The sequence below is a fragment of the Hydra viridissima genome, unplaced genomic scaffold (genome assembly GCF_058129835.1).
Source record: "Hydra viridissima isolate aposymbiotic clone 2 unplaced genomic scaffold, HvirCarnegie_v1 scaffold_13, whole genome shotgun sequence".
Taxonomy (NCBI): domain Eukaryota; kingdom Metazoa; phylum Cnidaria; class Hydrozoa; order Anthoathecata; family Hydridae; genus Hydra; species Hydra viridissima.
The window spans coordinates 10,602,084-10,674,172 of NW_028324312.1; the positions used below are offsets into that span (position 1 = coordinate 10,602,084).

The 72,089-nt window shown below is 32.0% G+C and overlaps 3 protein-coding genes and 2 pseudogenes across 3 annotated transcripts; 2 read left to right on the top strand and 3 right to left on the bottom strand.

Annotated features, from left to right (window-relative positions):
• Positions 1–9,253: 9,253 nt before the first annotated feature.
• On the bottom strand, positions 9,254–10,534 carry LOC149880456 (uncharacterized). The gene has a single exon (XM_090070054.1). The coding sequence runs from the start codon at positions 10,532–10,534 to the stop codon at positions 9,254–9,256; it is 1,281 nt and encodes a 426-aa protein (XP_089926180.1).
• Positions 10,535–17,897: 7,363 nt separating this feature from the next.
• Positions 17,898–21,152, bottom strand: LOC149880457 (uncharacterized). Its single transcript, XM_090070055.1, has 2 exons — positions 19,087–21,152; positions 17,898–18,717 (listed from the first exon to the last, which is right to left on the bottom strand). The coding sequence occupies exon 2, from the start codon at positions 18,468–18,470 to the stop codon at positions 17,898–17,900; it is 573 nt and encodes a 190-aa protein (XP_089926181.1). The 5' UTR covers positions 18,471–18,717; positions 19,087–21,152.
• Positions 21,153–29,584: 8,432 nt separating this feature from the next.
• Positions 29,585–35,314, top strand: LOC149880458 (uncharacterized; annotated as a pseudogene).
• Positions 35,315–39,595: 4,281 nt separating this feature from the next.
• LOC149880459 (uncharacterized) lies at positions 39,596–40,283 on the top strand (annotated as a pseudogene).
• Positions 40,284–45,739: 5,456 nt separating this feature from the next.
• LOC149880460 (uncharacterized) lies at positions 45,740–47,876 on the bottom strand. Its single transcript, XM_090070804.1, has 5 exons — positions 47,622–47,876; positions 47,055–47,501; positions 46,714–46,946; positions 46,166–46,325; positions 45,740–45,941 (listed from the first exon to the last, which is right to left on the bottom strand). Exons 1-4 carry the CDS (start codon positions 47,863–47,865, stop codon positions 46,227–46,229), a joined length of 1,023 nt encoding a protein of 340 aa, XP_089926930.1. The 5' UTR covers positions 47,866–47,876; the 3' UTR covers positions 45,740–45,941; positions 46,166–46,226.
• Positions 47,877–72,089: the final 24,213 nt, after the last annotated feature.

The following is a 72,089-nucleotide window of genomic DNA, read 5'->3' on the forward strand; positions in this document are numbered from 1 at the left end:
ACCTGCAACAGAAATTTCATTTGAGATTATTTAACTATCATCTTTATTTGTAGATTTCAATGATGATTTCTCTGTTTGCAACATGCAACTGGGTACCGATTAGTGGTTAACAAAGTAAACTGTTCAATCTGTAACATGCTCTGCACATTGAACAAATACAGTCAAAAACAAGTTGGGTGGAAGTGGCGTTGAAATGCAGAAAATTTCAGTCAAGCTGTGCGCTATCTTCATTTTTTGAAAAAAGTCATCTGCATCTGAAAATTCTAATAATGCTGCGATGCATGAGTGGTTTGATATTTTTTAGGTATAAATCACTCGAGAGCTACGGCTCTCCCGAAAAACCGTTGTAGATTGGTGCAGCTTTATGAGACAAGTTTGTGAGCAATATTTAGAAGAAAATCCTTAGATGAGAATACCGAATTAATAAAGAAATGGAAAAGTCTACAAATTTTCACCGGAAGTATTATCATGATTAATAGCGGAAAGGTCATTGGGTTTTTGGGGACACAGAGCAACATTCAGGACGCTGCTGTCTAGTAGAGGTGCCTGACACAGAGAGAAACACTGCTGCCTAAAACAAAGCAATCAATTTTACCCGTAAGTTGAATAATCTCTGATGGTTGGACAACTCATGTGATGTTTAACAAATTTCGAGTGGTATGTGTATACATGGTGTCATTACTCACTAAAGAAATTTTGTCAACCCCTTTGACCCAACTGTGTTCACCTAGCATATTGAGAACACGTGGATGCGAGCGAAGTGGAAGTTGCGTCGTTTACACGGGACCAGTGGACCGCTTTTTCAGACTTACATAGCTGCGTTTCTATGGGGGCAAAGAGTTAGCAAGATCAAGTATGCCGAAATGCTAAACTTTATATCACATACTTATGGGTTGCTTTTAGAATTTTTGTGGTAAACTTTAAATTAAACGTTTAATTTGATTTTTTTTAAAAAACGACATTAACTTTTAAGAAATATTCTAAATAAAAATTAAAATAAATGAATAATGATTAATATAATAAAGTAGAATAATGCCAATAACGCCAACAAGTTCCGGTTGTTGAATATTTTCATACCCGACCCGACTCAACCTTTCGGCTAATTTAATATATCGATTTCCGAAAGTCATTGATCCTACCGATAACCAAATCCGATTTCCCGTAAAAATTGGTTCTATTGCTGAACCAAAAACAACCCTCAACAATCCTCATAAAAAACCGCTTAAACATGTTCGAAATTTTAAAAGTTAAAAGCTATTGAAAATATCAAATCTGTAACACCATTGAAGCACTCTCTGTAAAGGAATTACAATTATAAAATTGAAGACTGTATATATATATATATATATATATATATATACATATTTATATATACATATATATATATATATATATATATATATATATATATATATATATATATATATATATATATATATATATATATATATATATATATATATATATATATATATGTATGTATGTATATAGATATATGTATATATACATATATATATATATATTTATATATATATGTATGTATGTATATAGATATATGTATATCGATTTATGTATATCGATAGTAGTATATAAATGCGGGTTCTGGCTCATTGATACTTTTCCATACTTAAGGATGATATCTTTGATGTGATGAGATAGGTTTGTGATGGGGTTTTAGTGAGTGTAATATCCAAGAAGAAGTATAAAAATAATCATGTTATTTGTGTACCCTTCAAGATGCCTAAAAATTTTAAAGAAGTTAATTCAATTTTCTTACCTTGTAGTGACCGATGGCTAAGGTGCTGATTTTATCATCTTGGATAATTCTTTTGTCATCGTTAGCGCTGAGTGCGACTTTGTTAATTTCTTCTGTGTAAACATCATGGAGATGAGATCGTATGACGTTCATGGTTGCAAGTTTTTCTTTCTTATCCATTAAGCAGTCTTTATAATGTTGATGAGTGATGTGATTTTTAACAACGTTATTTTGTATACCTTTGCATTTTTTGTGTTCTTCATTATGGATGTAGTAAGAGTAGAGCTTGGGTCTAAGTCCAACAAACTCTGTGATTTGCTTCCCACCGGCTTCGTCTTTGAATTTTCCAATGACCTTTTTATTTTTAAACCCAACGTCAAATCCAAAGTTTTGAATGGCAGGATGGTCTTTAGGAAAGTCGCTCGTGTCAAATTTTTCAAGCACATCATCTGCAATGTCTTTGTAAAAATCTTCTGTTTCGATTTCGTATAAGAGCGAGTCAGTGTCGGTCATGAGTAATTTTGCGCGATCACCGTATTTTGGTTTCATGTAATCGTAGTGGTGTTGAAACATCAAAATTTTGCTGATGTCTAGGATGCTCATTCCCAAGTAAACAGGTTTGTTGTAAGCCAGCTTTTTTCTCTTCATGTGAACCGCGATTAATTTTTCATCAAAAATGGTGAAGCTTTCGAATTGAGGTTTTTTGGATAATTTTAAGGCTTCTTTTTTTGTGGTGACAAGTCTAACGTCAACATGATTTTCGATGTTTTCCATGGTTTTTCCAAAGACAGAGTTGTTCATGAGTTTGAAAAATTCCTTATCAGATTCGAAGGATGTTTCTGTTCTTTTGTCGGTATTGAAACCGATGTATGATTTCATCCAAGGTTCTTCTCTAAAGGTGAAGCCTCGATGAATTTTGGTGATGACTAATCCCATTCGTTCATAGAGTTTTAGGCTTTCATGGTGGACGACGTATTTTTCTTTGTTGTTTAAATTGGGAACCAGCTTTTCTACTTTTCCAATGGTTAATCTTTCAGGAGCCAAAGGGTAGTCATTGTGTAAATCGTGAAGCTCTTCAGGATAGCTCAAATCGACTTCTAGAATGCATGGTATGCTGCGCCAATTTTGAAGATCAGTCATCCATCTGAATCCACCAACGGGAAGAGGTTTGCTCATGGCTCATCCATAAAGATTGTTGGCGTCTAAATACTGGAGGAATTTTGAGGGTTGTGAAGGATCATAGTCTTGCATGTATTTGTTATTGCCAGTTCCAAGTCGGTTGGAGATCATGCTGATTCCACCGCGTATTCCTTTTTGTGTCATGCGAAGCATATCAGGATCGCTAAAAAGTTCTATTTTAGCTTCAGTCTTTTTATAACAAGCTTGCATAGCGAGTCCAGGGCAGGTGTAATACCAGGTGGGATCTTGTTCGTAGCTTTCCATGCACACGTTTCTAAAATTTTCAATAACGTCTGTTTGAATGAGCACGTCTGAGATGTTGTACAGCTCGTGGTAATCTTTAAAGGTTTTGCATCCAAATACATTCCAAACGTTTTGCGCATGCGTATATTCTTCTTCAGTGATGTGTTTATCGTTTAGTCTGGAATAAAAGGCTTTTTTCGGCGGCAATTGCGTTTCGGAAAACTTTTCAATGGAGTCTACCCAATCATAGGGGTGTATGCCTTTTTTTCTTATCAAGTTGAACTGTTTATCTTCAGGATAATATTCTCTAACGTTTATGCATTGTTCATCGGTTAGATTTTTAGTTAGTTTGTCTAAACCGAAGGGTAAAAATCTGCGGCTGTCAAGAAACCTCATTTCTTTCCAAACTCCTTGAAGTTTACCTTTCTTATTGATAAAGTCTCTCACTTTGATTTTTTTCGAGAAGCTGATGTATTTTTCTTCATTGTTGGGTATGCAAGTTAGCTTTCCATCTTTTCCAGCTAATTTCTTGATAAACAAATGACTGTCGTAACCGGATAAATTGTGTAAAAAAATGGGTATGAAACTTGGGATTTGGTAATCAATGTTGCATTGGTTATGAGCTGCACCACGGTACTTTCCGGTCAAATGACAGTGATCCCACACTTTGTCACCGTTAAGATCCTTTTTGCAAATGTGGCATTGGGTTGCATCTTCAAACTTCTTCTTATCCACATCAGTCTTTATTGGCTTATTCTTCCATTGTTCTAGTCGTGAATCGATAATTTTCCAAATCTTTTTTTGGTCTTCTTCAAGCATGGTGACAAACTTTTGAGCCACGTCATCCTCTTCGTTTTCTGCTGTGTACATGACTGGCTTTCCCTTGTAAATGGTTTCGTTAAAGCATTTGATGAAGTAGCTGAACGAGCTTGGTACGTGTTTTTGATACTGTTTGGTGTACGACTGTTTCGAGTCAGGGGTACATGTGTTGATAGGTTTGGTGATGCACTCAAAGTCTGCATTGACCACAAAAGGAACTCTCATAGACATGTTGTAGTTTTTAAACTGAACGGTGGTTCCTTCTTTAGGAAGTTCAATTCGAACCGAGATGTGTTTATAGCAGTCTTCTCGGTGTTTTTGAAGCTTTTCTTCTAGGTCATAAGCTTGCATGCAATTTCTGCAAATGTGATGTTTTCTTTTTCCTTTTGTTATTGAAGAGTCAACCAATCGGTCTAAGCTTTTAATGAGACAGTAATGGTTAGTGTCTTTGTTTGAAATGAGAAGCAAATCAACATGCTTTCGATCTAAAAATTTGGATATTCGTAAAGGATGGATTATTTTTTCTTCGTATCCAAAGACGTTGATGCTAGTATCTGGATTGTTCGATTCAAACTTGTTGATACCTTGAGTAAGAGAGACAGGAAATTCCATTCCGTTCCAATGGAGCTCTTTAGATTTTAGAATCAAGTCTTCATCAATTCTCTCAGCGTTTTTTTCTTTCATGTTAAGCGCCCTGGTGACACTCCACATAAAGCATTGATTGTCATCGTTTTTCATGTTGATGATTGCCTTTTTACTTTTCAGCTCGGGAGGAAGATCGATGTAGGACGAACCGCTGAAAGGTATCCAGTCAATCATGTTAACTTCTACTCTTAAAATTTTGTTGACTCTGCAATTGGATCCTTCCTTGTTGTAGTTGGACATGTTTTCAAGAATTCTTTGTTTCCATGTTTCAAAGCTTTCTCTTTTGTCTGTTGATTCGAGAATAATTTCATATAAAGACGGGAAGACCACAGTTCGAAGATTTTCTTCTCCAGTAGCAATATTCACACGCGTCATTTCGCAGACTAAAACAAGGTTCGTTTTTGTATTTTTTTTAATGACTTTGATGGCAGCCTCTTTAACCATGTTTAAAAAGGCTTCAGGGTCTTCGTATCGAACAGAGGGGGTGTATGAAAACTGTTCAGTGACGTGTTTTATTGCATGATTAGTCAACTCAAACTTTATTTGTGGTTTGTAAACTGCTGATCGCGCGATCGATTTGAGTGCCAATGATTTGAGAGACCCCACCGTTCTCTTCACTTCGTTGCCCACATTGCTCACTGCATTCTTCACCGATTCGGGAACGTAGGGATCAATGGCTGTAAGCACTTTGTTAAAACCGTTGGAGACAGATGTCACAATTCTTGATAGCCAACCAGGTCTAGGAGCAGGAACCGGTCTAGGTGCAATGACGTTTGTTGAATCGACAACAGGTGTGTCAAGGATGGATGGTTCAGTTCTTGTCACTCGATTTTGCAAGCGAGCAGGTCCGAATGAAATCAAGTCATTGGAAACAGGCCTCGGTACAATCGCAGGACGCGGAGCAGGCAAAGGTCTCGCCTCAGTCGTGCGTCTACGAGCAGGACCATGCCCAACGATGGGTTTTGCTGTTTGTATAGCTACAATGAGCTGAGATTTTCTCATCCTTGAGATGCCTTTGAGATTAAGTTCTTGGGCCATCTCTTTTAACTTTTTCATGTTAAACATTTCCATTTTATATAGAGAGAAAAAAATTCTTAACCCATTTCATTTTCAGCAAAAAAAAATTTTAATTTTATACAAATTAAAATTTCTACAAATTTCTTACAACCTAATTATTTGATAGCCGTGTTTATTGTCAAAGTATTTCCAGTAGTGACCCGTTGCTTTTCTTAATTGATGATGAGACTTGTATTCAGTCACTTCACCCGTTTCCACATGAGTTATCTTATAAGTGAAAGGATGTTTTCTTATTCCAACAAGTCTTGCCCATTTTGGATCAACAGGCTTTTCCTCCTTTGGTTTACACGTTCTCGGTCTTCCTACAGGTCTCCTTTCTTTTACCTTTTCCATTAATTTTTCATTATCGAACAAATTATTTTCAAACGCGATTAGTGTCAAAGCCAACAAATTGTTTGATGTTTGCATAATACCATTTTCCTTCAGCAACTCTTTTAAATCCTTCTTTGTGTAATACATTTTTATTACTGAAAGATTTTATTCTTCTTAATTCAATTTTTTTTTAAATTCTTCAAAAAGAATTAAAAAATCGTACATGGATCCAAAGGATCTTAAAAAATTAATCACGAAGGAGCCAACTTCTTGGTAATTGATCACTAGGATTATTATTAGTCCATTCATATGACTTACGTCTTGGAGAATATTTAACAACAGGCGGTTCATCAGATGCTGCTTTTTTAACAACAGGTGGTTCTTCAACATATTCCATGATAAGCTTTTCACCCAATTCATCAAAAACAATTGTTTCGTCAATAACCTTTGTGTCCATCTTTTTTAAATGCTGTAAATTATTTATCTCGAATTCAATTTTCAGATAAAAAACTGATTCAAAGAAATTTAAATATTCCTAGATAATCTTGTAACATGTTTTTGTCTTTTCTTCTTCTAACTTTAAGAATTTCTTTGCTAGCTAGAGTTTCCCTCATATGAACATTCATTCTCAGAGCATATTTCATTATTAAATTTGAATCTTCAGTTGACTTGTTCTTAATTATCTCTTTTAATTGAAGTCTGTCCGACTTTGGAAGCTTTCGAACGATTCTTTGAAATTTACAAAAAACAGGATCTGAAGACAACTCTGAGTTTTCATCAAGAGCTGTAAAAATTTCGTCTTTTGTAAATCGAGACACTTCAAAATCAGTCATTTTGCTTTGATTATTCCCCATCCTTTTTAATCACTGTAAATTGTTTAGCTCGAATTCATTTTTTTCAGCAAACTTTCAATTCTTAAAAAAGAATTAAAAATCACTTAAAGGGTATTAAGCAGCAGGAGCGCAAAATCGGCCCACTCTCCAAGAAGATGAAGAGAATTTTTCCCATTCTTCTGCGATGATATCATTTTCTGACATGTTTTCTGCTTCCAACTCTCTTTCCAACATTCTTCCCATTTCTTCATCACCTTGCAAATTAATGTTTTCAGCTGTGAATCTGACAAGATGGTGATAGCCATCTCTGTACTCAATACTAATTTCTTCTTCACCGAACTCTGCGTTTCCATATAAACTGTGAACATTAATAAGAATCTGGTCTCCTGATTCGTTCAAGACGATTGCATATGGATAATCATTTCTGTATTCATCTCTGTACTCAATGACAAGCCTTCTTTCATCATCACATATATAATAACAATGACCATACTCATCCATCCAATGCTCCAAAAAGCCATCGTTGAATTCCTTATACTTTTTACCATTTTCGTCAAACTCAACATAAGCTTCAGACTCTTCAAAAAAAACAGATTTTTCGCTAACATACCATGGAGCATTTCCACATACTGATGTCCCAAGTCGTCAACGCGAACGACATATTGATGTCCAGCCTCATCCGTTTGGATCAAAACCCTTTTTCCAAAAGAGTCAAGCTCATAAGGGAGGCTGAATCCATATCGACTCTCCCAAAGTTGCTCACCAGAGGGAAATGTCACATATCGTCCATTTATTGCATCCATTTTTTCTTGCTTCGTAATTTCTCTTACTCGAATTCAATTTTTTTCAGCAAACATCTTTTGATTCTCCGAAGAGAATGAAAAGAAAAATAAGCGATCACATCAAGCAGCAGGAGCACAAAATCGATCCTCATAAGCGATAATATCAGACAACTCGATTTCCAACATTCTTCCCATTTCTTCAGCCTCATCATCTGACGAATCATCATCTGACGAATCATCATATGAAAAATCATCATCTTCAAGCATCTTTTTTAATCGCTGCAAATCTCGAGATCAATTTTCAATTCTTTTCGAAGAATTAAAAATTCAAAGGGTGATTTTAAAGACTTAGTTTATCCATTTCAAATAATGCAATGTTAAAGTTGATGCTACTTTTCATCTCTTTTAGACGCTCAAGGTCACTCATCAACAGTTCCTCTTCACCAAAGAGTTCAATCATTCTAGTATGAAATCCTTTAATAAATTCTTCTTCTTCATTCCCATTTTCATTTTCAAAAAGTTCTACATACCCTAAGATAGTATTTAGATAATCATATCGATAACTCTCAAAAATCCTTTTCATTTTGTATTCGTCTTTTTTATTCAAACGACTTTTATCTAATTCCATAAACAGCTGATTACTGATAAGGCTGAGGCCTTGAATCATTATCTGAATGCACGTGTAGTTCTTTTCAAACGCATACTTCATCAACGGCCTTTCCAGTTTTTCTAAAACTTGGTATTCAAGATCGAAAATTTTTTTAAGCATTTTTCCACACTGTCTGAGCTTTTCAATTGTGATTTGAATGTCATCCATCTTTTTTAATCGTTGTTAATGACATTACTCGAATTCAATTTTTTCCAGCAAAAGGAAAGATCTCGTATTTTTGGAGCATCGTGTCCATTTTCAGTTTTGCCGACATTTTTTTCTTTTCTTCCCAATCGCAGTCCATTTCAAGAACACTCTTGTCGATCGCTCTCAGCTTTTCTTGCTTGCTCAAATGAACCCACTCTCTGTTGCGCTCTTTGATTTTTTTCTCCATCCGCGAAAAGTCGTCCTCTTTTTCTTCCCACAACATCGCGTAAAGCTCGTCTCTTTTTTCATCGCTGTACACTTCAGGAACTTTGAACTGATTTTCTACGGATCTAAACGCAAGAGCCTCGAGCTGTCTTTTCTTTTCTGCATCAGGCTCTCTTAGACTACACTCCATAAAAAACGGGTGAAACGTCATTTTATTTAATGATCTCAATCTTAATTCCTTTTTCATCTATTTTTCCGTTTCGCTTCTCAAAATAACCGCTGCTGTGTCCCGTCTCTTTCATCGCTTTGTAAAGAGAGCCGTATTCGATCACTTCTCCTGTTTCAGCGTGCGTCATTTTTACAGCCACGGGATGGTTTCGGATCGATCGCAGTCTTTCGTATTTGGAGTCTATCGGCTTGACATCCTCCATCAGCGCGTTTTTGTCGATCAAGTTATTTTCAGCCGCAATCATTGCCAAACCCATTTTGCTTTTCGTCGTTTTGGAAACGCCGTTTTCGATAAGTAAATTTTTCAAATCCTTTTTAGTATAAATCATCCTTTTATTAAGGATTTATTTTTTTATCCCTAATAGATGACGTTCATCTTGTTGCCGTCAGATTTGAGAGCCAACAGCTTGTCTGAAATGACAATGGCAAAGGCTTGAGTGTCTGCAGGAACGTTTGCGTTAAAGGTGGCTTTAATTTGCACGTCCAACACGGTCGATTTTAACCTCTCAGCCTGCTTGCTCACGTCAAAACAGAAAAGAGGACAAATGTACCTGTAATTTTGAGCTGTCAAATTGGGTTGAGCGAGTATTTCGTGAACACCAAAAATCTTGTGGAAAATCTTGCACGAGTCCCTGTAGATCCTCGAAAATTTGTTGTTGTTAAAATCCAAGTCGTAATCGACGGCGGGATACCTCTCGCTGTTTAAGGTGATATACATGTTCTTCAAATTGCAGTGGTCAAAAACGGATGGATTTAAATCTTGACTGCCGTCTTTATTGGTCTGGAATCCAACAATGATGTATCTTGGTCGTTCGCTGGCCGATCTTGCACTCAGTCTCCAACTGAACGTATTGGACACTGGAACGGCAATGGTGTCGCACTGTCGAGATCTGAAGTTCAACGGAGCCTCCACTTTGGACTCGATGAGCTTGTACAAATTGTTGCTTGCCATTACGGATGGGTTGACATGAGGCATGAACAAAGACAGTTTGCTCAAGGTGACTTTTCCTGCGGCTGTTTCTGCGCTCTTGAAAATGGCATCCGTGTCGCTTTTTCTTACAAGGGTTAGGGTGTGCTTGAACCCGTAAAGAACTTTTTCGTAATCATCGCAAAAGCCAAAGATGTGATTCAAAGGAATGCAAAATGAAAAGGTGCCTTTATCCGCCGGCTTCTTAATGATGTAGTCTTGTCTTGTGTTAAAACCGTTGTTGTTTGCAAGATCGGCAAGGGCAGTGGTGTCTCTTTGCCACAGCTGATTCATTCCTTCCGATGCTTGAAACTCTACAGGATATTTTACGAAACCTAGCATGGTAGTAGCTTGACCTGGACTGTATACGGTTTCAATCTCCTGATTCGACAACTGGTAAGAAATCTGACTGAACAGGTGCATGATACCGTTGTTGGCAAGAGAAACTGCATCTGCATCTGCATAGGAGGTTCCGTCCGCTTTGGTCAACCTTCCTTCAATCAAAAGGTACGACTCATAAGGATGCGTGAACAAATCTTGCTGCTCAATGTTGATTCTGATCTCACCTGGAGTGTTTAAATTAATGCTGACAGGCTCATATTCGTGAAACTCATTTCTCTCAATGGACTCGTCAACGATGACTTCTTCTGTAATGTTTAAAATATCTGCCATTTTTCTATACCAAAGAAAAAAAAATTTCAGATCCTTTAGATTCTTTGAATCACTGGAAATCTACGATTTTTAGACAATCTTCAGCCCTCTTCCCATCTTGACCAGGTCTTGGATGCGAATGGCGTTTTTCTTGGACAAAGATCCCCCAATAGAATCATAATCGCTGCTCACCTTTGGAGCTGTCATTCCTGAAATAATGTCTTTGCTCTTTTGAGTCAGCTTTTGAGATTCTTTGAATCCATTGAAATTCTTCGAATTTTTAGGAGTTCCCGTCTTGGCATACACCTTTTCTAAAGCCTTCTTGCCTTGATCAATAGCTACATCTTTAGCAGTCACAATCGCTGAAGAAGCCAATTCTTTACCTGCCGATTTGGCTGCGGTGATCGCTTCTCTTCCCAACTCGCTTTTTGCCATTTTCTGAGCCAAAGTGGACGCTGCTCTTGATGCGCTTGACGCTGCTGCTCTTTTTAAAAAGTTTCGAAACGTATCCATGATTCCGCTTCCTCCAACAACGTGTTTCTTAACATATCTGTTTCTGTAAATGATCATTTTTTAAATACACGAAAAAAATTTTTTTCATGATCTCTAAATGACCTTCATGATTGACTTGTACTGGTTTTTGCTAATCACCTTTTGTCTCAACAACTCATCGCAAATGCTCACAGCTTCATTTCTCGATCCCGTATTCCCAGCACGACAAGCAGCCACGCTCAATTCAAGCTTTTCCACCAACGCATTCGGATCGCTTGGAAGAATGATCACTCCACGACCTTTTATTCTCCTATCAAAAGCTTTTTTAATGCGATCCTTGTACTCATTATACTTCTCAACGCTCATCGTATCTTTCTCTTCTTCAATACGTTTCAAAGCCTTATGATAATCCTCTTTTAACTTCCTCACTTTTTCATCTTCAGCAAGCTTTTTTTTATCTTCAGCACGCATTTTTTCAAGCATTTGAAGATCGTAACTCGAAGGAGCTGAAATAGATTCATCAGAATCTTCAGCAGTCTTGTTAGATTTCAGCTCGTTTTCAATGGGGATGATGAGTTGATTGTATTTTTCAATCTCTGAAGCTCTTGGCTTGTTGTGTCTCGCATCAGGCTTTACAGCATCACTCTCTACTAAAATTTTCGAGTAATTAGCCACATCTTCTGCTGTCACGTCCTTTGAAACGTTTGGATTGGTCATGAGATTCCAAAGACCTTTTGTTCCTTCATACTTTTCACCTCCAACAATCATATCCTTACCCTCAAACACCACTCCCATTTTTCCAATCATATATTGACCATCGCTTTTGCTCAATTCAAACTTGTTCGTAAAGCTTCTTTTAAGTTTGGCTCTTGCATCCAGATCAAACAAACTTTTTTTAAATTGCTCACCCTCAGGAAGAATAGATGATTCTAAAAAATCCTCAGGATGCTCAGATTTAACCTCGGGTTTAACCTCTTCGTTTTTAACCTCGTTCTTAACTTCGGATTTTATCTTTTTGAGCGTCTTCTCGTTGCTTTGAATAAGAGGTTTAAACAGCTTTCCCACATCCGTCTGAAAATCAGCATCTAAAATGTTGTCGTTGATGCTGTTCTGATAAATCCTCTTTCTTCTCTCATTAATCTCTCTCACAATTTCATTTCTTTTGTTCGGGTCTTGTATTTTAAAAAAAGACATGGTTTTTAAAATACGATAGAAATTATTTTTTGGATCCGTTGGAAATCTACGATTTCTTATAAAAATTGTTGAACGCTTTAATCGCGTCATCTCGACCTTTTTGGATCAAGTTCTCTTTAGCCAATTCATCTATTCCGTTTTTGGTTTTGGTTCGTATTTCCTCCGTCATGGTCTTAAACTTTTGAAGCTCGCCAAGAATCAACTGAAACTCTGAATCGCTTATTTTATTGTCCATCAACGCCTTGGAAATGTGCTCGCTGATCGTGTTCAATTTTGACTCTGCCAGCACTTTTATCTTTTCGTGCTTTTCCGCTTTCAAAGCCATTCTTTTGTTCACTTGACCTCCAACAATCGATAAAAAACCCATTCCAATAGCCACCCCTTCACACGCAATCGCTGCTGGACTTGCAATAATCGTGGACAAAAGGCCTATTCCAGTCGCACCCAATGCTATGCACAATCCCTGCATCGTATTGTCCACATTCGAAATGATCCTGAAAACGCGATGGTACTTTTTGCTGAGATGAACTCTCTTCTTCCTCTCGTTGTCCATCTCTTTTTGGATTTCGCTTATTTTTTGAAGACGGTAAACGTGTCCATCAACCACTGGAGCTGATGGAAGAACTGGGTATATTTCTTTATAACTGTTTAGATCCATTTTTTTATTAAGGAGAAATAAAAAAAATTTCTTCCCGGAATAGAACTCAAAAGAAATTCACGATGCAAAGGCTCTCTCCCTTTTTAATCACGACGTCCTTGTCACTTCTGTTATAAATTTCCATGAAGATGCTCTCTACAGACTCTGAAAAAAGCAAAAAGTGGTTGAAATAATTCAGCTTTAAATTTAGCTCATGTCTCAAATTCACCAAAGCAACACCTCTATCCACTTTAATCCCAAACATAAAAACAATCGTCTGTTTGGATAAACGGTTCAACTTAATGTCTCTTTGAGCAAATATTTCACATCTGGAACGACGACAAAGCCGTCTAGGAGGATGATCTAAATGATCGTTAAAATAAACGGTGCCTTTCAACTTATTCTCGTCAATACAAATGATTCTTCTCATCTTTTTAACAGTAAAGGAAACTTTTTTCTCAATCTTTCTCTCCATTCACCCTCTTCTTTTTCACTTTCAGATCCACAATATCGCATTAGATCTTTAATCTCCGCTATCAGCAAAAGTCTATCACAGGTTTCAAGATTCTTCGAATCCATGGAAAATCTATGATTTTTAAGATTCTTTTGGATTTCATCAGACATTTTTATTTATGCTGAAATTTTATTTAGATCCTTTTGCATAATATTTTTTAAGCATAATAATAGACCTGTCCTAGAAGAAGATAAAAGCTTCCGGATTGACCGACTTGAGCGTCTCCAGAGTTGAGAGTAACGACGAGTCTTCTGCCGGTTGCGACGCTGGGCATAGAATCTGCTTCTCCGAAATTTCTGTAAAAGGAAATGGTGGTGGTGGATCCGATGGAAGCATTGGATTGGTAAAGCAGTCCCGTCGATTTGTTGTTGAACGACGATATGTTTGATCCATTCCACGAGGACAAATAAAAATCTTCCAATCCAGACGAGGAAAAGAAGCATTTGCTGTCAGAGTCATAACCAGGAAAAGTGTTGTAATTGTTTGCACTGTAAGGAGTCCATGGGCTTAGGACAGTGCCGTTTCCAGGAGGAGCATTTCCGTCGTACATTCTGACTCTGGACTCCCACCAGTTTCCAGAAGCGCCGATGACGGGCATCCTGATGTATTTCAGAAAAACTCCATTTTCATTTCCATTGGTATTCAGCAAAACATATTCGTTCCCGTAAGTCGTTTGAAAATATCTGAACGTCCTTCCGTACAATTTAACGGAGGAAAGGAGAGGAGGAATGGAGGTGAATGTGGAAATGAACGGTTGAATCCAATACGTGATGGCTGCAGCATTATTATTGACCAATTGGATGGTTAAGCTTGATGTAAACGGCAAGTCGACTGTAAAATATCCTCCCAAGGAAGTGGTACTAAACATGTTGCATCCTTGCAAAGAATTGGCGTAAAAAGGACCGCCGAGAGGGGAAAAGAGCAAGTCACAGGCAAGAGCAGCGGCGTCCACACCAACAGCGTCAGTGGTTATTGAATAATTCCCCACTCTAATTTCTCCGTCTGCCAATATCCGAATAAAAACATTTCCAGGGACGTTTGTTCCGGTTCCACTAAAAGCCAGCCATAATCTTCTCAGAACTCCAGAACCGCTAACGTAGCTGAAAACCGGTGCGGTGGTTGATCCTGCAACCGTTTGAGACTTTAACCCCAAGGACGAAAATCCTGAATTGGGAAAAAATCCTAAAAAGTTGGAATTTTGTGACAAAGCGTCCACATAACTTTTCGTCGCAGCGTCTTGCGCGTTTGAAGGGTTGAGCACATTGATCAATTTATGGGAATTCAAATCCAAGTCCGCTGTTCCTACTGATGTTGACGCATGCGTGTCCACGTAATTTTTGGTGGCTGAATCTGAGGATAAAGTGGGCTCGGCTAAATTGGTCAATTTGTGTGATGTCATGTTGACGTCTGTGTACAAAATATTGTTGTATGCCACTTTGGTGTCAACGTACGCTTTTGTCGCAGCATCGTGAGAAGTGGTCGGATCTTTCACATTGAGTAATTTGTGGTTGTTTAAATCCATGTCAGCAGTGATGGTGCTGGATCCATCCGTTTTAACATTCATGCTCGAGCTGACGTCCACGTAATTTTTAGTGGCAGCGTCGTGAAGATTGGTCGGCTCGTTCAAGTTGATCGCTTTGTGAAAATTTAAATCCAAGTCCGCGGTTCCCACTGATGTCCCACCTGACGCATGCGTGTCCACATAATTTTTGGTGGCAGCATCGTGCGAAGTGGTAGGTTCTGCCAGGTTGATGATTTTGTGAGAGTTGAAATCCAAATCTGCAATGATGGTGCTGTTTCCATCTGTCCTGACATACAGATCGCTTGAAAGAGAGGTTGAATAAGGGTTATATAAATAACGACCCAATTCTGATCTACCAAATTTGTCAATCATTTTACATGTCTCGGATTTTATTTTTTCCTGTTTAAGCGACATCGTCGCCACGGATCCAAAGGATCACCACAAGGTGTTCATAATGCTTTGAAAGTCAAGACCTGCATCTAATTTTTTCAGGACGTAAAGACACAAGTGACCGCAATAAGAGGTGTTACCAAACTGTACTCTTTCGCTGTTGTGATAAACGGGGCTTTTTAGATCCTCCGTGGAAAATCTTTGATTTTTTAAGTATTTTACCAGCTCAACAAGAGGTGGCTGTGCATATGAATCAAAGCTGTACTTCTTATCGCCGTCTTTGTACCAGCACACCCAATGAAATCCTCCAGTGCTCGAATCCCCCGTGTTGACAATCCCACATTCTTTTCTTCTTGGTTTTTTCGGCAATGTGTCTCTTTCAAAAACGCCTCGAAAGTTTTCCAATTTTAACTGTTTCGCAGCTTTTTCCAATTGAAAGTTGGTCAAGGCCTCGTTTGGCAATGTTATTCCTTCAACGTTAATCATTTTTAAATTTGCGCAAAATTTAAAAATTCGAAGAATTTCCATTGTTTCAAAGAAACTAAAAATCATTTATGATTTCCATGGATCCAAAGGATCTAAAAAATCGCTAATTTTCCATGGATTAGATCCTTTGGATCCATACGAAGTCAAAGAATCTAAAAATGGATTTACATCTCTTCGTCAGATTCCATTTCATCTAAATCCAAATCGCTCATGATGCTTTGAACCAAAACAGGAGCATTTTTAATGATGGCCACTTCTGGAAGCTTGACTTGAATGGTCTCGATCTGTGATCCAATAAAAACACCTTCAATTTTTAAAGACGCAATGACAAAGCACCTTTGACGAACATACTCCAATGGATCAGCCTTTACAAGCTTTTTGTTCTCCCTTTTACTAAACAAGGAAGTAATGTTCTTTTCTTTTCTATACAGCTTTCCGAAAAATATGGAAGATGAGCTTTCTGACTTTTTCTTTAAAATGGATAAAACCTCAAACATTAACTTTTTAGTTCTTCCTCCTTTCTTCAACAAGGGTGTTTTAAGAATGACTTGCTCTCGAAGAAATTTTGTTATTTTTTCAATCACCTCCATAAACTTTTCTTCTTCTGATCCATTTTTATCGTCATGAGCAACAAAAGACATAGAATAACCCGTAAGCTCTTTTGTCTTTGGATCTAAACTCTCAAACACACCTAAAGAATACAAAATGGGTGTTCTTAGATTAAAAGGACCTTTTCCATTTTCATACTCGTAATACAGCGGAATCTTTTGATACTGAATAGGTCTTGTGGCTGCGTAAATCTCCCCAGCTATTAATTTACTCTCGTCAAAATTCTCAATCGTCACGAAATTCATCTTTTTTTAATGGGAAAGAAATTTTTTTAGATCCTTTTTGGATCCGACGCTTTTGATTGCTCTTTGACTTTATTTATTTTTCTTCGAGCATACTCAAATACATCTTTGAATGGCATGCCACTTTTTTCAAAACGAATCCCTCCACACTTTATTTTCAACTCATATTCATCCATTCGACGAATAATGGTAAAATCCAAATCATTTTCAAAGCTGTAAATCTTGTAATGGTACTTTTCTTCATAAGGCGAATAATAATACGACTCCTCGTAATCTTCCGTCTTAAGGTACTCATTGATAAAGGGCTCAAACAAAACCATCATCTTGCTCATTTTTTTAATGGACTCGAAAATTTTTTTTGTCGAGGAAATGACCAATGTCGCTCGAAAGCAAACGGATCAGTTCTTTATTGTCCACCCACGAATTAAACGAGTCTGGATACCCTAACCATTTGACTAACGACCTGGTGTTGGTCTTGCGAACGATTTTTTCAATCCTAAATATATCCTGATGCGTCTTTTGCATTTCCTGCTCGTAAAAAGTGCCTTGAATTTCTTCACCATGAGCATCAGCAATTTTATACGTAGGAGGATTCGTGTACTGAACTTTTGACACGGTAAAAACTTCTTCAGTCCATCTTGGCGTATACCCCTTTTCAAAATGAGACTTCTTTTTGGTAATCCTTACTTGATCGTCCATTGAAAATTTCGGTTTTGCTGGTAATGCTTGATCCTTTCCATACAGGTTCCACCAGACCCTACCTTTATTCTTTTCATCGCTGGCTTCCACTGGAGTCATCTTAATGGAAGAATGCACTGTGTTGTTGTAATTTTTCACCATCTCATCTAATACGTCAATGTATTTATTAGTGTTGTTGGCTGAAAAATATTTAAACATTCTCTCCTTCATCGTTCTGTTCCATCGCTCGACGACACAGCTTTTTTCCTCGTTTTCAGTAGAGTACAATTGAACACCTAGCGCTTTCACGTGCTTGTTGTAAAATTCTTTTCCTTTATCCACCTATAATTTGATGCACTTTCTTTCTGAGAAGATTTTTTTCAACGATTCAGCCACTTCAAGCCCTGTTTTACTTTTTAACGGAACAATCCATCCATACTTTGAAAACACGTCAATCACCATGAGCAAATATTTAACGCCGTTGTTGAATTTTGAAAACGATTTCATATCAACCAAATCTGCAGCCCATATCTCATCCATGTCGTTCACAATCACCCTTCTTCTTTTAAAATGGTGAATGACAGGTTTATGAAGCTCCTCTGCAAGCTGGTCAGTCCATTTCAGAGGCATTTTTTTTTTTTAGATCCTTCGGATCGCTTCGAATTTATAGATCCTTTAGATCCAACACCCAATCCGAATTTAGCTTTGGCTTTGATCACCGGTGTAATGAGTTTTCTCTCGTTGATCCCTCTTTGAGTGGGGTTTGGAATGGAGTTCATTTCTTCAAGCATCATTTGATCAGCCACATTCCTGTTTTGTTGGTCGTTAAAATATTTATAAGCCAAATCATGGTGATACGCTGCATTGTCCACTCTGTCTACCGGCTTGCTCCACTCTTGATACATGTCTGTGGATGTTAAACGTTTGTCTAAATTGGTTCCCGGTCCTGCAAAGTTCATCCCAGGAATATGCATTTCTCCTGGAAATTTTGCCCATGGAAGCTTCACTTTGCTCGACAGCTTATTGATCGATTCTACCAAATCACCTCCTTTTGTAGCATATTTAGCAATAAATTGGCATTTGGTCGTTCCGCAAGAGTCGCAGGTTCCTTTGAGCATAGGCCTGTTGTTTTTTGTCATCTCCTTTTTCAGATGAATGGTTTCTGTTTCTCTTTTGCATTTGACGCAGTACATTTTAAATACAAGAAAAATATTTTTTTAACTGTAAAAAATGGAAGTCATTGATTTGTCATGGAATATCGGAAAAACCAAAAGATATAACAACAAGTTTTTACCTAGAAGCATTCGAGGAATCATCGTCGGAAAGTCCGGGTGCGGAAAAACAACCTTGCTTCTCAATTTACTGCTTAGACCTGGATGGCTTGATTATAACCACTTGCAAGTCTTTGGCAAATCCCTTTTCCAACCCGAATACAAAATACTCAAAAAAGCCTTTGAAAAGAAACTACCAAAAGAACTCATTCTTCAATTATTTAACATTCAAAGCAAAATTGAACAGCTAAAATCCAGTCCTGAAGACGTCATTGAAGAAATATCCAAAGAATGGAACGGAGAAACAGACATGGAATGTCAATTTTTCGAAAATGAAGAAGACGTTCCTGAACCCGCTGCCTTAGACTCGTCCAAAAACAACTTGATGATCTTTGATGACTTGCAACTCACCAAACAAAACAAATGCGAAAAATATTACATCCGAGGAAGACACTCTAACGTCGACTGCTTTTACCTCGCTCAAAATTATTTCCTGCTCCCCAGACAAACCATCCGAGAAAATGCCAACTTTATTTGCCTCTTTCCTCAGGACGATAAAAACATCAACCACATTTACCAAGATCACGTTTCAAGCGACATGAAAAAAGAAGAATTTAAAAAGTTTTGCAAATACTGCTGGTCTCAACCCCATGGATTTGCCGTCATTGATTTATCCTCCAAAAAGACCATGGAAAATACAGAAGCGGGTTGGATGATTTTTATTTTCCAAACGTATAAAAAACATGTCTGGATTCTATTTGCATGCTAAATCTAAAAAAGAGCTTCCCACCGTATCAAACAGCTCCATCAAAACAAAATTTGATAAACCCATCGAGCTGGATTTAAACAAACAGTACGAAATGGCTCTTGTGGGACTCGAAACCTATCGAAGCTATCCCAACATCACCTCTAAAAATAACGTTTTCAGATACAGTCCAAACTCTGGATCGAACAGTTACACCATCTACATTCAAGAAGGATCCTACGAAATTAATCAGCTCAACGATTACCTTCAAGCTGAAATGCAAAAGCAAACAGGAAACTTGTACAGAGTAGACGGAGTCACCATTACAGCAAACGAGTCTTCGTTAAAAGCCGTATTAAAGTTTGGAAAGCCTACAGCAACGACAAAATACTGGGTTGATTTCAACGTCAATAACAGCATAGGTTCGCTCCTCGGATTCGATAGAAACGAATACACCTACGTCGAAAAAAGAAGACCCTGTCGACCCTAATAAAGTCACAAGCGTCATTGACACTTACGAGTCTGAAAACATCGTGAGAATTGAAGAAACTGCAGTCATTCGAGTCACCAACGACATTATCGGCTCGTCTTATTTAGACGGAAAAGCAACAAACGACATTTACTCCTTTTACCCACAAGTTGAACCCGGAACCAAAATTGTTGAAAAACCTTTTCACCTCATATACCTTCCCATCGTTGTCAGCAAAATTTCAAAAATGGAAACACAAATCGTTGATCAAGATGATCATTTGATCGATTTTAGAGGAGAAGACATCATTGTCAGATACCACATCAGAGAAAAAATATCATCCACTCTACACGATCTTTTCTCCGGAAGCGCTTTCAGTCGATAAATTTCAAAGAAAAAAAATTTCTTTTTCTATTAAAAATGTATCAAAAGATCAGTCTCAACATTTCCAAAGGTCAAGCCGACAAAATTAAAAAAGCGTTGCATGATAAAACTGCAACCAGCATAAAACTCACCCATCAAGACTTGAACGGTGAACATGTTCTTGCTGTCACGCAAACCCAACTCAACCAAATTGCAAAAGCCTATGAAGCTGGAAAAGGCGTCACCCTCAAACTCAGCAAAAAACAGCTCATGCACAACGCAAAAGTTGAAGGAGGATTCATCGGTGCCCTTTTACCTTTACTCGGTATGATCGGAAGCACCATCGCCACAAAAGTCGTTCCTGCTCTTGCCACTGGACTGTTAGGTGGAGTTGGAGCCTCTGCCGGTTCTGCCTTGGTAGACAAAATTGCCGGGCGCGGTGTTGTCTACCTCAGAAAAGGCGGAAAAGGACTGAAAATTTCCAAACTAGGATCCGGTATATACCTCAACCATTGGGATGGAAACACACAAGGCGATGGGCTTTATCTCAAAAACAAAAAAGCATACGATCGTATAGGCTCTGGAGAAGAAGAACAATTCTCCGGTCTTGGCTTACTCCTCGGACCAAATTCACCCTTCAATAGCATACCCATTTTAGGCTCCATTTTGTAGATCCTTCCTTTGAAAACGAATGTTTTTAAAGAAAATACACCTTTATCATTCCTATTTCCCCTTCAGACGAAATCATTAACGTCTCTCCCACATACACATCCAACACGCTAGAAAAAGAAACGATTTTTGAAACCCGATACAACTGATCAGACTTACGCACCAATTCCAATTTCTTACCATCGCTCTCTTCTCCAAACTTAAAACTCTCCCAAATAACACCGCTTGTCTCCATTGAAAATATCAACACACCTTTCTCTAAACACACTCTAAATTCAGATGTCGGCTTGACCATCTTACACATTTCACTAAACCTACTAGCCAAAACTCTTCTCTTTGACCAAAAAAAATAGCGCTCACTCAAACTCACGTTTTGAACGCTTTCCGTCGCCACCTTAATATTATACTCAAATTGGTCTAAAGTTCTCACAGCGATTTCTAAACTTCCCGCACTCAAAATCGACAAAGTCAACTCGCTTCCAGTTTTCACCGTTTTAAACACCTTGCTCACATAACTCTCAACACCCACATGTAACGGCTCCTCAAAATCAAACACATACTCATCAAAACGATCTGAAAAAAGATCCACCTCAAACATTAAATTTATCGTTGTTTTTGTTCGCACACTTATACCTTCTTTACTTATTCGCAAACACACCATCCTCATATTTTTGAACAAAAGATCAAACAACGCTTTCACTTCACCTGCATTCTTTGTTCGCGCTATAAACATTTTTAAATAAGAAGAATTTTTTTTTAAATCACATCGTAAGAAAATTGAATAAAAAGGTAAGAAAAATTTAGGCATCTTGAAGGGTACACAAATAACATGATTATTTTTATACTTCTTCTTGGATATTACACTCACTAAAACCCCATCACAAACCTATCTCATCACATCAAAGATATCATCCTTAAGTATGGAAAAGTATCAATGAGCCAGAACCCGCATTTATATACTACTATCGATATATGTACATATATATATATATATATATATATATATATATATATATATATATATATATATATATATATATATATATATATATATATATATCTGTTAGTATGTGAATGCGTTATATTATTTTACCAATTTCTTAATTTTTTTGAATAGTGCGTTTAACCATAAAATATTAAAATTTTTTGAAACTACTTTTTTATATAATTATATTTTTTTTAATGATATTTTTGTATTTTATTTTCTTTACTTTGTTCCTGGCATTTTGTAACATTAAAACGAAATATTTTTATATATTTATATTTATTCTGATGCATTGATGTTCGTAATTTCAAACTGTTGGATCAAATCAAATTGTTTTCAAAATCAAGGAAATGTTTTTTGTTTTGCAGAATAAAAATTTTTAAACGTGAAATACAAAATGGCATATTCAAAAAAGTGTAAATTCTTTTTGTTCTATCTTAGTTTTAAAAAACTTTTTGTCAAACTTTTCTTTTAGTGCATAAAGACATCCTAATGGATTCCGTTAGATTTAAAGAAATAAGTAACTAGTTAACTAAAATACTATGTAATAAAGTAATATGATTATTTAACTAATACAAAGTTACTAAAGTTACTATAGCTGAATTTATTGATGCTTTACTTAGATGCATTATGCTTTACGCATTTTTAGTTGTTTTTGAATGCAATGACCAATCCTAGAGACATGAGTTTTGTGGTATTGCAAAAATAGTCAAGTTTTAAGGTGGTACACCTGGTCATTTTTTTAAAGAAATCAAATTTATAAAACAAAAAAAACAAAAAAAAAAAACTTTCAATGTTCTCCTTATAATCGGGACAAAATAAAGTTGTCAAAACAAAAGAAAAAATTTTCTTCTATGCAATTAAATTATAGTTGTTTCATGGCCTGATTCAGGTCCGCGGCATTTTGTTATCCAAAAACCCTCTTAAGAAAATTCATTTTTTTTGTGTAAACACGATTGGCAAATCAAAGACTAACAACTTTTAAGAAGCTATATATTGGTACCGCATGTTGCTTTGAGCTGACAATTTTTCTTTTTAAACTCTGCAGCACGTTTTGCATCTCTTGATGTCTTTGTCTTGTATCCCTGCTTTTTTGAGATCGATATTGAATAAGATAATAAATATAAAGATGATAATTCAAAAAGAAATGTCTGTGCAGTTGAAACCGGGATTAGGCAAAATGATGCGGCACTCAGGTCAAACAATAAACGTCCTACTCGTCAGTCACCCCTTGATGGACAATATCTTAAACAATTAAAAGAAAAAAAGCCAACAGGAGGGGGAGCGTGTAAAAAGTGACAATAATGATATAATTATTGTAAAGGAGCATGTTGAAAATGATATTTCTTATTTAATTATTGTAAGTGGGTTTTGTAAAATGTGGCATTTATAAAATATTTACTGTTATTATTGTTAATGGTTAGTTTATTGGTACGTGCTCTCCACAGACCTCCTTTTTGTTATATATTCTGTTGGTGGAGCAGCTTAGGTACTCATGTATTTTGTACTAGCTTAAATACATTGACTCTCCAAAATTTAAAAGAAAAGTTTTTAATCCTCGAGATTTTACATTATCTATATGGCCAACAAGTTTGGAGTCCGAAGTAGCATTTTCAGCGTGGAAGTAATTCACTAATACGATTTGTATTTTATATTGTTTATGACGATGTGGGAGAAACTTTACCCATTTTATTATGAAGTATGCCTTTTAAAAATCTCACTGCGGGGCTTGGCGCATCGACAAACCAAAAAATTTTAGTCGTTTTTTTAACACAATATAGCAATTGCTTTTACTATAAGCTACTTTTCTTTTTTTAATTTATTGCCTATGTAGTTCCTAAACATTTTGGTATTTGCAAGCAGGGCCCAATCGAACTAGTAGGCGAAGTACAAACCACGCTTGCTTTAGAAGCTGCAATTGGAATATCTTTTTCTTACTTGTACCAAAATTCATCAAAATTCAAAACTTTTTGTTTTAAAGCGTATTGAAAGAAGATAACTCTTTCTTGATATTTCGCTTTGATTTTGATTTTTTTATGCATAGATTAACACCACTCAATAGTGAAAGTATACAAAATCTATTTTTGCTGTTCAAAGATACATAGATTTATTTAAACTTAAAAACAAAAAATATTTTATAACAAACAAATTCTTGGCTGGTTTAAAGCATTTTGCAAACAAGTGCGTTTACAAACCTTTGAGAATATTGTCGAAGGAATATATTTGAAAATGTTTTCAACAAGTTCTACTTTTTACTTATCATTTACTGATATTAATACGATCCTGAAAACGTCAAAACGTAATCTTTTTTAATCAAAAATATGCCACTTTGGTAGCGCTTTCATTACGTGGCCATTATTTAAATTAGGCTGTGACAATTCCCGTTTTCCGGGAAACGAAAGTGGGAATTTCCGGGAACGGGATTCATTTCCCGGACTTGGAAAAAAACGGGAACGGGAATTCCCGTTCCCGTATTTTAAAAAGCGGGAACGGGAAAATCCCATTCCTGTTCCCGTTTTTCACCTGGAACGTCTAATATTTCCTGTATTATTTTTCCTGGTATTTTTCCTGGTTTTTTTCCTGCTTTTTTTTTTTCTTTTTTTTTCCTGGTTATATAATTTGTTTTTTTTTTGTGGTTTATTTTGGTTTAGGTGTTTGTTTTTTTTTAGATTCTTTTTTATTTTTTTTTTTAATTTTTTTTTTTTTATTTTTTAAATTTATTAACTTAACAACATAGAAGATTTTCACAACATAGAAGACACACAGGGGAGCTTTAATAAAAGCTATGTACCTAAAAAAAAAAAAAGGAAAAAAGGTTAATTCTAACTAATAATTTATATTCAAAGGAAAATAAGGTAATTAACAAGAAAGATATCAAAGATACGAAGAAAGTTAGTAAAGAAAAGAAGAAAGTTAGTAAAGAAAAGAAGAAAGTTAGCAAAGAAAAGAAGAAAGTTAGCAAAGAAACGAAGACAGTAAACTACTTAAAAAAATTATAATTAGGTCTTAAACCTAATTATAATTTTAAATTATTATAATATTTATATATATTTACCTTATAATTATAGTAGTTTGTTCCTAGTATTAGTACCAAATTTATAACATAAATCTTAAAATCTTAAAATAAACGGGAATATATGCGCGCGAATCATAAAATAGCGGGAACCCCGTAAAAAAGCGGGAAACTTGTAAAAATACGGCTTTTCCCGTATTTCTTATATTATATTATAATATATAAATATATATATTATAATATATAAATTTATAAATATATATATATAGTATATAAATATATATATTATATATATATAATATATATATATATATATATATATTATATTATAATATATAAATATATATATTATATATTATAATATAATAATTACGGGAAAACCCCGTAACATCGAATGACGTACGGGAACAAGAACGGGAATTTCCTGTTCCCGTATTTTATTTATTACGGGAACAGGATCCCGTTCCCGTATTTTAAATACCAAAAGCAGGAACAGGATCCCGCTCCCGTAGTTCCCGTAAATACGGGAACTTGGCGCACTCTAATTTAAATATGATGAAGCAGATTTGTCAAAAGTGCCAACACGTTCTTCCATCCGGATTGCAAGGACCAACAGGATTTCAGTATCGCTGAAATTAGAGAAAATCTAGTCAAGGCTTAGCTGGACCCTCTTAGAAAAGAAATATCTAGACTAGGGGTGGGGAACCTGCGGCCCCGGGGCCGCATGCGGCCCCCAGACACTCTTTGTGCGGCCCCGAAACGTAAAAATAAGAACTTAAATTTTTTTAAAAATATTTTAGAGAATAAAGTGAAATTTAAAAAACTACTTTATTTTTACATTTTAGTAGGGTTCGGAAAATGTGTCTGCGCAGATCTGCGCAGACGAAAATATTTCAGTATCCTAAAATCTCTCTTTGACAACAAGAAGGATCCATTGGAAATTTGGAAAACTGCAGTTGAGTATCCAAAACTCCGTCGTATTGCCAGGCGTCTTCTGAGCTGCTTTGGTTCAACCTACTGCTGTGAATATACGTTTTCCCACATGACATTTATCAAGCCTTGTTTAAGGTTACAGTTGACCGATGAGCATCTGGAAGACCAACTGAAGCTTAAAACTACGAAGATACAGCCAAATATTCAAGTTCTGGTTCAAAAGAAACAGAATCAGAAAAGCCATTGAGAACTTTTGTGATACATGATACATTAAGAAATATTGTGATACATGCGTTAAGAAATATTGTGATACAAGATGCTTTAAGAAATATAAAATTAGTACGAGTACTATACACCAAATTTGCATATTTATTAGTGCGGCCCCCAAACAATTTTTTTAAGGGTTATGCGGCCCCCAAGCTCAGAAAGGTTCCCCACCCCTGATCTAGACCATCAACTGCATAATCAAGTTTAAACATTTTTTATTTAAAACCTAAAAGGGAGAAAGTAAACTTTTAACACAGAACATTGACTGTAAATCCACTATATATCTGAAAGTGAAAGAGGCTGAGAAGCTATTGCAAAGCTTGTTCTTTCATTTTTGTTTTTCTTAAATTCATTTAATCTAAAATGAAATAAAGAATAATAAGTACGTTTTCTAGAAGTTTTCGTAGAACTCAAAAAACAACCAAATATATTTATTGAATGTTGACATGTTTCAGATTTTGCAAAACGTTATTGCGTATCTAAATATTTGAATAATGCTCGTCCTTTATCGAAAACAATCGTTAAACAAAATTAAAAGAACCTTAGTCACTTTTCTACCTTTTATTACGGTTTCAACTTTCTTAGATAGTTCCTAATGACGCCATTTCATTAAATCAGTTTAACTTACTTTTCAAAAATGGCAACCTTTTTCATGAACATAAACTTAAACATTAATCACGTTACTTTTTTAAAGCGTTAAAAGCATTAAAACAGAAACTTGCATGATGTGTCAAATTTTAATTTATACAAAATTTGCCACTTGACAGGGAGAGCCTTCGAAAACAAAACGAGAGGGTCATGTGGGTCTCGGAAAAATAAAAAAATCCGAGGATGATTCTCAGCATGCAATAACTAGTCCTAACATTCTTTAATGTCCATCCTACGCTAGTCATCAGGATGACAGGTAGGATCTATTCTTTTGGAGATGCATTAAGTCCAGAAACCATAAAATGTGCAGTATACTTTGGGTTGACCTAATGTTCCCAGAGACAATCTTGGCATTCTTTCATGGTGCTTAAAAATCATTTAGACTCTTGAAGGCTGATTCAAAAGTGAAATATTTTTCGTCTGAGAGCCACAAAATTCAAGCCTTTTCTCAAACATACGATGGAGCTTGTTAGAACGTTCCAGAAGAACACCTCTCAGACGGTCTGTAAAAACAGAAGTTTTTTTCTGGCCTAGAACAAGAAAGCACCGCTCTTTTTAAAAAATCTTCTCACTGTGACTTCATTCATTTCTCACTTTTGCCATCTTTTTCATTGGCCTCATGGGGTTCCTTTTGATCTGGCTTTAGCGGACACTCCACAATACCTTTTTCTTTGATTGTAAATATGGCCAGGCGCTGTTTCAACTTCCACATTAGCTTTGGGGTAAAGCAACCATCTTTTCATGTTCGGATTTGATTATCAGAAAAAAGTTCATATGAAGCAATAAAACTATTTCTCGCTTATTTTTATAGGTCTTTCATAGTAAACAAACAAACAAAATTATAATAATCGGAACATCTGCTTTATTCCAGTAAAAAAAAAATATTTAAGGTAAAAGTTATCTTTTATGACGCAATCTGCATAATAATAAGGCATTTGGTTTATTTGGATTTTAACCATTAGTAACGAACAATGTAGCTGAATTTAAATGAATTTATATATTTAGAAATAGAAATCTATCAGGTTCCAGATGCATATTGCGAAAATTCAAATTGATCAAGTTGTTTTGCTTCAACCCACCCAATCTCTGCGCAGAATTGTTTTTCTGTTAATTGCAGGTAACTTTTTTTTATAACAATTGCTAAATAATATACTTTTGTATGAATGTAATGTTTGTCACCAAAAACAATGTTCTTTTTAAAAAATAAAGAGTACTATTTTAAGAAACTTCAGAAAGCATGGTTTGTTCGAAAGATTGATATCAAGTTTGAATACGAATAATTACTATTCATTAAAAGTGAAACACCAAACGCCGATGCTTCAACAACGATGAGTTAACAAAGAAATGGCAAAAGAATCCTGTTTCACACAAAAGTTTCAAAGCTATTGCATGGCGAATAAGTTCACTTAAAGAATTTCAATCCTATTATTTGATTAAACGGCATGTAAAATAGCAATATCTAGTTGATATTGTAGGTATGTGTGCAAAATTTTTAAACTATTCAGCTATTTAATTATTTTACATCATTGTAAAGAGCTTTAAATCAGTATAACGATGGTGAAAATTTCATAAAAATTTAATGATTCTACTAAAAGTTATGCCCACTTAAGTGACAAAAACTCATTATAAGGAATGCTTAAGAAAACTGCAACCAACTTAAAAAATTAGCGTTCGGCTTACGGTGGTTTTATAATAGAACTTCATTGTTTAGTTTTTAGCCCATTACTTTGCCTCGGTTATATTTTTATTCAACTAATAACAGAATATGGTTTTTTTTGTGTGTTTTTGTGTGTAAATCATGTTTTGAATGCTTTAAAAAAATCACCAATATTTTAAATAAAGTTTCATTTTTCTAAAAAAACAATTTTTTAATGAATAAAAAAGTCAAATACACAAAACGTTCATAATCATGAATCCCCCCCCCCCCAACCTCTCCAACAGAAGAATATTTGGTACCTTTACTGCGTGCAAAAATAGAATATGAGAGTGTCATTATTTGTTAATAAAATTTGGCAGGTATATAGAAAATAGATATATAAAATTGATTCAAAAGTTAGAAAAAAAAACCATCATCCCTTCAATGTCAGTTCACTTCCAGAACAGGAATGAAGTTTTCAATAGCAATGAAATCACTAAAAACGTTAGTAACTGCAAAAAAAAAACAGATTGCAACAAACTTACAACACTCTACTTTTAAAATATTACCTAAGTCAATATAAAATTCTAAAAAAAAGACGAGAAAAATCCATCCTTACGACACCAACCTCGAGTACGCGGTGAAAAAATGGTCACAGATTTTAACATTAAAATCGGTGCCGTAAATCGCAGATACGCACATACCTAGATGTTGCATGAACAAAGGCTTATTAAAAACTTAAGAAAACAATTATATGACTTAATCCTACGTGCAAAAAAGCATATTTGAAATATCTTTACCACTTAAAATTAGTTTGGGTTATCACAGATTTCGCTCGATGCTGCTATTCAGTTTTACAAAAGATTTATACATATATATATATATATATATATATATATATATATATATATATATATATATATATATATATATATATATATATATATATATATGTATATATATATGTATATATATATAACGAACTCTTTCCACAATACTTTTAATATATTCTTCAGTGATTTATTATGTTTGTTTTGTATAACATGGCAGACTATTGCTTAAGAGCATGAAACTATAAGTACCATAGATAGTTGTATTTTCTTCGTTTTGTAAATCTGTGTTTATGTCAATATATATATATATATATATATATATATATATATATATATATATATATATATATATATATATATATATATATATACATATATATATATATATGTAAAACGTACTTTTATTTAGCACTTCACATTTTTACGCTATGATATTGCAAAAGTCTTTTTTGAAACTTTCTTTAAGGTCCATATTAAAATAGAAGTTAGAGCTCTTTCATGGGTTGAGAAAGCATCAGTTTAAGTAATCTTTACGAAAAACGACCTTATTGTTTGTCAACAAAAATTAAAAGATCAAGTTGTCATGGAGAACGAGTTTGACGATGTTAAAGGTAATTGCACATTCTTCCCTCCTATAATTTGTGAATTTGTTTCGATAATCGTAAAGAAATCTTGTTTTTAGTTGAAAAACTTCCACAAGATGTCTTTACGACCCTCGCAGATTTGTTGACTTACGATTGGAAAAAACTTGCTCGATATCTGTTAGTTGATGACACCTCAATCGATAATGTAGAAGAAGAATATAAAACAACAGCAGAACAAACTTTTCAAGTACTAAATCAATGGCGAAAGGATAATCCATCCAAAAAATGGCGAGATATTAAAAATGGGTTATACTTTTGCAAGCGAAAAGATTTGGTCGGGGAATGTGAAAGAAGTAGGCATTTTGAGAAAAAATAGTTGGCGGAATCTTTTTTGATTTTTGTTTTTGTTTTTTTTCTTTTTTATACTGTTTTTTTAATGAAAGCCGAATCTGAAAGAAAAACACTTTTTCAAAATGAAAACGTGAAAAGATTTCACGTAAATGTAATAAATAATAATGGTAAAGATTGTTTTCCAATACAAAAATTAACTTCATTGTATATAAAAGTTTTGAAGTTCAACTTGAATTGTACGAATTCCTGAAAGTAAGCTTTGAAGACCAATTATTTCATATTAATGATAAATAGTCATCAAATAAATAAGTCATTTTGAAATAATTAAATATAATTCAAAACAATGCAAGTTGATAAGAAGCATTGAATTATTGCCATCATTCCTAGCTTTTGTGCTCTCTATAATCATTACCCATAAGTAATTTCAAAACCCTCTTCTTCAAAGTCATTGCGTATTTAAAAAACAAAATGAGCTTTTATTTTAGAAATATTATCCAGAAACTCAGAATTTGGCGTCCTACCGCCGACAAATACGTTCATTTCACGAGACGATGAACTTAATCAAATTCATAAACAACTTTACGAAAAAAACAACGCGGGTAAGTTAATTACCGTTTTAACTGGAATGTCTGGTGTAGGAAAAACTCAGCTCGCTAGAAAATATGCAGCAAATAACAACACACGCTTTGATCGAGTAGTGTGGTTGGATGCATCACTTGACAAATTAAATAGCTCCATGATTAATCTCTGCCACAAACTAGGGTTGATCTTAGATGATTCTCACGGCGATGCTTTCGACATTGAAGTTGTTACCGAAAAAGTTCATAACTACTTCAAAAGCGAAAAAACGCTGTACATTTTTGACAACGTTGATCATGAAAGCGTTAAGAATTTTACAAACTACGTGTCCCATAAACCAAACGCATTCACCTTGGTAACGTCGCAATGGAAAACATGGTCTGACAATGCTCATCAAATCCAAATTAATCCTTTCTCGCATCAAGACGCGGTTACCTTTATGAAAACAAACATCAACACAAACGATGACGAACGAGTGAAACAAATAACCGAAACCCTTCAACATCATCCCCTCGCCATTAATCAAGCGATTCTTTATATAAAACACAACTGCATTTCATTGCAAGAATATTTAGATCTTTTTCAATCCTATCCCGTTGAACTAATGAAGGAAGTTACTTTCAACGAAGTTGAAACAAAGTCTGCATTAACATCAATCAACTTAGTGTTAAATAAAATAGAAACCACTGAGGAAAAATCATTAGAAATTTTAAATCATTTATCGTATTGCGATTGTCAAAACATAACGAAGCAATTTATTCAGACCCTTTCAAAATACCTGAAAATAAACGAGGATTATTTGATAAACCGCTTTGTATCATTATTAATTAGTTATTCGTTGCTTAATCGATTCGACAGTGAAAATGATAGGTATTCAATGCACGAAATGACAATTTTAACGTGTAAATATTATCAAAAACGCAAAGGTATAACAAAAAAATGCAAGGAAAACATCGTAGATTTTCTAAAACTACAGTTGAAAGATGTAAAGGAACACTTTGATGATGGCACACATTTCTATAACCATTTTATCCAGACCTTTCTTACAAACAAAAGGAAAATGTGCAGAGCTTTCAATGAACTGAGCGAGAAAATCCAAAGTTTCTTATCAAAGAAAGGACTTTTTCAAGACGCAATTACCATACTTGATGCTATTCAAAACTATAACACAGAAACATATGGGGCAAGAAACGAAATGACACTATGTGCAAAACAAAACAAAGCAAAATGTTTGTCCGAAATGGGAATATATAATGAAGCTTTAGAAACTTTTTATCAAATTAAAAAAGTCTTAATGGTCAATTTAGGAATCAATCATCCATCAACATTGACTACGAACTATAATATAGCAAGCTGTTTGGATAACATGGGAAAATATAATGAAGCTTTAGAAATTTATTATCAAGTTGAAAAAGTACAAACGGACATTTTAGGAATCAATCATCCATCAACATTGACTACGCACCATAATATAGCAAGCTGTTTGGATAACTTGGGAAATTAAAATGAAGCTTTAGAAATTTATTATCAAGTTGAAAAAGTACAAACGGACATTTTAGGAATTAACCATCAATCAACATTGACTACGAACCATAATATAGCAAGCTGTTTGAAGAAGATGGGAAAATATAATGAAGCTTTGGAAATTTATTATCAAGTTGAAAAAAAGCGAATGGACATTTTAGGAATCAATCATCCATCAACATTGACTACAAACTATAATATAGCAAGCTGTTTGGATAACATGGGAAAATATAATGAAGCTTTAGAAATTTATTATCAAGTTGAAAAAGTACAAACGGACATTTTAGGAATCAATCATCCATCAACATTGACTACAAAAAGTTGTATAGCAAGCTGTTTGGATAACTTGGGAAAATATAATGAAGCTTTAGAAATTTATTATCAAGTTGAAAAAGTACAAACGAAAATTTTAGGAATCAATCATCCATCAACATTGACTACAAAATGTTGTATAGCAAGCTGTTTGAATAACATGGGAAAATATAATGAGGCTTTAGAAATTCATTATCAAGTTGAAAAAAAGCGAACGGACACTTTAGGAATCAATCATCCATCAACATTGACTACGAACTTTAATATAGCAAGCTGTTTAGATAACATGGGAAAATATAATGAAGCTTTAGAAATTTATTATCAAGTTGAAAAAGTACAAACGGACATTTTAGGAATCAATCATCCATCAACATTGACTACGATCTTTAATATAGCAAGCTGTTTGGATAGCATGGGAAAATATAATCAAGCTTTAGAAATTTATTATCAAGTTGAAAAAGTAGAAACGGACATTTTAGGAATCAATCATCCATCAACATTGACTACAAAAAGTTGTATAGCAAGCTGTTTGAATAACTTGGGAAAATATAATGAGGCTTTAGAAATTCATTATCAAGTTGAAAAAGTAGAAACGGACATTTTAGGAATCAATCATCCATCAACATTGACTACAAAAAGTTGTATAGCAAGCTGTTTGGATAACTTGGGAAAATATAATGAGGCTTTAGAAGTTCATTATCAAGTTGAAAAAAAGCGAACGGACATTTTAGGAATCAATCATCCATCAACATTGACTACGAACCATAATATTGCAAGCTGTTTGAAGAAGATGGGAAAATATAATGAAGCTTTAGAAATTTATTATCAAGTTGAAAAAGTACAAACGGATATTTTAGGAATCAATCATCCATCAACATTGACTACGAACTTTAATATAGCGAGCTGTTTAGATAACATGGCAAAATATAATAAAGCTTTAGAAATTTATTATCGAGTTGTAAAAGTACAAACGGACATTTTAGGAATCAATCATCCATCAACATTGACTACAAAAAGTTGTATAGCAAGCTGTTTGGATAACTTGGGAAAATATAATGAAGCTTTAGAAATTTATTATCAAGTTGAAAAAGTACAAACGAAAATTTTAGGAATCAATCATCCATCAACATTGACTACGAACCATAATATAGCAAGCTGTTTGAAGAAGATGGAAAAATATAATGAAGCTTTAGAAATTTATTATCAAGTTGAAAAAGTAGAAACAGACATTTTAGGAATCAATCATCCATCAACATTGACTACGAACTTTAATATAGCAAGCTGTTTAGATAACATGGGAAAATATAATGAAGCTTTAGAAATTTATTATCAAGTTGAAAAAGTAGAAACAGACATTTTAGGAATCAATCATCCATCAACATTGACTACGAACTTTAATATAGCAAGCTGTTTAGATAACATGGGAAAATACAATGAAGCTTTAGAAATTTATTATCAAGTTGAAAAGGTACAAACGGACATTTTAGGAATCAATCATCCATCAACTTTGACTACGAAACATAATATAGCAAGCTGTTTAGATAACATGGGAAAATATAATGAAGCTTTAGAAATTTATTATCAAGTTGAAAAAGTAAAAGCGGACATTTTAGGAATCAATCATCCATCAACATTGACAACGAAACATAATATAGCAAGCTGTTTGAAGAAGATGGAAAAATATAATGAAGCTTTAGAAATTTATTATCAAGTTGAAAAAGTACAAACGGACATTTTAGGAATCAATCATCCATCAACATTGACTACGATCTTTAATATAGCAAGCTGTTTGGATAGCATGGGAAAATGTAATCAAGCTTTAGAAATTTATTATCAAGTTGAAAAAGTAGAAACGGACATTTTAGGAATCAATCATCCATCAGCATTGACTACAAAAAGTTGTATAGCAAGCTGTTTGGATAACTTGGGAAAATGTAATGAAGCTTTAGAAATTTTCATACCAAGTTGAAAAAAAGCAAGCAGACATTTTAGGAATCAATCATCCATCAACATTGACTACAAAAAGTTGTATAGCAAGCTGTTTGGATAACTTGGGAAATTATAATGAAGCTTTAGAAGTTTATCATCAAGTTGAAAAATCGCTAATTGATAGTTTAGGAATCAATCATCTTTTAACGTTAAGTACAAAACATAAGATAGCAAGATGTGTGATCAATATCGGAAGGTTTAATGGAGCTTTAGATGTATTTTTTCTGATAGGGAAAAGAGATTTTCATAATTTTGAATTAAATCATCCATTCGCTTTGGTTACAAAAAGTTTTGTTGGGAGATGTTTGAATGAAATGGGAAAATATAATAAAGCTTTAGAACTTTGTTCGGAAGTTGTTAAGTTACAAACATGTATTTTAGGACCAAATCATCCATCGACATTGTTTACAAAAAGCACAATAGTAACCAGTTTAGAGAATACCGGAAAATGTGATAAGGCTTTGGAACTTTATTATAATGTTGCTAAATTGCGAGCTGCTGTTTTAGGAGTTAATCATCCTTCGACATTTGATTCAAAGCATAATATAGCAAGCTGTTTGTATTTAATTGGAAGATATAGTCAAGCTTTAGAAATTAATTATGAAGTTGCAAAAATACGATCTGATATCTTGGGAATCGCTCATCCATCAACATTGGATTCAGAATATAATTTTGCAGTCTGTTTGGGTAAATTGGGAGAATATAATGGGGCTATAGAACTTCATTATGAAGTTGAAAAGATACGAACTGATGTTTTGGGAATCAATCATCCGTCAACATTGGTTTCAAAGCGTAGTATTGCAGACCTTTTAAGGAATGGAAATGAAGATAAATTGAGAACGTTTTTTAAATGTTACTTATTTTAGTTTACATCAGATTATTTTTTTGGATGCAGGATTTTTTTTTAGATCGATTTCGTAAGTTTTTATTTTGCTCTAACTATAATTTTTGTGAACTGAAGGAAAATATTCATGAAATTTAATCGCACTTTCAAAATTGTTAGCGTTTTTGTGGAGTCCATTATTTATTTAACGTTTTTTTTCACAAGTGAATGAAATTTTGATTGATAGAAGAATTGAACAAATGTTTTTCTTATTTACAGAAAACCAGGAACGGTTATAGAAATAGGCTCTGAGGAGTAGTGTTATTAAAATTTAACATGAAATTAAGTTTCAAATGAGGTAAATCTATGTAAAGCTTACTAAATAATATTCATAATTGTTAATAGAGATCTTTTTTTATATCATTCTGTTTTATTATCTCTTTCTTTTATATTTCTTTCTTTTTATCTTTTTCTTTTATACTTTAAATGGAGGTTAGTTAGATTGCACACTCTGGAAAAGCTAGCATCTAAGCTTTTGCTTTCAACGAAGTGAATTTTAAAAGTGTTTACTTTTTTAATACATCATCTAACACCCTTCACCCCACTCCTCCTACCCTCCGAAACAAAAAAGGAGATGCTTATTTAACAACATTTTTACAAGGAATGCATCATTTTCTTAAGCCCTTTGATTAATGGCTTAATCAAAAAGTTTTAGAAAATAGGAACATTTGAGTGACATTATGTGGTTCTCATAAGGACTCTTGGGAAACTCAGTACGACTTAGGGGGTTTGTGATAACTTTGTTTTAATTTGGCGGTAAAATGGTAATAAGTTTGTATTGTTTGCAAAAATTTTGTAACTAATGATGATTCTTACTAAAATGCCGAGACACAATCGCTAAACAAAAGTTAACGGTGTGAGGATGATGGTTTATTAATGGGAGATAGTTGCTTGTTTATGTTAAAGAATATGGTTGTTGGATTGCCATCTGTGTTACTTGAGTGTGTGGGTATCATTTCTGCAGGCGCAATAACCACTGCATCCAACTTAAACATGTGCAGGCGGTGGAGTGCGAGCGGAAATATATACAAAAAACATTTTTATCTACCATTTTTAAATATGCTGTTTTCATCTACATAAGCTGTAGATTCCTCTCTGATTTGCATTTTTTGTGTACTTATAGCTTACTCTGTTGTTGTTTACGCAGGACATAAAAACGACGACAAGTTATTATTTGCTTTTCATCTTTAGTAGTTTAGAAAATGAAACGAGCCAAAAGAAATTTACTTGGTGCTAGACGTTTTGAGATTGCATCATACTTGCACCGCCGAAATTTTTTTTCACAGCGAATTTATCAATTAATTAGCAAATAATTGAGTAGTTTTTCAATCAAAAAATTCATCGCAACATCATCAGGCAGCTTTTAATTCATTAATAATTAACTTAAAATATTGTGAATTTCAAATTAATTTCAATTGCGTGCAAATAGGTCGAAAATCAGTTTCTAGTGACGTCAAATGGCAAGCTATTGGTATGGCGCGGACAAAAAATCACACAAACGTTCAAATAGGCAAAACACTTAACATTTCTGAATATTGCGTTAGAAAAACCATCAAAACCTGGGAACTTACCAAGGACGTCTCCGACATGCCACGTACTGGGAGACCATCCAAACTCAGCAACCGTGACAAAAATGGTATATTCAGAATGAGCAGAGAAAACCCTAGACTCAGCTGCAAAAAAGCTTGCACAAATGTTCAATGAGTCAAAAAATAATCCAAAAGTTAGCAGAGAGCTCGTGAGACGAACATTGTCGGACAAAGCAATTGGAACGTACATAGCTGCTAAAAAACCTATTCTTTCAATCACGGATAAACGTAAACGACGAGTGTGGTCCAAAGAAAGGCTGGACTGGTCTGTAGAACAGTGGGCGAAAGTTATTTGGAGTGATGAAGCTAACTTTCAAGTTGTAAACCGGTTGGGAAGAATCTATGTCAAAAGATTTGCAACTGAGAAATATTCAGACAGGTTTTTGCAACATCGTCGACAAGGCGGTGGAGGTTCGGTTGGCATCTGGGGATGTTTTTCTCACAAAGGTATAGGCTTCTGTTAGCTGTATGAAGGCCGAATTAATCAATACACCTTCAAGAACACATTGGAAACGTGTTTAGTTCCATCAATCAGACACTTGTATGGCAGAAGCAGGCAATTCATCTTTCAACAAGACGGGGCTTCAGCTCATACAGCACACTCAATCAAAGAATATTTTTGAAAAAAAAGTTCAACGTGATGCCCTGGTGCCCTAGATCACCAGATCTCAACCCAATCGAAAATATTTGGTCTTGGATCGACCATCAACTGACATACGATGAAATTCAATCAACTCAGCATTTAAAGCAACTTTGGAATGAGTACTGGCTGAAGGTACCTCGCGTGATGTGCATGAAATTAGTTAAATCAATGCATAAACAAGTTTATCTTTGCTATAAAAACAAAGGAGGACACTTCAAATATTAATTTGGCTTTTTTTTTCATTTTTTGTTCGAATGTTGCAATTCGTTTAAGCTTTTGTGCTTCTTATTTTTCCTATAAGATTTTTTGTAATAGCTTTTTTCTAACTAAATATTAAAATTTTTATAACATGTTCATATTCATTTTAAAGCTAATTACTTTTTCTTTAATAAAAAAAAAATAAAGTCGATATCTTTTTATAGTTTTTCTTTATTAAATAAAAACCAAACATACTTGATAAAAATTCTGCAATCGTTTAAACTTTTGTGAAAAGCTGTATACACAGACATAACAGAATTGAATAGATATCAATATAAAATATATTTTTACTTTTGTTTTATGTGATGTGAACAAATCTTTGTTAAAATGATATACTTACCAGACATTTATGTTTCAGATTATATATCTAATTGATTAACTATGGCAAGGTCCAAATAAGAATTGGACTTATCTGAACATCAACAACGCGTCATAGTTTTTCAACATGAAAATGGAATTAGTCAACAAAACGGATCAGAAAAGCTCTTTATCCCACTTTCTATGTATAGGGAAATGTCGGGTAATATGGGATACTTAATTTTAACGACCTATAAAAATGCAATTTTAAAAACTAATGTTGTTGCTAATAGTCAGTTAGTTTCAATAGCTATCAAATATCATTTCTGTAAAAGATGAGTCTAAAAGCTTCAATAGACTTTGAGAAAATTTAATAAACAGAAAATGTTTGGGTATCCCATATTACCCACAAGTGTGGGTTAATATGGGACACCTGATCAATGTCAGCTAAGGATCCCAGCTAGCCTATACAGACGGGTCCCGTACGGAATTGAACCGGGGATCTGGTATGGTTTTTATCCGGGTTATGGTACCGGGAGTCAGACGGGTCCCGTACGGTATTGAACCGGGGATCTGGTATGGTTTTTATCCAGGTTATGGCACCGGGAGTCAGACGGGAACCGTACGGTTTTCCCGGGCGTTAACGCCACATATTGACTGTTTAAGAATTTACCTCAGGGATGAAGTTTGAAATTGGCATTTTGTTGTGTGAAAGTTTTTGCGATACTTTGTTAATATTATATTTCTTTTACGCTTTAATTTTGTTTCTTTTTCAAATAGTGGTATATATTTTTTTGGATATATTTTTCAAATATTTCGTTAAAGTTATCCGTTTTTAAATTACGATTGTCGGATAAGAACAATTTTTTTACTGTTTGATTATAGTAAAATATATTTGAGAATAATTTTTTTACTAGCAGTATTTTAGGTATTGCAGTTTCATTATGTTTTCGTTATGTTTGCAATTACTATTTATAGATAATTCTATGTTGATTTTTGCAAATTGATTGAAACATTAAGTTGAAAACACTGGTTTTTAGTTGTTGAGATACTGTAATTAAACTACGCGCGAAAGCAATTACAAAGAGCGGACATTGCGCAGTTTCCTTAAAATCCTATAAACATACTTTGAGCGGTATTTTTATGGACATATTTGAGTTGATTTGTAAAGTGTAAATTGAAGGCGAATTTTTTGTAGATGGGAGTTTTTTATTATTTTATTCGCCGCGAGAAAGCAACATATACGTTGTTAATAATTTTTACCGCATATAATTTATATAATCTATCTTCATTTAATTTATAATAAAACTATTTTAGTAATTGGGGAATATTTATAACCTAATAAGATTTTATTACCCATATACTTTTTTTATATTATTTGTTATTATATTATCTATTTATTGTTTGTTAATTAATTAATTTTGTTAAATAATAGAAAAACATTTTGTAAAATTACGAAGATATAAGTAACCTCACTATGAGTTCAGACAGAACAAAACGTAGAAAACTTGCTGCTGAAATAGCAAGAATAGTGAAAGAAGTATCATGCAATTAATCCGAATTGTTGAATAATATTTTAGTGTTTAATTCTTCTAAATCATGTCCAATTGTCAAAAATACTTTGTTACCCAAGTCTTCTCCTAAAATTCCCGAAAATTAATGCTGGCTGGATGACAATATAAACTTGCCTTTTAGTAACTCTATCATTAGTTTTGAAGAATCTAGTGATAACATCGAATAGAAAGCTTGTTTGCATGATGATTTTGACAGTGATGGTATTGATGGCAACAATTGCGTAACAAAAGTTAATGAAATTGTATCGGATGAATTGAGGCAATGGACGATTGCATTTAACATATCTCATAGTGCTATAAATAATTTGCTTCAGAATTTGCAAAAATCAAATTTAGATTTGCCTAAAGATGCTAGAACACTTCTTAGAACTGATCGAAACATTATTACTGCTTCTGTAGCTGGTGGTTAATATTTTAATATAGGATTAAAAAACTGGTTATCTTTGCTCCTAAATAAATCTTCAATTTCATCTGATATTACACAGCTTACAATTCACATAAATATTGATGGTATTCCTTTATTTAACAGCTCAAACATTTCTCTCTAGCCAATTCTTGGTTTAATTATAGAACTTGAAGGTAACAATGTCTTTCCTAGTTCTTGTCAGTAATGGTGGAAGCAGCTTGACGCAATTTATCAAGCAAAACATGGCCTATTTAATGATCTCTAAGCAAGCGCAACAGTGTAGCTTGATTGGCCAACGAAGCAAAATCAAATTTTGAGCACTGCAACACTTTCAGATTTTGTTTAGTAAGTATTCACTTCAAATTTGTATGCCCACATTTAACAGCAACATATTAATCTTGAGTTATTTATTTAGGTCACAATATTTAGCCCAGAACAGTAATACTTGCTAAATGGTGTAATAATAATAATAATAATGATAATAATAATAATAATAATAATAATAATAATAATAATAATAATAATAATATTAATAATGATAATAATAATAATAATAGTAACAATAATAATAATAATAATAATAGTAATAATAATAATAATAATAATAATAATAATAATAATAATAATAATAATAATAATAATAATAATAATAATAATAATAACAATAGTAATAATAATAATAATAATAATAATAATAATAATAATAATAATAATAATAATAATAATAATAATAATAATAATAACAATAATAATAATAACAATAATAATAATAATAATAATAATAATAATAATAATAATAATAATAATAATAATAATAATAATAATAATAATAATAATAATAATAATAATAATAATAATAATTATTATTATTATTATTATTATTATTATTATTATTATTATCATAATTATCACTATAATAATAATAGTAATAATAGTAATAATAATTATCACTATTGTAATTATTACTATTATTATTGTTAATAATACTGTTATTATTAATATAATTATTAATATTATTATTGTTAATATTACTGTTACTATTATTATTATTATTATTATTATTATTATTATTATTATTATTATTATTATTATTACTATTATTATTATTATTATTATTATTATTATTATTATTATTATTATTGTTACTATTATTATTATTATTATTATTATTATTATTATTATCATAATTATCACTATAATAATAATAGTAATAATAGTAATAATAATTATCACTATTGTAATTATTACTATTATTATTGTTAACAATACTGTTATTATTAATATAATTATTTATATTATTATTGTTAATATTACTGTTACTATTATTATTATTATTATTATTATTATTGTTATTATTATTATTATTATTATTATTATTATTATTATTATTATTATTATTATTATTATTATTATTATTATTATTATTATTATCATAATTATCACTATAATAATAATAGTAATAATAGTAATAATAATTATCACTATTGTAATTATTACTATTATTATTGTTAACAATACTGTTATTATTAATATAATTATTTATATTATTATTGTTAATATTACTGTTACTATTATTATTATTATTATTATTATTATTGTTATTATTATTATTATTATTATTATTATTATTATTATTATTATTATTATTATTATTATTATTATTATTATTATTGTTACTATTATTATTATTATTATTATTATTATTATTATTATTATTATTATTATTATTATTATTATTATTATTATTATTATTATTATTATTATTATTATTATTATTATTATTATTATTATTATTATTATTATTGTTATTTTTATTATTATTATTATTATTATTATTATTATATTATCATTATTATTATTATTGTTATTATTATTATTATATTTATTATCATTATTATACCTATAATACCTGGGATAATTGTGGGATTCATCTAGAATATCCCAGCTGAATACCAGCTGGGTTTCGAATGGGTTCTGTTTGCTATCCCTTCTGAATACCATCTGGGTCCCGGCTGGGTCCCGTTTACGTGTTCTGGCGGGAATCCCGGATGGGTCCCGTCTGGATCCCGCGGACAAAAACCGGCGGGATCCGTCTGGATTACCTGTATGGGTCCCGTCCTGCGGCCCGGCTGGGACCAACCTGGGTACCATACGGGCTGGCTAGCTGGGATGATAATAAGTTATGCAAGATCTTTTAAATCAATGAAACAAAACGAAAATTTATAAAAAAAATAAATACAGCTTTAATATTACAAAAAAAGAAAAGATTAATAAAAAAGAATTTCAACTTTTAATCGTTGCCAATGCATAAATCACATTTAAATTCGACATCATCAGCCCCTGCACATTCTGTGTGGGCCCATTTTCTGCAATTTTGGCACATGACCCACTGCTCTCCTTGAATGGTTGTATCACTTTTAGGGGCAGGCATTTCTGTTGTTTCTAAAGCTTTAAATTCTCACTCCTCAAATTCATTCCTATTCACTGGCCAAATTCCAGTCTTTTCATATCCATTAACTGCTGTTACGTGGCTGGCAGTGCGCAAATAGGCCTTCGCAAATAAAGAAATTATTTGGAATTCTGTGACGATTCGCCCAAGATGTGAGCGGAGCCACATCTGAATCTCGGAGTCATAATAAGTAGTTAACGGCTTCATAAATGCAACATTAACAGATTGCATTCTGTGAGTGCAGTGCAATAATTGTTATAAAATGTTGTCTAGCCAAATTGATGGCCCCCAAATTCTTGGTATATGAGGCATGACCATCTAATATAAGTAAAGCAGATCTTTCATGATTTGGCTTTACACATTCAATGAAATGTCTGAGCCATTTGGTAAACAATTCAAGTTGAATCCAGCCAGTCATATGATAGGCATAATTAGATCCTGTTGGTGCGCCATCCATTAACTCCATTTTCATGCGCTGCCGAGGAAAATAAATATAGGTGGGATACATGTCCCAGATACATTCATGCAAAGTATTGTGGTAACCAACCGTCCTCTTTCAGCTGAAGAAAGGATGCCAACTTGTTTTTTCCCTTTCAGTGCTATTATTTTGGCATTATTGGACTGGACAGTGGTAATGCCCTTTTTATTCACATTAAAAATTTGATGAGGTTTAAATTTCTTCTCATCAATTTCCCTTTCCAAAAGGTCAAAAAATTTGCCCACATTTACTTTGTTAAAAGCTGTAGCTCTTGCAATGGAAGTGGATTCTGGGGTTCTTATAGATAAGTGTGAATGTCGTCTTAAAAACTATGCCAGCCAGTCTTTTCCAGCTCTTTCTTTTGCAGAGTAAAAACGGTTGGGAATACCGTTAATTTTTACAAGCTGAAAGGTCAGTCTACGGACATCTAAGCTGGTAAGACTAAAAAGCCTGGCTTCCATTTCTACTATGTAATCAGCGAGATCTGATTCAAATTTGGAAGAGAAAATGGGTTTTCGTCCAAGTGGGAGACAGGTCAGTTCTTGTACTGGATGATCGTTGCATTTTACCTTGCGTTCCAGAGTTGACCGAGGGACATTAAGACTTTGCTAGCTTTTAGATCGCCCATTTCTTTTTTCTAACGGCATTGATAGCTGCTGTCATAGCTTCTGCTGACCGCTGTTGCCTCACATTATATTTTTCAAATGTTCTCGGTATCTAAAAAAATGACAAAAAAAAAAAGAGTGAGAACGTTTATACGTTTTATTTTCTAGAATTTTAAACCTCTTAAGGGTTTATAAAATAAAAACATAAAAATGTAGTTTTTAAAAAAGAGTTGAACACATAAGAGTCTATTTTCAATGTGCTATACCTGAATGCGACCCCAATCAATGATGTATGAAAGAAAAAATATCTAAAAATGATAAAGCTTTTTCAGCGTAAAAAGAAATTTAAAAAATTAACACATTTATCATTATGACTAATACTATGACTTAAGGAAGTTAATAATATGACTTAAGGAAGTTAAGCACTTTAAAATTCTGAACATTTTTACAGAACTGTTGGATCTTAAGGTGGTTTATACTAATGAGAAGCTGTTGTTGGTTTTTTGGATTTTTTTATCATGAATAACAAAATTGGTTATAAATAGTTTATTTTTTAATCTCAACTTAATACTTAACTTACCCAGACTAATAATTAATGTTAATGAAACTCCTGACTAGCTCAATACTGACAATAAAATAAAAGCAGAATTAGCATTGAAAATATAATAAGATGAAAAGAAATTAACGGAAGTAGCGTGAGTAATATGGGATGGTATCCCATATTACCCCCATTTAGGTATCTCATATTACCCCACTATATAGCACACATCTAATTTTGTTTTTTTTTTATGTACCACGTGGAATGGACAACCCTCAAAAGGTATTTTATATTTAATAATTGGTCAGTTACTAATTAAATTCTGAATATAGTAAGATAGTTTACCTTTTTAGACTATTTTTGCCTCCTGTAAGTCAATGTTATGTAAGGTTCACTGGTGAAAACTTGCAAGACTTTTTTCAGACGCAAATAATTCGAAAGAGAACAACTTATATCTGCGGAAGTAACCTCCTGAAAGCCTCATTTCCAATTCAACAAATATTTTGTAGCACTGACCTACAAGTAGAAAATAAGGGTATCCCATATTACCCGCTATCCCATATTATCCGACTTTCCCCTATATATATATATATATATATATATATATATATATATATATATATATATATATATATATATATATATATATATATATATATATATATATATATATATATATATATATATATATATGCTTACAGATGGTGATAGCAAACGAACCATCGTTTTATTAAGGACTACAGTCCGCAGTCACTAGAATGACTGAAGCTGTTCAAAAGTTCCACGTTGTGAAGCAAACTAAATAATGGTTAAAATACAATGAAGAGCTGAACAATTAGCACGAGCACAACAAAATGTGTTCGTGCAGATTTTAATTTGCAAAAAAATAATATCGATTGTTATAAAAAACTTAATGTTCTTTTTGCAAAGTACATTACAGGGTGTTGATAAAAACTTTCATCAATAAATATCAAAAAGAAAAACATCTTATGAAATTTTTATCCAAACGAATGAAGCTCCCGGTTGTATACAGTAGATCTTTTATTTCGGTAATTTAAATGGCCGTAACACTTGCATTTTTCATTTTACAATTGAGGCGCATAATTCCCTGTTTACACTAACACTTTTTTTATTTTTTTCTCAATTCAACAAATTTTTTTACAATGATAGCAATAAATCTTGTATTTAAAAAATATTTTGAAAGAAGTATTTATGCAATAAATATTATAAATAAATATATATATATATATTTTATATGTAAACATATATATATATTTTATATGTATACATATATATATATATATATATATATATATATATATATATATATATATATATATATATATATATATATATATATATATAAAATTATTATTAAAAAACTTGTAAAAGTTTTTTAATAATAAAAGTAACTTTTTTATTTTTAGTTAAAAAAGCATAGAATATATGCAATAAAATTTTAATAATAATTTTTATATGACGCAATTATTATATTAAAAATTTTGATACTGTTTTTAAAATAGCTCGTAAGAGGAAGAAAAAATCTGAAAGACAAATAAACAGTAAACAAATAATTTTGTATCATTTCTTAAATTTCATTAGGCTGTTGAGTATCCAACACATTTGCCTCGAGTTCAACTTCATCGCCGCTGCTTTTGCAGATACTACGTTTTTTTCTGCCTCCATCTCGATCTACAGCTTGCGCTAGAAAACTGCTAATTTTCATTTTGATTTTGGCTTCCGTCGAATCAGGAAACTGTTTCATAACAGTAGCTACAAACAAGCATAAAGTTTTTTATTACATTATCAAAGCCAAAAACATGTCAACATAAAATTTCTTTTAAAGTTTAATTTCAAGTACATTCTAATACAAAATAGAGATTAACATCATTTAGAATCAAGATTTTACATTATTTAGAATCAAGCTAATTATAATACACTCCACAACCAAGATATAATAGATAATATATAAATAAAAAAAGAAAAACTTCAATAACCTATTACAGCTCCATAACATTTCAGTTTTACAAAAGATTTCTTTCCTTTTCGACCTTGTCCTTAATATAATAAACTGAGAGACTTTGAAAATAAACAACTCATAACATCTCTTGTCATTTGATTGCAACTAATGCCACCAACAGAAGCCAAACGATTTGTCTATTATATTCATTAAAAAAAATCTATAATTAGATCGAAAAAACTTGTTAAACTTTTTACTGTTATAATATATATATATATATATATATATATATATATATATATATATATATATATATATATATATATACATCAATAGGGAACTATTAGGGATATATCAATAGGGAACTGTTAGGGTTTCAGTACAGACATAGGAGGGAGTCACTCCTCTATCAACTGAGGGTTTGGAATAAGGCAGTGATAAGTTAGATTTATTTATTTTTCTACTTTTTTAAAAATAAACCGTATTTAAAATCTAAATATGCTATATCAGATGTTTTACTATTATTACTTCAAACTTTATGTTATTTAAATTCAAAACTTGATTAAAAAAATGCAATAATTTTACCAGTGACTCCAACAAACCTTTGTTGCAGAGAGTTTCCTCCAGCAAAACAAGGTCATCATCTGTTAGTAGTGGTAACTGATTCCACCGATTTATATCAGGCTTAACTGTCACTCCAATTGCAGAATTGTTACTAATTGACGCATCTTGTGTTTTAATTCGCTCCAAACGATTGAGTATTTTTTTCATGTCATATTGGATAGAAACAAACATATCCAAACACTTTTTTTCAAATGCTTTAAATAAATAATAATTGTTAAGAACTTTACCAAAAATTACTCTCATAACACTAAAAGAAAAATATATACATACATAAGTTTAAAAAAATTTAAAAATACAATTACTTAAAAATCTTCTGTCTTCCAATAAATAGGATTGATTTTCGCTTTCTCCATATTCTAAATTTGACACCTTTGATTGATTTGAGCTTGTTTGTGGATGTCTAATATTAGGCAAAAAAGTTGTTGCACTTAAGGATGACTTTTGTGAAAATAAATTTGAGCTGATAGGATAACTATTGTGGACAATATCAACTAAAACAGGTTTTTTGGTTAATTTTAGTTTTGATTTAGCTTGTAAGTTTATTTTATTTATTGTAACAGGTTGTTTTGGTGACAATGAAGCTAAAGAACTTCCTTCATCACTGTCATCATCACATACCCCAGCACCACAAACAACTGATTTATCAATTTTAATTTTTTTTCGTGCTGAATTTGCCTCACTATCACTGATATCTACACTTGAGGTATACAATAGTTTATCCATCATTGATGAGGCAACATTAAAATCATCTAGAATAATTTAAAGAAATATAAACAACATAAAAAAATATTATAAAATGTTCATACGTAATTTGTTCGTATTTAAAAAAAGCAATAACAAAATTATGAAAATAATCTGCTTAAATATACTTGATCCTCCAAGTATACGAACTGCATATTTCCCCCAATTGCTACTTGGTGCAACAAAGTTAATAACAGCATTTGTGCATTTTGCCACAGACTTTAAATGATGTGGATAAAATGCTTCTGTGTTGCTTAATAGCCAACTAGAACATATAACATCCATAGAACAGCCTTTAGATTTACTCCCTTCTGTTTCAAATGCAACTACCACAAACTTCTTATTGATAAGTTCTTGCTTTGATTGTGACATAATAAAGATATTGATCTATATTATTAAAAGTTACATATAACAGCTACAACATTAAAAGTTAAAATTCAAATATATATATATATATATATATATATATATATATATATATATATATATATATATATATATATATATATATATATATATATATATATATATATATATATATGATTAACGTGACAAATTGTATAACTGAATCATAAGCACTTCTCTTTCTTTGCTTAATATATCTTAAATTTCCATTTAAAATCGGAGTTTTTATTAAAATTAAAAAACTTATAATGATGTCTGCAAACGTAATAGGATGTTGCTACTAGGGTTAGGACTATTGTAATTGTAATTGTAAAAATTAAATACAATTACACATTACAATACATTAATATTGTATTGTAATATTACAGAAACAATAAAAAAATTTTATTTTGGTATTGTATTGCTGTGATGAAAAACAATTACAATAAGTATTGTATTGTTTTTTTTCTAACAATACAATAAAATTCGAGAACTATTGTATTGTATTGTTTTAATGAAATAAAATTACAATAACTATTGTATTGTTTTGATGAAAACAATTACAATAACTATTGTAGTGTATTACTTTACATTAAAGTAGAAAAGCTAACGTATTTTAACGTATTTATATTCATCTCTGACGAACTTGCTATTATTTTTGCTATTTTTTATTTACGGATTTGAAACGTATTGCAAATTTTATTTTTTACATATTTTGTTTAGAAGAAATTTAAGTTAAAATTAATTTTGTAACTTAGACATGCCGATCCTATAATTATGCGTGGTTGTGGTGACAAATTACCATGAGTGTGCCATATATAGCACATTTATGATGATCATTAAAAAATCAAGTTATTTCTTTTTAACCGATTAAAATTGTATAAATAGGGTAAAAACATTATTTTACATATGTTGATTAAAAAGTAGCAAATGCGGTGTTGATCTTCAAAATATAATATAATACGCAATCGGTATTAATCTTGATCACCTTCGGATCATATTTAGATTTCGCATCACCTATCTTGTTATGTGTTTCTAAGTTCTAAATGGCCGCTAAATATTGCCTGTCTGATGATAGTCTTACTATTTAGAGTTGCCCAATTTACCATTCTGACACCCCTTCCCCCTCCCATTATGTTTCAGTAAAATAGAATCAATCATTAAATATTAGTTGTACCCTATTTCAAGGGTACAAGGGTATATAGTCGGCAACTGGACTATTAAAACATTTATTAAATTTTGATAATAAAATAAATTTTTTTATTACAATAACAATATATTGTTATAGTATTACAAAGACAAATTACAATACAATATTTATTGTTATTGTAGTGGGTCATTACAATACACTTTTTTTTCAAGTATTGTTATTGTTTTATAAAGATTAATTGCAATACAAATTTTCTTGTTATTGTATTACAGAATTACAATAGTTGTAAATCACAAGTATTGTTATTGTTTTCTAAATTAAGTTAATGCAATAACAATAATTATTGTTACTGTTATTGTTTTCATTACAATTACAATAATCCTAACCCTAGTTGCTACATATTATACTATGACGTTTGTATAAAGCATTAAAATAAAATTGCTTTGTTAACATGGCCGTTGTATTTTAACGCTTTCCGTTAAAGGTTAATGATTTTTCTTTTATATGCGTTTATATAAGTTTAAAATAAATTAAAAATTTAAGCCATTTAATAAAGTCTAAAGATTATTAAATAAACTACTACATCATATGCTAATCATATGTAAAACTTGCCCTTTTAATTATTATGTATTTGACAAACTTGTTGACTTTAAAATGCCATTATTGACATTCGATAAAGATACGCATGGGTACAAATATGTCAGTCAATATTAGCCAATATTGGCTAAATAATAACTTTCCAATATTTTTTCGCCTTTATCAGCCAAATATATATTACAACAATATTAACACAAAAATATTGGCGCATTATTGGCTAACAATATTGTATGTCAATATTTGCGCAATGTGGTTTAAAAATATTGGCGATATATCGGATATCTTGGCCAATATTGGCCAACATACCCAATATTCCGCCAATATCGCGCCAATATTGTTTGCTACTTGGGTATTGTTAATACGAATCATGAAAATTTTGATGAATATGAGAACTGATAGAAAGATTACAGTTGCATTTACCAGGAGATCGATCACAGATGAATTTTAATCCAGTCTGAAAATCTTACGGTACAAATAAAAATAATTGCAAATTTTGGATTCTGAACTTATTTGCGAATGGTGTAATTTGAGTTGCTTTTTTAAATGAATATAGTTTTAGTTTTGCAAACTTAGAAAATAGAGTCAAATTGTTTGTTTTTTCGTCTAAGTTATCAGATTTCGATGTTTCGCTGAAATCATTAAATTATTGTTTGTTAAACCTTAAAAAATTGACTCTTGGATTTAACTTTCCTCTTATTATCATCATTATTTGAGATAACTTTCGTCTTATTATCATCATTTTTTGAGATATTACTTCCTAATTTTAGCAATTTTTCAGGACTATTTGTTAGATTCTTTATCTTCTGAAGATTTTTTTACAAATATCCTATTCTTCTCTTTATCGTTTACTTTTTTTTTTGTTGGTCAACCTCCTTCCTGCTAGTTTTTCAAGACTCTTCCTTGATAATAACTTTTACACTTTCGTTGAATTGACCATCGTCCACAAGATTTTCAATGGGTTTGTAAAGTTTAGTAAAAAACTGTAAAAATCTCTGCAAAATCTTCTGTTTCATTTTATAAGACAGTGGCCGAATTGGCGCTTCTATTTAGAGATATTTTGAAAAAACTTTCGCAAAACATTTTTTTTTTTTTTTTTTTTTCATTTTGTGCGAAGAGCTTTATTTCGCCCTTTTTGTCATTTTTCTGAATAATTTTGTTTTTCTGGATAGGGTAGACCGGGGCACGTTGGCCCGATTTTTTTCTTTGATTCCTAACTTTTTCGCATTTCGTATTTTATTTTGTTTCTTTATGCGAGAAGGTTGCTAAAACTATATAAAATAAAAAAATCTTTTATTAAAAGCTTAAATAAACTGGTGAAAATTTTTAAAATGCTTTATTTAAGGTGATGTTCCTTGGGCCAATGTGCCCCTTACTTGGGGTAAGTTGGCCCATGGGCTGGGGCAGATCGGCCCTCAAAATTTACTTACTGTTATTACATTCTTACATAAATTTACATATTCCCTACATAGTATGAGATTCTAACAAATTTATTAAATACCTAATTGATTTATTAAGCTTAATTTTTATCTAATGTTTTGAAACTGGCTAAAAAGTCTCAATCAGATTAGCGTTTTAATAAAAACATTCTATCATTGGCATTTTGTTCCATCACAAACAATTTAATATGAATTAAAAAATATGCATGCGTAAACGGGGTACGTTAGCCCACATGGCCAACGTGCCTCGTTTGTGCTGGGTCAACCTGCCCCATCGCTATGTTTAGAGTAAAAATTACTTTTTTCTTAACCCATCAACAGATACTGTGTAACATTGTATATTAAAATAATCCTCAGACTTTAAACTTCAAACAAGATACTTACCTATAGCACTACTGTCGAAGACAATTGAACACAAACACATCAAGCAAACTATTCAAAATATACTTCAGCTTATCCAAAATCGATAAAAAGATACAACACTGGCAACTGTGCTCAGATATCAGTGATACTTCTGAGGAATGAGGGGAGGAATGCTGTCGACCTTCCCCTTGATTCTAAGCGCGCCGAAGCGCATAGTCATAGAACTAACTCAAAAGGGCTATCCTGCCCCTAGGGCCAACGTGCCTCGGTCTACCCTAAATTAGTTTTCTTTCGTTTACTAAAAAATATTTTTTTGGAAAGGATTACGTCTCAAGTGAACTTATAAACCACGTTTTTTACAACGGAAAACTTCCCTCATCTAAATAAATTATCATTTTCAACAAAGTCATCTTTATGTCCTTTACATTGGTATCTATTTGATTTGAGTCAAGATTTTTGTAGAGAGAAATGGAATTTGTAGTTTTATTATCAATTAAATGTTCTTTTCTTTTTAACACTTTCACACTTTCTGGTATCAGTTAATGCAGGTCGTTATAAAGATCATTACGATAAGCTACATATAGACATAACAGCTCTTGGATAAAATTTGTCTAAATTTTTTCTTACTTCGCGAGAAGAACCTCGCTATAGTTTAAAACAAAAAACAAAACGGTCGGTTTTTTAGTAGTTTTGTTTAGCAAAAATCTTGTTGGGTGAAATGTTTTGAAATGAGCTCAAGGCGCAAATAAAGTTAAAAAATCAATTGGAACATGATCTTCATTAACAAGATTTGCACAAGCTATTTACATATAAGGGCGATATTGAATGCAATTGACATTTGAACACCAAACCATTTTGATACAAAAAGCAAAAACTATTTTAACAAAAACTGTTATCCGCTTGCTGACGGTGATGACATACTTTATGCGCCTCCTTGTAACAATTTGAATATTTTGATGTCACAAAATCCAGCGGCTAACACGTGTCAAAAAGCGCTAAAAAGTGTCAAAATATGTCCAATGAATCACATTTTCAATCCCATTAAAATAAGGATTTCAACAATTTTTCATTTTAGAAAACTGTGCTTAAGACTGAGGTGTTTCTTTTCTTTCATTTTCGTTGTTTTTTAAACTATCAAGATTTTTATCATTTTTAGTCGTTTTCTTTAATCTCGCATTATTAATTTTGCTGCCAACTTACTTTAATCTTATAGGTCTAAATAATTGCGGCGAATAAACTCTTCGTATTCTTTTAAAGTGATTTTTTTTTTCTGCAGCTGCTTTTAAGTGAGTTCTCTAGTTTCTAGATCTTTTAACTTAGTTTCTAGATCTTTTAACTTAGTTTCTAGATCTTTTAACTTAGTTTCTAGATCTTTTAACTTAGTTTCTAGATCTTTTAACTTAGTTTCTAGATCTTTTAACTTAGTTTCTAGATCTTTTAACTTAGTTTCTAGATCTTTTAACTTAGTTTCTAGATCTTTTAACTTAGTTTCTAGATCTTTTAACTTAGTTTCTAGATCTTTTAACTTAGTTTCTAGATCTTTTAACTTAGTTTCTAGATCTTTTAACTTAGTTTCTAGATCTTTTAACTTAGTTTCTAGATCTTTTAACTTAGTTTCTAGATCTTTTAACTTAGTTTCTAGATCTTTTAACTCAAGCAATCTGCTCGACTTTTAACTTCTTGATCTTTTTATTGTCTAAAAGGTTTATAATTTATAATTCTAAAAGGTTTATAATTTATAATTCTAAAAGGTTTATAATTTCTAGAATTGCATCATCACAGACCTCGTTCTTCGGGATGTCGTCTAACTTTTTGCGATCGCCGCAACCTCTCAGGTATTTATTTATGATATAATCTGCGGTTTGTTGAACAGATTTTGCCAACTTTTTGGGCGGCAAGCACGCGGGACAAAACAAAGACTTCGACATGGTTCTAAAGCTCGGTAAATGTAGTTTAAACTCGGTAAACTTTTGTAAAATAGCAGTTTTTCAGAGGAAGTATTGCTGCCGCATTTGAATATGATTATTGTCCTTGGATTAGATTTATCTGTTTACTCTTCACATTGGAAAAAACACAACTTTTATTTAAATATTCAACATGGAACATTAATAAAGATTGATGGAAAAACATCAATCGTAAGAAAAAAGCTTTTAGACTTAAACAATCATGGAGTAAGCATATCATCACTCGTAATATTTCAATTTCATTTTTTCCTTCTGGAAGTTTTTTTTTTGTCTAAAGTTTGATGAATTTGCGGTTTCCAGTCCGAAATTCCAAACATAACTTTTAAATACAACTTTACAAAAAAAGATTTATGAGAAGGAAATGTATCATTACAACTACAACTTGCTCTATAATTGCAGGTCACGACAGCTTCCAAACCTACAACTCTGCTTTTTTTTTAAGTTTTCAGATTTTTTTCTTTAAAATTAGATAATATTTACTAAACATTTATAGTAAAAAACAAATATAATAAAAACAAACTATAGTATGCGCCAAAATGTTTATATTTCGTCTATGGAACCACACCAACATTCAAAGAACATTTTTAATACCAGAAGACAGTATTTAAAGACAAATGCAATAACCAAAGTAAACAATTTAATAACGAAAAAATAAATGAACGCTTATGTCAATCAATATGATTTGAATATTTTGTGATCTAATGTGATCTTGCATGTATGCTTCTTTCTCATGATAATTTATAATCATGCATGGATTTGAATTAATACTTTATATTCAATTGTTCCAGTCTTGTGATGCATAGCTTTATCTCATGCGGCTGCGCATTGTCATTAATGAATATTAATAATCGTGCATGTCGTTTTGCAGTTCAAAAGGATACCATTACGTTTCGTTTCGTGCTTTTGTATAATATCATAACATGGGCGTATTCTTGTTGTGGAGCACTATTCAGTATTTTATTAAACATGTGTCTATAGATTCAACTCTAACTTTCTTAATAAAAAAAAAGATGCAAAAAGATAAAAGCTCATCAATGGTTCTATAAAAAGAAATCTATACTTAAATGAATACTGAAAATTCAGAAATGAATTCTTGTTAAGAAGAAAAGAATTACCTCTTGCACTTCTAAGAATTTGATTTCTTAGGTCTAAAATTAACACGAATTGGAATAAAAAACATTTTATTAAACTTGAAGATATTGAAACAAGTCACTATAGAGTTTGTTCTGATCATATTTGTTCTGGCTACTTAATGCTAATGTATTCGTTTTTATTGAAATAAAAACCGTAAGATATTTTTTGTGAACGTATAATATCCTGTCCAACTGAAAAGAGTCTTCTTTCAACTCTTACATGACTATTTTGTTTACTTTTATATTATCTGTATATAGTTAAAATGTATATACTATTACGTTTTTAGGTAAGTTTGTAAAACTGTTTGAAAAGACACATCCTGATTGGAACTCAACACTAAAAATGAACTATAAAAGAAAAAGGGTCAATAAAAAGAAGATAAAGTAATGACAACTGACAAACTGATAACTAATGAAGACTGGACTGGTATTTCTACTGAAATCAATAATACTGGAATCAGAAACACGAGAATGTCACCTATCAGAAAGAGGAGGAAGTCACCTACCAGAAAAAAGAGGATGTCAGCTATCAGCAAGAGGAGGATGTCAACAATTAAAAAAAAAAGGATTTCAACTATCAAAAGATTTTGAACTAACTATTTTTAAACACTAATACATTTCTGACATTATTGCTGAACCGGTTTGGAATAGATAGAACTCAATAAATTTGAACTCTGCTTCACCGAGGCTCAGATTAATTGAATTTTACACTCTTTTATTGAAGAATTGATGCTTGAATCATAAATTTTTGTAAAATAGTTTGACCTTTTTAAGCTTTTAAGACCTCTTTTAAGCACCTTTTTTAAATGCCTGTTATAAACATCTCTTATAAATACTTCATGTAAATGCGTTTTGTAAATACCTCTAATAAACACTTCTTAAAAAGTCTTCTAATACTCTTAAATGCCTCATAAATACTTTTTAGAAATATCTGTTATAAATACCAGTTATAAATACTTCTTAAAAATTGCTCTTTTAGATAACTGATCACATCTCAATCATAATCACAAGTGTTTCCAAAAATATAGGATACAGAAATACAGGATCTTAAAAAAAGTGCAACAGATGTTTACAAACTCAAGTCCAAATAATGCAATATGAGGAACAATTTGTGCAATTTGTTTCAAAATACTGTCTCACTCTTGTTTGAGGCAGTAAAATTAGCACCTGTTATGCCGCAAGGAACCTTAACACATGAACAATTACAGTGGTCGGCCATCAAATTAGGACCAGCTGTAAGTTTTTGTAAATATCGTGTAAAAATAAATTTTTTGGCAAATAGAAAAATAATGGTGTAATTTAAAGCTTGTTCCTTTATTTATAAAGTTATACTTGATGAAAAATAAACAAATAAAATTAAACATTTTGAATATTTATTGGTTATTACAATAAATTATATAAAATATATATTAAGTATTAATATTTTGTAAAACCGCCTTTATTTGCAACAACTGCTTCGATTCGTCGTGGCATGCTTGCAATTGAACTTTTTATAGTTTCTGTCAACTCTGGGTTGTTGTGCCAGATCCTGATGATATATTCCATAAGATCTTGCTTGTTAGTAAGAATTTTTTTTCCAACATCTCGCTTTACTATTACCCAAATGTTTTCTATGGGGTTAAGATCAGGTGAGTTGCCTGGCCATGGCAATGCATCTACTTTTTTCTGTTTTAGAAAAGCCATAACACTTTTTGCTGTGTGGCAAATTGCACCATCTTGCATAAATATAAGATTTTTGACATTTTTGGACTTCTTTTGAATTTTTTTGACATTTTTAGACCAATCTGCCATTTGAGGAAGCAACTGGTTCTCCAGAACTTCTTTATACTGGTCCTGCCTCATTGTGCCAACTACTTTGTTGAGACGCCCTGCTCCTTGCCCACAAATGAAAGACCACATCATTACTGAAGCTGGATGCTTGACTGTTTCCACAATGCAGTCAGGATGAAACTTTTCGTTTGTTCTACGACGAACAAAAGCTGTTTTGTCCATCATTACTTGAAAAGTTGATTCATCAGAGAAGCAAATCTAAATTAATGCTTATTTTAAATTATAATATTTATGAACATATTTAAAAATACTTTTTCCAATTCCTCAACAGACCAGTGACGATAGTTTCGAGCCCACTCCAGTCTCTTTTTTTTCATGAGTGTAGTCAGTTTTGGTATCTTGGCTGGGCGATGACACATCAATCCCTCTTCCTTCAGCCTTCTGCGAATGGTCCGGTCTGACACAGCAATACCAGCTTCATGGATAAGCTTAGTCAATACATTTTGTGGATTTTTTCTGTTTTCCAGGCATATATTCCGGATAATACGATCCGCTCTTGGTGTTGTCTTTCGTTTAGAAGTTGGTCTCCTTGGGCCAAACTCTTCCCCTGTATCAATTTTTTTTCTCACTCGCATTACGGTTTGGTGAGAAACCTTTACAATTTGTGCAACTTTTCACTGAGAATATTTTGTATTCTGTAAAAGACATCTAATTTGACTAACTTTTGTTGTTGTCATATCACATTTTTTACCCTTAGCTGAAAATTTAAACTAATAACTTTAAAAAAGACTACTATTTGGTGTCTTTCCATAAACAGGAAAAAAAATATAAAATCCTTTATTTAAAATTAATGACTTACTGATTATTATTAAGTTCAAAAAAAGTAATTAATTAAATAAATCACAGATGCTTGAAATCAAAATAAATCATATTTAAACTTCAATCAAACTAACAACTAAAAATAACCTTAAATTGTCCAATATGCACCAATTTGATTATGACAGGTGATTGCTGACAGCCAGAGTTGCCAATTTATAAATTTTTATTAAATATTACTAAGAATAGAAAGAAATTGACATGTAACAAAAAAATATATTATATTTATTTTCTCATATGCGGGTTTAAGCAACATATTTGAAATAAATTGTAAAAAAAAAGTGTGGTCCTAATGTGATGGCCGACCACTGTAGAAACGACACGAACTTTTTTGTAGCGGATCCTTTTCCCAAAATTACATTGTAGCTTCACCTCTTTTACTTTCATGGCCTAGGGTTTACATACAGTGCATTGGGTATAAAAACCAACAACGTCACTGTAAGTGGAAGTTATAGAAGAACAGTATCCAACGCAGAAACTGCCCAGCTAACACAAAACGTTCAAGTACGTTCAAAGAACGTTAAAAACGTTCTTAGAACGTTCTTAAAACGTGGCCAACCGTTTTTAACGTTCTGCGAACGTTTCTTGAACGTTTTGTGTTAGCTGGGTGGACTTCCCGTATACATTTTGACAGTTCTTTTTTTCTACAGGGATTCTTTGCAGAAGTGTCTTGCAATCTGGAGATTTGTGTACCTCGTGCAGAGCAGTGTCATCATTTAGACAAGTGCACGGCAAAAATGACTTATGAAGTATCCAAATAGTGAATATAATGAAATACCGCAAAGCCATTTCTGTTCTTTTTTGAATCCAAATAATACGTCGACTAATAAAAGTGCGTTATTAACCTCTACGCGAAAGACGTTTTTCTATTTGAATCGATTCGAGAAAAACGAGACTAGCGTTCGGAGAATTTGTGCGATTACGTAATTGGATTTCAAGTTTTAAGATAAAACGTTTTATGAGGGCGCTCAATTTAGATTAATTTTCAAAATTTGTTTTTCAAAAATTTGAAAGTTTCATTTGTAAAGTTTCACTAGATTGATTCAAGAAAAAAAAGGAAATTGTTTACTTAATCTAAACTCATGTTGCTATTTTTTTGAACAGCAAGAAGCAAGAAACCTTTCTTTAAAAATGAAAAAAAAAAAAAAAAGACTCCATTTATGAGCTTTTCGTAAAACTAAAAAATTATACTCAGTTAGTTTAGCAACATTTATTCAACTTCGTCTTGAGAAAAAAAATAAATAATTTTATTTTTAAGCCCAGCTGAAAAATAAAAATTTTTGAGATTTTAATATATTAGGTGGTGTCACAAGAAAAAAAATTTATTCATCTAGCATTAATGTGGTTTACCAGGAAATAAAGTTTATAATGTTCAAATTTTTCAAATTTTCAGATTGTTTTAATTATCCCTGAATTCATTTCTGAAATCTGTTTTTCAGAAAAATAAACACAAACGGTTTATTTTAAGATTTAAACGAGGTTGTTAAAATAATTTTCCATAGCAACTGCCCCTATCAACACACTTTTCTTTCTTGTTTTGGACTAATTTTTGTATACTTGGCATACTTTTCAAAAAATTAAATTTTAGTATGATGGTTAAGTCTGTTCTATACCGTAGATTAAAAAAAATAAACAAACTACATTTACTTTCAGTATTATATAAGAGATGAATAAATGACAAAACGTTATATTTATGTTTACCTTTACTAATGAAGTTGTTTACGGATTTTAGTTCTTTTATTATTTAAATATAGCTAATATAAAAAGTAATGGGAAATAAAAAAAATCATTTAAGAAAAGTGAAGAAGACATTCGCTGGGAACAAGTTCCAAAAAGGAAAAAAAACCGAAGTAGTAACAACAACTTTACTAAAAAAATCATGTAGTGCTAAAAAGCTTAGCAAATTTAAATTGAATGAAAAACAGTGTTCAGATGATTTTAATTTAATTATGTATTTTCCTATTCTCAAAGAAATATTAATGCAAGTTGGTAGCTGCCCAGATTGTCAAAATGGAATAACCATACAAAATGATGATTCAAAGAGGATGGGATTTTCACACAGTTTGAAAATCAAATGCACATCATGTTCATATGAATGGTGCACTTTTACAAGTAATACTGCGGACAAAAGCACACAAAGTAAAGGCAGGAGTGCATTTGATATTAACTTAAGAATGATTATTGCTTTTCGTGAGATTGGTCAAGGGCATGAACCTATGAGTCGTTTCGCTTATATTACAAATATAAGTTACATGAATGTAAATGCTTTTCAACATAATCATAAATTGATTAAAGCTGCTTATGATCCTGCTGCTAAAGATTGTATGAAGTTTGCTGCAAATGAAATTAAAGCAAATGCTGTTGAAAAATCCACTACCGGTGTTCGATTAATCCAGGTTTCTCTTGATGGTACTTGGCAGAAACGAGGACATTCTTCTCTTAATGGTGTAGTTACTGCTATAAGTAGCGGTCGATGTGTTGATGCAGATGTATTAAGCAAGTATTGCAGAGGGTGTCAAATTTGGTTCAACAGAAAACAACATTCTAAATATGAAAACTGGAAAACAATCACAATTGTTCTTTAAACCACACGAACTTGTCAGGGGCAATGGAAAGGATTGGTGCACTTAATATCTTTCAACGCTCATTGGAATTGTATGGACTCATATATAAGTACTATCTTGGAGATGGGGACTCCTCTTCTTTTAATTATGTAGTAGCAAGTGATCCTTACACTGAGTATGATATCAAACCAGAAAAGTTAGAGTGCATTGGACACATTCAGAAAAGAATTGGAACCCGTCTCCGTAATCGTCGTAAAGAGAAACATGGAGGGCTAAAGTTAACTGGAAAAAATAATCTGGCAGAAAGGGCAGTGAATATCATCCAGAACTATTTTGGAAAACTGCTAAAAATTGCAAATTAAATGATACACAAAGGATATACCAAATGAAAAAGAACATTAGAGCAGTACTTTTTCACTGTACCAATTTCAACAGTCAATCACAACGCCATGTTTTATGTCCTGTAGGACCTGAAAGTTGGTGTAAGTGGAACAAATTAGAAGATGACCAGGGAAATGACAATTATAAACCAAAAGTTAATCTACCTAAATGGGTTCATGATATTATATTAAGTGATTTCAATGATTTAAGTGATGACCAATTATTTAAAAAATGTGTTCATGGAGAAACACAAAATTGTATAGAAGGGATCAATAATGTAATTTGGTCTAGGTGTCCCAAAAATGTGTTTGTGAAGAAAGCTACCCTTGAAATCGGAGTGAATTCAGCTATATTGAGTTTTAATGAAGGAACATCTGGTCTTAAACGCGTTTTTGAGTATCTAAATATACCACACAGTGGTAAGACTGTAACCGGAAAAGAAAAAACTTTTATTAAAAAAAGAAGAATTCAATTAAGGGGATTATATAAGGGTGGTTTGATAAAGAACAAGAACTTGAAGCTAAAAAATCGTATGCTTCTGGAAGTTTTTAGACTGTTTTTTATCTTTATATTTTTGAGATGCTGTTTTCTCAATATGTCATTTTTTGCTTTTTACCTTTACGTGGAACAAGATATTTCCAGATCGGTTTAAGATATGGAGCTGAAATTTTCAGCATTTACAGTTATAACTTAGATCTGGAGGCTGAACTAAAATCAAGACATAAGGTGCTCTATTTACAGTGTTATTACTCATTGTTCGTGATTTTTTCATGTAGACCCCTTGAAAAGTGGTATAAGTTATAGCAAATTTTAATAATTGGCCTTTCTACTTGTGCAATGAACTTCATTTTAGTTCAGGAACTAGACAATATAAGCAAGATTATTTGCGCAAAATTTCGAAAGAAAAAGATAACTTATCTTTGAGTTTTCTTGTTTCATCCATGTGTACAGTTTAATGCCTTTTTCGGCTAAAATTTGATGTTTTTTATAAAAAATTTCAGAAATTCCAATTTTTTTGCATAACTAGTAAATAAATTTCGCTATTGGAACTATTTTATTTAATATTCTGAAAAAAAAAAATTCAATTTGACAAAAAAAAATTTATTTCTTGGAAAACCATCTTAAGAGATTACTATTTCAAAAGAATGGTGATGTAAACAGAATTTCTGCCTAACATCAGGTTTTAAATTGAAAAAGTAAATGACCCTACAAAGTGCTATCGATCAATACGAGATCAAGATTTAGTTTGCAGTCATTCAAACCATTTGAAAAATCTACAATTGATAAAAAATATTATTAAAAAAAAAAAAATTTAAGTGTCTTGAAAAAGATTATGGGTGAATTTTGTGAATTTATTGTTGCATAAGTTTCACACGCCGTCACATCATTTAAATAGCATCCCAGCCGACACACAAAGTAGTATTTACGTTGCATTTATGTTAAAATAACGTTTTACGTTACTTAATGCTAATCTAACAATGTGTAAACGTAATCTTTTTAACGTAATATTCTAACATTGAGCTAACGTTGAGACAACGTTAAAAAAACAAAGAAATATTAACGTAACATTCTAATGTTGAGCTAACGAAAAGACAACGTAAAAAAACAAAGAAATATTAACGTAGTTCTGCTAACTATAAAAAAAACCTACCGTAATTTTTCGCTTTTCTTTCTTCTTAAAGATGGCGTAAGAGAAGATAGAAAATATAGTTTTAAATATAATTTGTTTAAATATAATTAGTTCGAAGGTAATTACCCCAGTTTAAAGGTTTGTATTGTCTTTTAAAAGACAAATGAGGAATTTTGAAAAAATATTTTTAAACAGCGTACAAATAGTAAAAACTTTGAATCGCTGATAAAAGATTTAATAAAAGGTAGTAAAATGTCGATTATAAAGATTTGATTTTTTATTGTTGTCAAAACCTGTTCTATAATTTATGGAAAAGATTTTTTTCTTAATGTTATAGAATGTGTAATATCACGACGACTAAATTCTGTATCCGTTATATATTTCATCATCACGTTCATCCGCTTTTACAATTTAAATATCATTTATGAATTCATTGTCCACAAAGAATTAGGCACAACGAACCATATATAGTCATTAAACTACATATTCCTTGTGCATAATGAATTACACAATGACGCAACTACAACACCCCTTGATCTCTAGATCACAAAGTCTGCTTATCTATTCGGAAACTTTTCCTCTATCCTATTCGCTCACGCTCTTGAATAGCTACACTCTAGATCGCTCTTTCTAACAAAAACCAGTTTAGACCTTAAAGCACTCTCTTCTTCACTATCACTGTACTCTACCGACTCTTCGTAGTCTACCGACTCTTCGTAGTCTACCGACTCTTCGTAGTCTACCGACTCTTCGTAGTCTACCGACTCTTCGTAGTCTACCGACTCTTCGTAGTCTACCGACTCTTCGTAGTCTACCGACTCTTCGTAGTCTACCGACTCTTCGTAGTCTACCGACTCTTCGTAGTCTACCGACTCTTCGTAGTCTACCGACTCTTCGTAGTCTACCGACTCTTCGTAGTCTACCGACTCTTCGTAGTCTACCGACTCTTCGTAGTCTACCGACTCTTCGTAGTCTACCGACTCTTCGTAGTCTACCGACTCTTCGTAGTCTACCGACTCTTCGTAGTCTACCGACTCTTCGTAGTCTACCGACTCTTCGTACTCTACCGACTCTTCGTACTCTACCGACTCTTCGTACTCTACCGACTCTTCGTACTCTACCGACTCTTCGTACTCTACCGACTCTTCGTACTCTACCGACTCTTCGTACTCTACCGACTCTTCGTACTCTAACGACTCTTCATACTATATCGACTCTTCATACTCTGACAACTCTTCATACTCAATCGACTCTACCGACTCTTCTTCCTCTTCTTTAATAGCCTTTCATCAAATTCTTCTTCAGCATTGTTCTCTTCTTCACTATTTTTTTCACTTCTTTTTGAAATCTCATTTTCCTTACCGTCATGCTGAGTACCAATTTGTGGTTGGTTTTTAAGGTCACTGCAAAACCGAACATGTACCATTCTTTTTATTTAACTTAATACACAGTGACTAACTTGTGCCATGTGTTTCTTCCGTCATTTTCATCATTAGTGTCATACGGCCAAAATAGCTTGTTATATCACGACGACTAAATTCTGTGTCTGTTATATATTTCATCATCACGTTAATCCGCTTTTACAATTTAAATATCATTTCTGAATTCATAATGCACAATGAATTAGGCACAACGAGCCATATATAGTCATTGAACTACATATTCCTTGTGCACAATTAATTACACAATGACACAACTACAGAATGTTTTATCATGATATTGAATAATTTTTTATTCTTAAATTATTATATTACAACTATTTCTGAATGTACTAGTTTTCAGATAAACTTTAAATTTTTAGCTCGATATTATTAAATTTGCTCAAATTTTAATTTTTTGAATTTCCACAATATAAGTTTGTATCCAATTATTTGAAATGTTCAAACAATGATGTAACATTTGTATTTGAGTATTCATTATTACAATTTTTCTTCTTTTAATCTCATTTTAAATTTTAAAGAGTTGTGCTACTATTTTATATTCCTTTAGTTGAATCCAAATTTACAGCTAAGTTTAGATTTTTTATAATAAATGTGAGTTATATGTCTAGTATTTTACTTTTGATGCAAGGAATTTACAAACAAATATCAAATTGGTAGGAGCCTAATGCTCATCCAATTAAATCTGCTATGATGTTATTTTGAATCTGATAGTTACTCACTCTGAGCAATATATTATAATATTTTAAAATCAAGTTAGCTGTGAAAAATCAATTTCAATAAACTGCTTGCATTGCTTATATTTTGACAAACAACGTAAGTATATTATTAATAAGAAACATGAAGATTATTTTTCATATATCTTCACTGAGCATCTGTTATGCATTAAGTGTTAAAAAGAAATCAAATTATAAAGTTAGTCGATAAAAATTTATTTCAAAATTTTCATTTGTAAAAAGCATAGAGAATCTTCAACAAAAGCTCAAATATACGATCAGATTGCAAATATTGGAAAGGTCTCTCCATTGGTATCAATAAATGCCAGCAAAAAGAGAATGCAAGAAATTGTTACACAGTTTTATTTATTATTGTTTAGTTTCTTCTTGTGTATCTATAGTATGTACTATGCCTATAATCATCTTGTATTTTCACATTTTTGATATTTATTTGTTTATTCATTTAGTTGTGTTTTAGTTAACATAACATAGTAATTGAACTGAAAAAAAAAACAATTTAAATTATTTTCCAAACTAAAGTTTAACCTTAAATTTCATTCTTGAAAAACTTGTAATACCTGATTTTTATTTTTAAATTTTATTTTAAGCTAGTTTTTATTTTATCCTAAAAACCATAGCAAATAAACACAAGCAAGTGTTTTTATTATCTTTCCAAAAATTGTTTTCAGGGCAATTATTACTAATAATTATTACTATATAATAATAAAAAACACTTGCTTGAGTTTATTAGCTATGTTTATTAGTTAATTAGGATAAAATAAAAACTAGCTTGAAATAAAATAAAATATTTGATTAGACTTTTAACTGTATGATTTTAATTATAATACAAACATTCAACTGTATGATTTTAATTTTTATACAAATATTTAGCTGTATGATTTTATTATGATACAAAAATTTAACTGCATGATTTTAATTATTATAAAAACATTTAGCTGTATGATTTTAACTATGATAGAAACATTTAACTGCATGAGATTAATGAGCTAGCAAGTAAAAAACTTTTTTCGAATAAATGTAGTTACCTTTTTATTATTATTAAAAATTTATGTTTTCTTATTTTTTATTTTTTTATTATGTTCAGTTTTTATTATCATCTTGTTATTGTAAAAACTACTAAAATTTAGGTTTATTTCAGAATAATAAAAATGAATAAACAAGAGAAAAATCAATACTTGAGGGAATGGTGGTAAAGTAATCGAGCCCTAAACAATCTTCTTGTAAATGAAGAAATTGACAACTTATTGCATATCAAATCCAATATTAATGAAGTGGAGAGTAGCATTGATTTCCAAAACATTGAAATTGAGAACTATAACGATTTTTGTTTGTGTGTTTGATCATAAAGATACCTCTGTAACTGAGAGTTCTGATCTAGACTCTGAGGTTCTTATGAGTGATGATAATGAAGATCTAAATATGTCAATATTGTTCTATCTATCTCTTCTTTATTACATTTGTTTTGTATAATTAGATACATCTTAGTCTTGAATCTTGAAAGTTAGGGTTAAGAAAAAATCAAACAACTAGTCAGTTACAAGAAAAATGTATTTTTAACTGTTTTTTTAACATCCCATTAACAGTATCCCATGTTGTATTTTAGAAGTCATCCTGGTAATGTACGAGTCTTCGACGGAAGCACAAATAATTTTGAGGTTACATAATACTTCTTTAAATAAAGTCTTTAAAAACATTTATTGTATTTTTAGTTTGAGTATCCCCGAAATTGTTTTTCTAAACCCTTGTGAGGGATTAGAAACCCTTATATTAACGTTGAATATTGCTTGTAATTGTGTTAAACATTTAATGCTAGTATATTAACATTAAAGGTATATATAAACCGTTTATAAACGGCTATATTCATATAATAACCATGACACGAAGCCATAGGCTTCGGCAGGGTTATATGAATATAACAGTATATTAACATTAAATATTAAAAACAATTACAATCAATATTTTACGTTAATATAAAACGCCAATAATTTTCCAACTTAAATTTATGTTAGTATAACGTTAATCTAACATCAGAATTTTACGTTAGTATAACGTCATTATCTAGTGTTAATCTTACGGAGAACGATAAAGAACCGAAAGATTAAAATTCATTTTCTCAGAATTTCAAACATCTAGCACTACTATTCGCTGTTGACTGGAAATTAAAAATCACAAACGAATGCAAGATCATTTGTAATCAGCGTTAAAATTATTTTTTAATTTTCACGCTGATTACAAATGATCTTGCATTCGTTTGTAAAAACCGCGGAAAAACCATTTTCTTTCTCAAAAACCGGTTTTTACCGCCGTTTTTTTAAAAAAAAAACCGTTAAAATCCGGTTTTTTACTGTTTAATTTTTAGGCTGAAAACGCAAGCAAAAAGGGTGTTATTTATATTTATTTAACATTGATAATCTCAATACTGTATTAACAAAAGAAACTTATACTTTTTTTTGTCTCTATTTAACAAATAATATAGTCTCATCATACAAAATATATCAAAATTATCATTATTTCAGCTTCTAAGTCCTAAGCTTAATCACAAACTAACCACTTGCTTAAAATGAACGTTCTGCCTTTACGCTGAAGACACATTAACCTTTTAAAGCATTAAAAAACATATCTAAATTTCATTATGGGGTAAATCTTGATTGTTCTCTTCAGAATTGCAATTTTTTTCAAACAATCGGCAAAAAATATTAGTACCTATTTTGGCCAGATTACCTCGCCTTACTTATGGAATCCCAAATACATCAGGACTTTGGTTTTAAAACATCAGGATTAGTTAAATATAACAATACAGCCATGACTTCCAAATTTCTTCTCTGCTTTATACGCTTAATAAATGATGCTAAAAGCTCTTTGCTGAAAAGGATTTTTGCATATTCAATTGTTGATAAATGAATTTTGTTACTTCATCTGCACTTATCAAGGTTGCATCCCGTCTGCTAAGGGCATCAGCTCCAATCTTCACAGGGCAGCAATTAATTCTTCTAACTCAGTGAATTTTTCATCAGAGAAGTGAATATCACTTGATAATTCAATCAAATACATTTTGATTGACTTCTTAAGTTTAACAAAGCGTTTTATCATGTCTACTAAGCTGTTCCATCTTGTTTTGGAATCAAGCATAAGCATATATGCTCTTATAAATTCAGCTTTTAAGTGTTTCTGCAGTACATCTTCATTTTTAACTGGATTTTTACGAAACAGTCAAATACAGTTCCTCACTTTGGAAATAAGATTTGGAATGTTTTGTCGAACCTCAAGAAGTTAGACATCTTCATCGTTTACCTGAATACTTTAATTAGGATTAGGATAAGAAATACAATGTTATGTTTAATTGACCCTGCAAATCATACTTACTGTAAAGACCCATCATTATTATAATTATCATCATCATCACTTATTTCAACATCAGATATTGCATCATCACCAATCGTTAAGTCATCTGCAATTAGTTCCAAATATTTACAAAGGACTTCACAAACGGCCAAATGACTGCCATGTGCAAAGCATAATTGGTGAATTTGAGGAATGGATTTGCCAAATTTTACCATCACTGAAGCTCCGTCAGAGGTTGCAGCCACAACATCAGAATCAACATCAATTCCAAACTCATCAAGCTTTTTCTTCACGACAGCTATTGCTTTTTCGACTGGCTTAGATCCAAAGATTATCACCAAGCCAAAATTTCAATGACGATCCTAAACATGAACGTTGTTATTCATATAACGCAGATTTTGCATACAAGTGTATTCATCTAGAGTTAAGCTAAAAAGATGATTCGAATTTCTTAGATCCTGAAATTGTTTTTTGAAGAGAGTTTTGATTTCTACCCCATGCTTTATTATAATAGCTAAAATTGCATTTGCATCAGCAGGAACCTTGTATCTCTGGCTTTTTGACAGGACTCGAACTGGAATTCATTCACAAGCTACTAGCTCTGACAAAACCACTGAAAGGAAATCTTTTTCTGCTTTGAAGAAGTTGTCAATATTAGAGAGTTTTTTTGTTTTTTCCGCCGAGATAGTAATCGTAGACAAGTCAATGTCATGCTTTGTCTTCAAACGAGCTCTCATTTCACTAATAAATCCTCCTTTGCTCTTCATCTCTTTGTCACATTTCTTGCACTTGGCCTGCTCCAACTATTTGCAGTGTAAAAAGTGCTTCCAAATGGGGGAATCTTTATTTCTTCCGTGAAGGATATTTTTAAACCACGTTGGAAAAATGTTTTTGACTTCAAATCATACTTCAATTCATGCTGCAGCACCGCAAATATGGCATAAACAGAAACCAAAGGATTGCCAAAATCCAATTAAAATTTACAATTAGTTATTTGTTCTAATAAAAGTGCAGCAGAAACAATTAAATTTTTCATTAGATTGATTAAAAAAACCGCAAAAACCGCCGACAATAAAACCAATTACAATTTTTTTTCTAAAGTAAAAAAACTGTATATATATATATATATATATATATATATATATATATATATATATATATATATATATATACAATAATATATATATACCCGGTTAATATATATATAACCGGTTTTTAAAAACCGGTTATATGCCCTACAATACAGCATGATTTTCAACTAAGGGATTACAATAATAAAATAAGAAAAAGCAACTGGCTGCTTTAATGACAGCCATGATATCTTTTAACACTTATGTACAATTATGATGCCTCGTGCTTATAGCATTTTTACCTAAAGAATATTTAAAAGGTAAACGGTTTAATGACAACTTGCTGAAAGAAAAATAAAAAATGATGATATTCATTTACAGAGTAAACAATCCTCCAATGACTTTTTTGATGAAAAACCTTTGCAGTTTAAAACGCATTGTAGTTTGATGACTTTAGTGTCTTCAATTAGTGTATTCGTTTAGTTAGTTGCCTATAAAGTCCAATTGATGCTTACATACACAAACGTAGACACGTTCAAGATCTTTTTTTTTATTATCATTATCTTTTCTGTAAAACTTTTAAAAATCTATAAAACAAATTTCAGCTTATTATGTGCTCTGACAAATGTTCCATTGTGAGAACACCTTTCCAAAATTGGTGCCAACCTCAATTTTGTGGACCAAAAAAACGACCGATGGGGCATTAATCTGCAAGGTCTCAGATATCACCAGATATAAAAATTAAAATCTAATCTCTATACCCAAAGGAGAAAAACACAATTAAAGTTTTATATTATTTTGCGCTGCTGATCGCACTTGGAGCCCCGTTGTAAATCTATTTTGTTTGTTTTTTTCACTTTAGGGGTTTAAAAAATATCAAAATATTTTAAAAAACATCAAAAACTCTTTACATATACAGTATGTGCCAAAATTGTCTCCATGTTTGAGCAAAAAAATGTTTCATATCTTTTTTAATAGAAAATCTGTGAAGAAAAATGAAATTTTAGTTTTGTTAATTAAATTTAAGACTTAGCTAACTGAAAATATTGCTTTTTGGGTCGTTGTCTTGCATGAACATCGTATTACGTACAGTTCTGCCCCATTTTCGAAGGGACTTGAAATATTCGACCTTTAGGATGTTGATATAGTCATCAGCGTTCATTATTCCATTAATTTTCACTAATTCACCGACTCCACGAGCACAGAAACATCCCCAAAATAAGAGTTTTTCTCCGCCATATTTAACGGTTGGTGTAAAATCTTGAGCACTTAATGGTGAATTAGGCTTTCTCCAAGTAAATCTTATACCATCTGATCCAAACATATTAGTTTTACTTTCATCTGTCCAAATCCAGTCATAAAAGTCAACAAAAGTCATGTGTGCATGAAGTTTAGCATAATTTAAACGAGCTTTGCGGTGACGAGAAACTAACAACGGCTTCTTGATCTTTCTTCTGGATTGAAAACCAATTCTTTCGAGCTCTCTATTGACTGTCCGCACTGAAGTATGAGTCCCATAGCTGTTATTCATTAAATTAGTAAAATCCTTTGCAGTTTTAGACTCTCCAGAAGCAATTAAACGAGTGATTGTTCTTTGGTCTCTTGGTGTAAAAATTTTCTTTCGACCACTTTTAGGCTTGTTTACTTCTAAATTATTGCGCAATTTGATTTTATATATGAGATTATGAGACTTTCCGAACTCAGCAGCGATTTCACGATAAGATTGTCCGGATTTAAGCCTTACCACAATATTTTTTTCTAATTCAAGATTTATTTTCCTAATGATGATAATAACAATAATTTTTTTATGTTTTGTAAACAAAATCAAACTTTAAATGATATTTAATCGTTAAAAATCTGTGAATAGTTGATAACTCGATCATTTTAGTCATAAGGCTATTTATTTATGTCGCATGCCTAATTAACTGTGGGCAAATATGTTAATTGCTTTCATTCGCGACAGAATTGTCACCATTAGCTCTTCACATAAAAGTTTTAAAAAAAATTCAATATCTTCTAAATTTAACAAAAAGCAATATTATTAGTTACCTAAGTCTTAAATTTAATTGATAAAACTAAAATTTCATTTGTTTTCACAGCTTTTCTATTAAAAAAAAATATAAAATATTTCTTTGTTCAAACATGGTGACAATTTTGGCACATACTGTATGTGTTGGCTATAACTTGACAAAAAGCTCCTATATTTTGGCCGTTTTTTCAAAGGCGAGATTCCTACTTTAAAAACTATAAACGGGGCTCTAAGTGCGATCAGCAGCGCAAAATGCTATAAAACTTTAACTGTGTTTTTCTCCTTTGGCTATAGAGATTAGATTTTAATTTTTATATTTGGTGATTTCTAAGACCTTGCAAATTAATGCCCCATCGGTCGTTTTTTAGGTCCTCAAAATTGAGGTTGGGACCAATTTTGGATTAGTGTGAGAGGGAGTGTTTTTCTCAGATTATCAAACGATTCTCTATGATTTTGTTGCGTACAAGAGTTAAATAGTCTTTTAAAGGAAAACTCCAAAATTTCTGCATTCCTTTGAAATTTCTGCTTTTCTGCAGCGGGGAAGAAATATTTTTGAAGAAAGAATCAAAGTTCCTTGAAAAATTTCAAATTTTTGTTAAATGTGCAGAGATATTTTAAATCTTTATCATCTTTATCATAATGATATTTTATATTGGTTGTGTGTTGGTCTGCAAACTTTGTTACCCTTGCAACCTTAAAAATTTACTTGCAACATTAATAGTTTCATCCTCCACCAAACAGGTTGATTACCGTTACCTTGTTTATTAAATATTTTTCATAATAGTTTCCATTCGAAAACGTGTTAATATAACTTGAATATTGACAATATAAGAAAGGATTGCTTGCTACTGCAGTTTTTTTCGGATTTTATGAAATATTGATCTTAAAAATAGAATCAAAAATTTAAAAAGATTAAAACCTCACCAATAATTTACTTTTTAAAGTCTCCCGATTACAGGCCCAATGTTTTAGCTGATTATATTGTGAACAAAATCTAGCCTACTTTGTTGGAGAGAAGTGGACCAGTTGTCAACCTGGAAAAAAATCTTTGATGATCGACATTCTATAAAGGCAATTGTTATGAACTATGCAAACTCAATGAAATTAAAAATTAATCACGAGCTTCAGCAAAAAAAAAATAAATGGAGAAAGATTTTCAATTTCTCTTGGTGAGTAGACTTCAGGTTGAACTAGAAGATACTTGTGTCTTATTGTATATTGTTCAGACAATAATCACTTTGTTCTTAGAATGATTAGAATAAATGGTTCATTGCCTTCAGAAAGAGCAGTTATTATTGTTACTGACAAAGTGAAATGATTCAAATCGAATTTGATCATTGTTTTCTTCTGATGTGTCAATGATGGTGCCTCAGTTATGAAGAAAATGGGACAAGAAATGGTGGTTATTCACCAACTTTGCCATTCCCATGGGATTCATCTTGCATTTTGTGATATTCTTTATAAGAAAAAAAATCAGCAATGGAAACAACTCAAGAAGAACTAATAAATAATGAGGATGATGAAAATGAAGAAGCTGAATCTGATCCTGATGATGATGATAATGATGATGATGATGATGATGATGATGTGATGATGATGACGATGATGATGATGATGATGATGATGATGATGATGATGATGATGATGATGATGATGATGATGATGATGATGATGATGATGATGATGATGATGATGATGATGATGATGATAAAGCTGATTTAGGAAAAGAGA

Coding starts and splice junctions, on each gene's coding strand:
- LOC149880457 (XM_090070055.1), bottom strand. CDS start 18,470: ATGTACTGCGTCAAATGCAAAAGAGAAACAGAAACCATTCATCTGAAA.
- LOC149880460 (XM_090070804.1), bottom strand. CDS start 47,865: ATGTCACAATCAAAGCAAGAACTTATCAATAAGAAGTTTGTGGTAGTT. Junction 47,502..47,621: donor TCGTATACTTGGAGGATCAA/GTATATTTAAGC, acceptor AAATTATTCTAG/ATGATTTTAATGTTGCCTCA. Junction 46,947..47,054: donor GGAAGACAGAAGATTTTTAA/GTAATTGTATTT, acceptor ATTTATTTAAAG/CATTTGAAAAAAAGTGTTTG.
- LOC149880456 (XM_090070054.1), bottom strand. CDS start 10,534: ATGGCAGATATTTTAAACATTACAGAAGAAGTCATCGTTGACGAGTCC.